Source organism: Myotis myotis, unplaced genomic scaffold (genome assembly GCF_014108235.1).
Source record: "Myotis myotis isolate mMyoMyo1 unplaced genomic scaffold, mMyoMyo1.p scaffold_m19_p_1, whole genome shotgun sequence".
NCBI classification, from domain to species: Eukaryota; Metazoa; Chordata; class Mammalia; order Chiroptera; family Vespertilionidae; genus Myotis; species Myotis myotis.
In genome coordinates, this window is record NW_023416313.1 from 158,831,760 (window position 1) to 158,902,053 (window position 70,294).

Sequence of the window (70,294 nt, forward strand, 5' to 3'; positions counted from 1 at the left end):
GGTGGTGTCCGGAACGCTGGGTGAGCCGGGGGCTAGGTGACCCGTGGGGTGACAGGTGTGGGGTGTGCTTTAAAGCCAAGTTCAGTTTGTGACCTGACTGTGGGCTGGGTCGTTGGCTCCGCAGGCGGAAGAGTTGGGGACGCAACTACTGAAGGAAAAGGCCAGCAGCCAGCACTTGGAGACCCTCAATGAAGAGCTGGAGGGAGACCTTGAGCAATGGTTCAACATCATACGCACCCTGAGGACGCACAGGGCTGCACAGGTAGGCCCTCCAGAGCGCGTGCCCCCCTGGCACCCTGCCTGCCAGAGGGAGCGTCCAGGGCCACAGCCATGTCCTGGTCATTGAACAGTGATTCCTGGGTGACCAGTTCCCTCTCTAGCTCCAGCTCAGACCAGCCATTCTCAGCCAGGGCAGGGAGATGGGGGCAGGTATGGCCTCCCAGGAACACTGGCTATCTTGTTGATTGACAGGACTGGGGGGAGGAGAAGAGCCAGGCGGTCAGGCTGAGGTGAGTGCTGGCCACTGGTGGGATGACTGGTGGGCTCCTCAGGGCTCCTGTTCCCCCTTCCTGTGGCCCCTCATATTTCCCTTGGACCCTCTGCTTCACGGGGACTGGAAGGGACCCTGGGGACACATGGGGGAGAGGGAAGGTGGGGGTCTATGGCTGGAGGAGACCCTTGCCCATCCCCGGCTCCCTCAGCTCTGCAGAGAGAAGCCACTGACAGAGGCTCTGCAGGCTCCTGTGAGTCTGTGCCTCGCGGGTGGGTTTCCCTCCGCAGGCAGCAGGACCAGCTCCAACAGGAGGCGGCGCTGCAGGAGCTGGGGAAGCTCCTGACCACCAAGCGGGAGACCCTGCAGCAGGAGCAGGAGGCCAAGGTCCTGGCCGCAGAAGAGAACGAGAGGCTGCGGCAGGAGGTAGACAGGTGCCCGCCTCTGCCCCTGCAGGGCAGCTTATGAATGGGAGAGTTTACATTAAGTCCTCAGAACCTGCTGCATATGTTGCACTGCAGGCGCATCTCAGCTCAGACTGGCTGCGCGTTCAGTGCTCAGTGGCCACACGTGGCAGTGGCTGCCTGATTGGAAAGTGCACTTGGCCATCCCCATGTCATGGGCCGTGTTGGCCCTTCCGACGGGTGTCATCACACCGAAACGGCATCTCTGTGACGTGGCCTTTTTCTTCTTTTGGGAGCAGATTCCCAGCAGTGGAGTCACAGGGGCGTGTGGTGTGGGAGACGTTGCTGATCTGGGTTTTAGTGCTCACCTGCGTGAGGCAGACTTGGGAGGAAGAGAAACGTCACTTCAGGAGCCAGATCAAGAACCGGAGCAGAACCGGAGCCTTCAACAAATGCTTCAAATGCAAAAACTTCCAGCATCACATCAGAGAAGTCTCTGAGCCTCATCAAGGAGCCCCCACTCCTGATAGAAGGCAATGGCCTCGTCCTCAAAATTCCTATCTGTGCTGGACGCTGCGCCCTGGGCTGCGGGACCCGGGCGGCGCCGGCACCGGCACCGAGGCGGGAGGGTCCAATGGGGTGAGGCTGAGGGGACTCTGTTGGCGGAGAGGAGTCAGAAGGCTCGGGGACCCCAATCCCGGGTTTTGGGGCTCAACCAGCCTCAGGCCCGCCCTGCGCAGCCGGGACGCTGCCTCCCCCGCCTCCTCCTTCGCGCCACCAACGCTCAGCCGCGCGCTGAACCCTGCAGGTCCGTTGACGGAAGCCACAAGGTCCGCCCCAAGGACGATACCGGAAGTCCCCGCCAAAGTTCTTTTTGTTGTTGAGTAGTATTCCATCAAAAGCATGTACCACCATTTGTTTATTCATTCGCCTATTCATGGACATTTGAGAAGATCCTGAGTTTTAGCTTTTCCAAACAAAGCTACTCTGAACATTCAAGGATAAGCCTTTGTGAGGACCTGTTTCCATTTCTCTCAGATATGCTACTTTTTTCTTTTTTTTATTAAAATATTTTTCAATTACAGTTGGCATACAGTATTACATTAGTTTCAGGTATGCAGCATAGTGATTAGACATTTGTATACCTTACAAATTGAACACCCAGATAAGTCTAGTTCCTATCTGCCAATAGATATGTTACTTTTTATATTTATTTTTTGGACTTAACAGTTTATTATTATTTATAAGTGTCATTTTAAAAGCACTGATCCATTAAATCATGTAGAAATAAGTATGCAAAAAGTTGGCAAAACAAAGCATACTTTAAACTTGTTTAAGTAAAGAGATAATCTGAAATTCTGGATTTTTCAGTCACTTCATTATTATGCTGTGGCAGCCAAGTAATCCTTAACTTCAGTTGGAGTAAGCCTCCTAAATCCAGCGTCATGGCAGATTCCAGCTTCTACGTTATCTTCTGTCACTGCCCTTCAAAGCTTTCCTTCAGGGTTAATAGGGCTGTATGAACGGCATCTTCAAGTTCTAGGTCTTCATTATATCTTTTCTCAAGGAAAGTTTCCCATTCACCTGGTTCTTTCCCACTGCTGTGGCTTTCCAGGCAAAGCAGGCTCTTGATGGATCTAAATAAAATAAATATGGTCACCCTCTCATTCCAACCACAAATTAGTAAAACTCTCCAATGGGCGAACATTACGTGACGGGGCGTATTCTTGCACCACAGAAGCTACTCTGCACCAGCTGAGCGGTGGGAATGGGTTCTTGGTAAACAAGATAAGATTGCTGAGCCAGATCCCAGCTCTGTGCCCAACACTCTAACCTGGGCGAGGGCCACCACAGCCAAGCCTGTATGTTTGGTGACTGGTTCCACTTTGTGTACACTTTGCTCATCAGACAGAATGGATTTCTGTTTCTCCTCAGTTGCCAATACCACACCATTTGCAGCTTTAATTCCCACTGAAGCGGGGTGGGGGCTCCTCCAGCTACAGCAGCTAAAGCACATGCAGTCTGGACAAGTTTACCAGATGGCTGAACGTGATCAGCGAGGAGCTGTAACCTGCCCCAACCACGCTCTGCCATCTTTACCCGGAGACTGGGTATGTAACTTTTTATCTGTTAATCCTCACTGGAGGATATTTTCCCATTTATTTTATAGAGTGGAAGAGGAGAGAGAGAGAGAGAGAGAGAGAGAGAGAGAGAGAGAGAGAGAGAGAGAGAGAGAGAGAGAGAGAGAGATTGGGTGCCTCCAGCATGCACCCTTGACCAGGAATCTAACATGCACAGGCAGACTTCTAACCACAGGCCATGGCTAGAGGTGTTACTTTTTTTCATTTAATTGATTTCAGAGAGGAAGGGGGAGGGAGAGAGAATCATGGATTGGCTGCCTCCTGCACGCCCCACACTGGGGATCAAAGTGGGCATGTGTCCTTGTGTCCTGACGGGAATCAAACCATAACCTCCTGGTTCAATAGGTCAACACTCAACCACTGAGACACACCAGCCCAGACTAAGTGTGTTACTTTTTAAAAATGAATTTAATGCCGTTCAGATGCAGGTAATTCTCCCAGGCTCTTTAAAGGACAACCTGGAACAGTGACTGTTTTACCTTCTCTGCTTTCTCTTGCAGTTTCACATGGTTCTTGTTTTTGATTGAAACAGGAGCCACCCAAGCCCTCTGCCTGAGCATGGAGTCTCGGCTGGCCTCGGTGTTGCCCGACACTGTGAGCTCCAGGGTGGGCCGCAGGAGCTCAGGCCAGCCAGGGACTGTCATCATGGGAGATATTTTCCTCCTTCTTTAACCAGAAAAAATTAATTTTTAAAAATATGTAACAGCCAGGCTGGCATGGCTCAGTGGATGAGCATTGATCTATGAACTGATCTATAAACCAGGAGGTTACAGTTGGAGTCCTGGTGGGGACACATGCCTGGGTTGCCAGCTCGATGCCCAGTAGGGGGCGTGCAGGAGGCAGCCAATTGATGATTCTCTCTTATCAGTCACATTTCTCTCTCCCTCTCCCTCTCCTTTCCTCTCTGAAATCAATAAAATATATGTATATATATTTAAAATGTGTAACAGAGAGAAAAAACACAAAGCATAAACCACAGAAAGGGATATATATATATATATATATATATATATATATATATATTATATAATGTTTTCATTACTACCCAACAATAGCTACACTCCAACTTCCCAGATACTTACTGGGCACCTGCTAAGTGCCAGGAGAACTGCTAAGGGCCAGTCCCTGGGAATACTAAGGTGAGCACACAGTCCGGGGGGGGGGGGGCAAGCAACATTAGAAGAAAGGACCAGGGAGATAGGAGTACAGGGGTACCTGCTGTGTCTGCAGGGCGTAAGGGGAGGCCAGTGTAGCCAGAGCACACAGAGCAAAGGGTTGTGGCCCAAGCAGAGGTCAGGCTTAGTGGAGGCCGGAGCACAGGGGCTTGCAGAGTGCAGAGCAAGTTGGCAGCCTGGACTTCAAAACCCCAGGCTCCTTTCTGTCTTGTCTAAGTTCCACCCAAAAAGCCCCTTTTTCTGACTTATTCAGTTTCCACTCGCAATATGGCTCCCTGGGTTGCAGCAGCACATTTGAGCACTCAGGACTGGGACTTGGTATTCAGGGGACATCGTCCACCTGTCCCTTCCACCAGGTCACTATTTCCTCCTCCACCCATGGAAGCAGGTGAGAATCCTATCTATTTGGTAGGAATCAGTTGATTGAAGTGTGTGAAGCAGCAAAAGGCCTGGGGTTCAGTAGCAGCTCCACAAATATTTCGAGCCAGTCCCTGGGTGCTGAACAGTCTTGCCAGGGTCTGAAACCCCTGCCTTGGTTCCTGTTACCAGACCAATCAGGTAATGGGTTGTCCCCTACTCTCTCCACCTGCTACACACACACACACACACACACACACACACACATACACATACACACACACACACATATACACATACACACACACACACACACACGTGCAAACTGCTTCCAGCTCCTCTTTGCCCAGATAAAGATTAGCCCATCCCCCCTTGTCCCCTCCCCACCCTCTGCCCACGATCCTCCCAGTGCAGCTGAGCCATCCCAGCCCCTCCCCACCCTATACCAGTGATTTTCTTTTTCATACATTTTATTGATTTTTTACAGAGAGGAAGGGAGAGGGAGAGAGAGTTAGAAACATCGATCAGCTGCCTCCTGCACACTCCCTACTGGGGATGTGCCCGCAACCAAGGGACATGCCCTTGACCGGAATCTAACCTGGGACCCTTGAGTCTGCAGGCGGACGCTCTATCCACTGAGCAAAACCGGTCAGGGCTATACCAGTGATTTTCAACCTTTTTCATGTCATGGCACACATACTAGTAAACTACTTACTGAAATTCTGCCGCATGCCAAAAAATACATTTTTTGCTGATTTGAACCCCCCCCCAAAAAAAAATAGGTGTAATTTTGATTCATTCACACTAGACAGCTATTGTTGTGTTGGCTGTTATCACTTTTTTATTTGACAATCTAAAGGAAAAGAGGTCAGTGCCCCTGACTAAATAGTCAGGTATTGCATGTTTTTAAAAAATTCTTGTGAAACACCAGTGTGCTGCAACACGCTGGTTGAAAACCGCTGCCCTATACAAATACACCCGCGGACCGGGAGAGCCTCCGACTTCCCCCTGACCCCTGCTCTGCACTCTCAGGTAAGAGTCTGGCTCTGCTGGCTACGCAGGGCACAGGAGGGGCTCTCTGTGAGAGCGTGTGGTGGGTCTGTGTGGCCATAGTCTCTCTGGGTAGAAGTGTCTGTGTACTGAATTGGTATCTGTGCCCCTGTGTCTCTTAGTGGGTGTCATGCATCTGTGTGTGTTAGTCTGTGTCTCTCATCAATGCAGTGTGGGTCTGTGTGCTGTGTGTCTGTGTATCTGTGTCTGTTCACCTGCCCTGGTCCCATTCCTGGCCAAGCCCCTGAACCTCCACCTTCTGCTTGACTTATACTTGAATTTATAGCCTCTGCCATGCCAGGCAGAGGGGTTTTGCCAAGGGGTGAAGGGATTGAATGACTAGTTCCCTTTCAGAGCCACCAACTCCTATCCCTCAAGCACGTGTCCTGAATTGGGGAGACAGCCCAAGGCCTTTTTGTTTTTTAGGTTTAATTGACATATATTAGTTCAAGGTATGCAATAGTTTGTACCTTTTGATCCCCTTCTCTCATTTCACACCCTCCCCCCACCCCCCGCCCCGCCACCTTTGATAATCACCAATCTGCTTTCTGTGTCTATGAGCTGAGGGGTTTTTTAATTTTTTTGTTTGTTTTTGTTTTCTGTTTTTTTAAAATATTCCACATATAAGTGAGATCATACAGTATTTGTCTTTCTCTGTCTGACTTATTTCACTTAGCATAATGTCTCAAGGTCCATCCATGTTGTTGCAAATGGGAAGATTTCCTTCCTTTTTTATGGTTGAATAATATCCGTGTGTGTGTGTGTGTGTGTGTGTGTGTGTGTGTGTGCATGTGTGAGTGTGAACATTTGTGCTTCTATGCTCAGCAACTATATGAGTACCAGAGAGCCCTGATGTTAAGAATTTGGTCTTTCTGTTACATAATGTATTCTAATTTGTGGGTCAGGAAAAAATGAATGTACTGTGTGCGCACTCGGTCCATTCTGGGGTTGTCCATTGTGACCCCCCTGCCAGCCCCAAGCAAGACGAGGCCAACCTTGGCACCATCTTGAGTTCCTTAGTAGTCCATCCAATGAGAACACACTTGTTGGTGAATGACAGCTTAGCTCAGACCCCAGGCCTCCCACCAACTTCCAATCCTGGTGGGAGGAGACAGGAACAAGCAGCTAGGACTCTGGAAGACTTTCCATTCACTTGCAAAGGTCTTTGGGTCCCTGGATCTTCCATAGGCCCCTCCCCACTAACTCCATCCTGCTCTTCCCTGCTCTGGGTGAACTGATGTCACCAAGCCATCCTCTCCCACCTTTATGCCAGGTGTTTACTCAGGAACAGGGATCTATAGTATCACCATGAAAATCACATGGTATGCACACAACATGAATAATTGACATGATTGACATTGACCCAAGTGGAACTGAATCTATAATAATAAAAGGGTAATATGCTAATTAGACCAGAGGTTCGGACATCATTTCGGATGTCCTTCCAGATGAAGCCATGGCCGGAGGGAAGCCCGGGTCCCGGGTGCCAGAGGGAAACTAGTGCTGGCAGCCAGGGGAAGGAAGGCCTACTCTTGCACAAATTCCATGCATCGGGCCTCTAGTTAATATATAATTGTGAGTCTGGGGGTCAAGTGTGAAGGTGTGTGGTTCAGGGACCAGTGCATGATGCTTTCATGTCTCTGTCCACCCACCATGCGGGTGAACCCACTGTATCCATTCAACACTCATGCCTGGCACCTACTCAGTGCCCAGCTCCATACTGGGTACCAAGATGAGCCAGAGGGAGCAGTTCTATCCCTTTTATCCCTTGAATGGGCTGTGTATACATCCCTGAGAGAGAATAAGGAAAGGTGGAGATTTAGATTACAGTAAACTGAAACTTACCTGTTGAACCACAGGTGTTCCTTGTGTCACTCTCTGTACTTGCCCCATAAAGATGGAGCCACGGAATTACTGTGGTTGGGAAGCTGTGGATGGAAAAAGGAAGAGAGAAGGAAAGAGAGGTAACGGCAGGGGCAATCGATCAGCTCTAGTCCTGCATGCCAAGGATGTGTTTGTGTGATGGTGGTGGTAAGCTTCCAAAATGAAAGCAATCTCTTACACTTTGTAGAACACTTTACAGTTTAAGAAACATCCTCATACATCCTTCATCTTCAACCTCAGAAATAAAGCAGACAGATGCTTCTCCCATTGTACACATGAGGCCCAGGGAAATTAGGGGCTATGCTCAGGGGGAGGCCATGGAGGTGTAGCTAGGTCTGGAGCCCAGAACTCAGCTCTTGGCAGCTGTGCCACTGGCTTCCCGCAAAAGGAACAAAAGCCCAGCCGGTGTATCTCAGCAATTGAGCGTCAGACTAAGAACCAGGAGGTCATGGTTTGATTCCCGGTCACATGCCCAGGTTTAAGACTCAATGCCCAGTGTGGGGCGTGCAGGAGGCGGCCAATCAATGATTATCTCTTATCTTTATGTTTCTATCTCTCCCTCTCCCTATCTCTTCCTCTTTGAAATCAATATATATATATATATATATATATAATATATATGTATATATATATAAATTATATATATATATAACAAAAGGCCATCCTGATCCTCAAGAAATATTTCTCATTGAGTAGGCATTTCCCACCAAAGGAGCCCTTCAGGACACCCAAGACCACTCAGATTGGTTACTGAAGAATGAGCCATTGGATCGCAGCTGAGCAGGCAGGGCAGGCAGAATGGCCCAATCTAACCAGACATCCTGCAGGAAAGCAACACAGAGCTGAGCAAGAGAGATTTTCAAGTAACGGGGTATGAGCAACGGCTAGCAGAGGGAAATAGAAGATCATAAGCAGTAGCCACAAACAGCTGAGGATCTGAGCAGAGACTGGGCTGAGAAAAGTGGGATGGGGGGAGGGGGAGATGGGGAGGCTGGGTGGGGCCTGTCTGGGTGTAGAAGCAGAAGAATCAGGGTTTGCCAGTGCAGAGTGTCTCCCTTAGTGTCATGGAGTTTGGCTGAGATTTGGAGGACAGACAGCCGACAGGGTGGGGACAAGAACCCACACTTCCTAACTGGCCCCACCCCACCTAGGAGGACTCAGCCAGCTCTTGAGCAAATGGGAATGCACTGCTGAACTTGGCACTAACTTTCAATATCCTGTTGTTGAGTGAATGAAGGAAGGAATAATGGTCAAGCAAGTGATCAAGTCTGAAGACCTTTGTTGGAGGTGGGGTGGGGGTGGGCACAAAATCAGCACCAGGGAGAGAACAGGCTTCTCACTGCAGAACTAAATGACCAAAGCTGCTGCTTCTTGTCCCTTTCTCTCCCACAGGTCAGGAGGTAGGAAAGTTTCCCAGTCATCTTCCTTTCCCACCCGCTGCTATGTCCTCCAGACCTCTAGCCGCCTTCTCAGACCTTCCCAAATGAAGAGTGGGGAGCAGGCACAGCCATCAGCCCCATAGCGCTCATCCACCCCCTGCCGGTTACAGCCTTCTCTTCAGCTGCTCTCATATTTTCCATCTGTTTCTCTCCTTTCCTCTCACTCCCTTCCTGCCCCAGCAGCCCATCCTCTCTCCTGCTGCTTCCCCTCCTGTTCATGTTTCCTGCCTTCCTGGCTACCTCCACAGCCTTCCTGGCTGGCTGGCTTGCTCCCAAACCCCTACCACACTACAGGGCCCCGATGACCTGACTAGGCCAGAGAAGGGAGGCTGCCGGCTCTCGCCCCTGCTCCCCCAATCCCTTCATTGCTACCACCAGCAGACTCAGCTCCTAGGCCTGGAACTGGTCCTACCATAAAAATAGTCATGGAAGGAGAGGTGGGCAGGGTAGGAAGGGGCTATTTCCAGGCATCACAGAGCCTGGATGGGGCAGGGACTGCTCTCACATGGTCACAGGAAAGCCCCTAGTCCTGGAGCCTGCTTCCCCCTCATCCCCCAAGCAGCCATCCCCATGGCAACCCCCACTCCCCAGGCTTTACGAGGTCCTAGGAGGCAGAAGCAGCCTGGGAAGGTATCCCACCCCTAGAGTAGGAGCATAGCCCTACCCCTGCTCCCTCAGGATCCCAGGCAAGGTGTTATCTCACTTCTCTTCCCTCAGCCTGTGGCAAGAGGCAGAGCAACTCCTCTGACCTTGGGGCCTCTGGAGTGGTTCCAGCCAAGACTGAAGGTTAAACCACCCTCTTCCCAGGCCTCTGCTGGCTGAGGCAGTAAAGCATTGATTTTACTTTCTATTCGTTCTGGTTTCTTGAGTCTGGCACCTGTTCAGGGACAGGCACAGGTTCACACACATCCCCATTGTCCTGTACCTACAACCATGCACATGCACCCATATGCATATATCTGTGTACACAGCAGGCATGTGTATGCACCACCCGTGCACATGTACACAGACACAGCTATTTTTATGTAAAGTGGCACACACCCGTGTCCCCACCCACGTGCACGCACTTCCTACATAGTGGACACAAATACCCTTGACTTGCCACTTCCTACCTTTGGTCTCCTCCCACCCTCCAGCTGCCTTTCTCCTCTTCCTCCTCCACCGCCTCCTCCTCCTCCTCCTCCTAATCTTCCTTTTCTCCTCCCCCTCCTCCATTCCTACAAATCCTGCAGTTCCCCTGACCCTGCCTTCTGTCTCCTCCTTGCCTCTGGCCCACAGTGAGCTCCTCTGTAGCCCCCCCAGCCCCACCCTCATTTGGAAGTACAGTCAGCTTGCAGTTCCTAGCATGGCAAAACCTCTAGTCACTCCACAAGGGTTCCTGGGTGATGGAAGGGAGAAGATGAGATTGAGATAATTCTGCTTCTTTGTTACAGATAAAATAAAATGAGGCCCAGGGAGTGGGAGTCATATCTCAACTCAAGGAATGGAGACAAATGAATCTAGCTTCCTCCCTTTTGTCTGCTCAATACTCTGGTTTCATCAAAGCAAAAGGCCCAGAGCTAGGAACTGTCACTGCTGTCTGCCTCCCAACCCTCCAGCACCATCCCCTGCTAGGGCCCCAGAATCTTGAGTCCTCTACAGCAGCAGGCAGAGAGAAGGGAGAAGAGGAGTGTCGATTTGGGGTGAGATTGGCACTGACTCTAACATTGTTCATTTGTCTTTCCACGGGAGCACTGCCATGATGGTGGGCATGGCCATGACCCTGGCTCTGGGCACTGCCTGGAGGGGAGCCACCCCAAGGGTCCTGTGGGCCATCCCCTGGTTCACATCACTGAGCAAGCAGAACAAAGGCACAAGAATGGGAAGCCTGAGTGGGTTGCCCTGCTGACCTGACATGGAGCCTGAACCAGAGTCTTTTCTTCCTAAGAACAGCCTCCTAAAGGCTATGTTTTATTCCTTTTTTTTTTTTTAAGAGAGAGAGAGAGAGAGAGAGAGAGAGAGAGAGAGAGAGAGACATGTGAGAGAGAAACATCGATCAGTTGCCTCCCGTACATGCCCCAACTGGGGATTGAACCTGGATATGTGTCCTGACTGGGAATCAAACCCATGGCCCTTCGGTGCACGGGATGATGCTCCAACCAACTGAGCCACACAGGCCTGGGCACCATGTTTTACTCTTAAAAGAGCCTGTCTTCCTTCACATCCAACCTGTCACTCAGGGGTCCAGCAGTCTCTGAGTTCCCTAGTTGTGAGAATGGGGTACCCAGCCAGGCATTCTTAGAACCTTGGCTCAGTGGTCCCCATAGCATCTGGTGGTATAAGGCCACCTCTCCTTTCACTTCTGCTTCCTCCCATCAGAGGGCCTCACATGTGGCCTATCACATACACCCTGACCTGGTGGGCCTTCCAACGTTCCATCTTACTTCACTTTATAGATCAGAAACCTTTAATGGATCCCTATTGTCCAGACATATTTCTCACCAGTCCCTGAACATACATTGAACTTTCCAGCCTCCTTAACTTTGCACAGTTCCTCACTGCCACCACCATCCCTGCCCTATCCCCAGGTCAGTAATTCCTTGCTTCCAAGCCACCTGGAGCTCCACCATCAATGGAGTTTTCCCTAAAGCCCATTAGGAAAAGAGAAGTCCTCTCTCTGCACACTGCCTCCTTCTCTGTAGCTTATATCAACTATCACATGGGCCTGACCACACCCTACCCAGTCAGCACCAATTTATATGGGCTAGCCTTTTATCTCTCCAACCAAACTAAGGTACCCAGGGCAGTCCTACCACTTCTACACATCTAGATTTCCCCACCCCCGCCCCCTGCTGACCTATGCCTTGCACAGAATGGCATTTGCACACAGTTTTGGGATATCTACACTCCAAATGCTTCTGGGTTCTAACTCTCCCCCCAGCCCCATTCTTCAACCAAGGCACCTCCCTGCACACACATCCAGACTGCTTGCTGTGAAACCCTTTCTGCTTATGCAAACCCTACATCTGGGACCCTCTCCACTCGCCAACTCCCAGACTCCTTACATTGCCCCTATCTATTCTAGCGCTGCCACAGCCCTCTAGCCAGGCCTAGCCACAGCCCATCACACCTCCCCTCCCTCAGTCATTCCCAGACGGGAAAGGCAGCAAGTGAGTGGGTACTGGGTATTTCCCAGGCTCAAGTAGGGTCATTATCAGAAAAGGAACCAGGGATTCTCTTGAGTGTCTTTCTTCCCCCTCCCCATTGCACTCCACGCAATAACAGAATTGGGGCTCCGTGTCTGATGGGCGCAGACTCAGGTCCAGGTCCAGATGAACGTACAGGAAGACCCAACTTGAGCAGATGCCCAGCCCCACTGGGGAGAAAAGGGGGTCGCTGAACGGAGCCGAGAGAAATGTGGGCCTTCACCCCTCAGTGCCCTGTGCCGTGCTCCCTCTTTCCGACGGGTAAAGTCTGCATTTCAAGTTGCGAGGCTCTGCACATTGTGCCCGGGTCGCGCTTCCTGGTTCCTTGCGGGGAGACCGATGCCCCTGAGGAAAGGCCGGTGTGCAGACCACAGCCAGAGAGCCGGACTCCTAACAGCGGCTCTCAGACTTGGCCTGGTTAAGGGGCCCACACCGCGAGCCCGCCAGCCCGGGGTCTTCAGGGTTAGCGAGCCTCCAGCTCCGGGCAGCCGGCGCCGCGGGTAGCCTCTGTCCCCGCCCCCCGGCGCTGTGCCCATTGGTTGGGCTCCGGATCGGCCCCGCCCAGCAATCGGCCCGCCCGGCGCCTACGCATGCGCAGGAGCCCACCCCGCGACCGCTTCAGCACCAGCGCCCGGACAGCGGCACCGCCCACGGGCATGGACCGAGGTAGCTGCAGCAGCGGTAGCGGTTCGGCTCCCGGCCCGGGTCCGGAAGGGGAGCAGCGGCACGAGGGGGAGCCTCTGGCCCCAGATGGCAGCTCCCCGGACAGGTAGGGCAGACCACTCCACAGACCCAACTCTCAGACCTTCTCAGCACCCCCGCCCCGGGTATCCCCAGTAGCCGCCATACATCACCCCATGCAATCCCAGCCCCTGTCGGAGCCCCTTCCGGCGCCTCCAGGCTCCGGGCCCCCTGGCCACGCCCTCATTCTGCCAAATCAATTTTCTCTCTCGCTGATACCCCCTACTGTCAGCTCCCACCTCCCTGGTCGCCCCGGGGGAACTGCCCCTCCCACTGTTCCTACCATACCTCTAAGGCCCGGGGTTCCCCCCACCCACCCCACCCCACCCCACCCCATCGGCCTTCCGAGCCACTCCCTCTAGGCCCTGCCCGCTCGCCTTCTCAGTGAGCCCCCAGCCTGCGGCCACCTCAGTCCGGGTTCCAGCGTGTCAGTGTGCTGGAGGAAGTGTGTGTATCGTAGACGGGAGGCTCGCCAAGGTGTGTGCCCTGGGGAGGGCGGACACTCGGCGGCCACGCCAGGGACTGTCTTTGTCCACTCTACCCGGCATGGCCAGCTGTGCACGTGTGGGCCAGAGTCCCCGCATGTGGCAGCTGCCTGCACTCTCTGGAGGCACTAAAGTGGGCAGGCTCAGAGGCTCAGGCCACCGTCAGAACCATCTCCCGCCCCCCGCCCTCCAAGGAGCCCCAGGAGGGCGGACGGAGGAACACATTCCCGCTGAGGGCCCAGATCTTGGTGCTCTCCTCTCTCTTCCTGCACCATATGTGTGAGGGAACAGCCCAGCCAGGTAGCAATATGGCGCAATGTCTGTGCCCTGCTAGGTCTGCCGCCTCCAGAACCCCTCCCCTGACATGACACTGCCTTTCCATCCTGCCTGGGCTGAAATAAGAGGCATTCTTTGGAGGCTCAAAGCAGAGGTAGGCACATGGTCTCCAGGCTGCTCCGATTAAAATGTACAGTCTGTACCTCAGAGCAAGAGGATGCCCCACAAGTGAAAAGAAATGTTTCCTTCCCTCTATTGTTAACACATCAGCCTGGACAGAGTTAGCCACCTTTGCATCTGAAAGGCCCAGAGTTTTCTTCAAAGGGGTGAGACACAGGGTGGATGTGTTCCTGGACCAGGGTCTACCTGGGAGTGTCGCCTGACCAAAGAGCCAGGGGTGGACAGGGCAGGAAGAGTGACGGGGCAGAGCAGGGTCCTGGGCCAGGAGCCTCCCCAGAAGGGACTGGAGAGTCATTTGGCGTCTTGGATAGTCTGCCAAGGATCAACACTGTCTGGTCTGCTCACCTCCCCTGCACATGAGGGTCAATCCTGAGCACAGGAATCACTTGCTCTCCTCCAACAACTCCCTGGGACCTCTGGCGCCTCGCTGTACATCCCCAGGGACGCTGAATTCTAATCAGGCAAATTGACTCTGGGGGATAGATTCATAGTGAATATGATGGCGTGCCTGTGTGCGCCCACACGCAGTCCTTTACTAATGCATTGACTACAGAGCAATTTGAAAAGCTCATTCTTTGTGTTTTTATTTTCCTACTGGTGTGAGCTGCTTCCCCATCTCCCCTGGCCACTCTGCAGGATCACATGGATGTCCATATGGCTGTGTCTGTGGATTTGGGGGAAAGATTAATGCACGTGTGCATTGCCCCTTATAAGCCTCCCAAGTGGGGACTCTGTGTCTGGAGCCCTGTCAGCGAGGCCCTGAATGCTGTGACTTTGGCCTCTTAAGGAGGCCTGCATCACTACTTTCCAACTCCCTGCCTGCCTGTCTCAGTCACTTGGCTTACAAGCCAGCCGGCCCAGGCAGTCAGCCCAGAAAGTAGCTCATCCCAGTCAGAGCCATGGAACTGAGAGGGTGAGAATGAAAGCCCCCTGGGGAGGCAAGGTCTGGAGTGCTTAACTCATATTATTACTAGGTCTCCTGAGCATAGCGGGCAGCAGGGGCTAGCAAGAGAAAGCTTTTATTCTGAGGAGAGTTTGGCTGTTCTCCTTGAAAGAGTTGAGACAAAGGCCCAGTCCTACAGCAGTCAGAATGTGGAGTTTCCACATTTTACCATATTGCCCTGGCTGGTGTGGCTCAGTTGGTTGGGCATCATCCCATGCACTGAAAGGTTGTTGGTTCAATTCCCAGTTAGGGTACATGCCCTGGTTGCAGGTTTGATCCCCGGTAGGGGGAGTGCAGGAGGCAGCTGATAGATCAATGTTTCCCTCTCCCTCTCCCTTCCTCTATTTCTCTCTCTTTGAAAAATCAATTTTAAAAAATTCTACCTGTTGACAATGATGGGCACAGTCAAAAAGAGTGATATTTGGGAACTGTAGATCCTAGGTCCCTGGAGAGGGAAAGAAGGGGTTAAAAGAAAAGGGATGGCTCCAGGAAGACCTTAGTAAAAGCAAATCAATGGTGGAGGCTGGACTCTCCCTTGAACAGAAGCCACCCAAAGGAGTTAGACTTATGAGGTTTGGTAGACTGGTCAAGGGATTGTGCTCATGGTCTCCTCCAGCGCCCCCTGGAGTGCTGACTTCCCTTAAAGAAAAAGAAACTGACCTGCTAAGTGGGACCGTGGCTCCTAGGACAAGTCAAGTACTCAGTGAGTGCTTTAAGGCCTTGGCACGTTGGAATAAGCATCCTTGTTGCCCCACCCTCCTGACCGCTGGAAGGCAGGCCCTGCTCTAAAGAGGGAGACCAAGACTAATGGGCCATCTTCATTCTTCAGAATCCAACCCAGACCAAGCACCCTGCTCAGTGTGTGGCAGGTGCTCACAATATACCTGCAGAATAAAAATCTTAAAGAGGTAGATGTCCACACTTAAACACATAAACTCAGGCCATTTATGCAGCTTTCTTCTGGCCCATGGAGATGGGCCCATAAGGTCTTTTAACTGGCAGGACACTGGTTGCTATGTCATTAACTTTATGGGGTCATCTGAGGTCTTGCTTTAGAACAACATTGATCAAATTCCTATTTTTCTAAATGTTGTTAGCAAAAAGAAAAGTATCAGTGATTTATATCAGGACATCAAATTCCGATGAAGCTTTTGATGAACGAAAAAGAAAGTATTAAAAGAAAGGAAAGTATTTATAATTATATATGTAGTGAGATTCTCAGGGTGTGCGGAGTTCTCAAATAGAGATATATTATCTGAGGTGCCTAAAGAGGTCAAATTGTAAATATAAATATACTTCTTAAACTACATGCTCCCTGCAGCACTGAGTGTGAGGAGGGGCAGGAAAGCAAATGTGTCTCCCACATATGCTATATCTGTTAATACCAAACCTGGGAGGGATCATTATCATCATACCCTTATGCCACAGACAAGGATGCCAGTGCTCTGAGAATTGTGTGTCTTTCCCAAGGTCCCAGAGCTAGAGGATGACGGGCCAGGAGGACACCACCACTGCTCCCCCATTTTGTTCTCAGCATAAGGGTCTGCCAGCCTTCTTGGAGGAAGAGGATGAGTTTGCCTATTCTTTGCCGTTCCTCTGCTTGGTCCCTGGGCAGAACCCCGCCTCTGTGGGCAATGCCCACTGGCATCAGGACTCCGGCCCACAACCCCTTCAGCAGTGCAGCAGGCAGGGCTAGAAGCCTGGTTGTTTCCGCATACGCCTTGCTCTCCCACAAGGGCTATGCAAGCTCTGGCAGGCCACAGGATTCAGGGAAATGGAGGGAAAGAGGCAGGGCTCTGCCAAGGCTACCCATCCCAGAACTCTGTTCTGTGGCCATCTCCTCGTGTTCTAAGTCTGGCCATTCTGTCACTGTGGGGGGTGGACTCCATCTACCCCCACACCCAAGGGGTGCGCTGAGTCCCTACACAGTATGTTGCCTTCATTAGTGATTTTGGAAGAGACATCTATTTCTGAGTCCTCCTGGAAAGTTCCTTGGGGGTCCCAACTCTATCTCCCAACTGTGCACACCCTCACAAAGCAAACCTTGTGTCCCATGGCCCAAGGTTGGTGGAAAGGCAGTAACTGCCTTAGCCACACTTTCCCTGTCTATCCCCAGCCTTGTGAAGGTCGAGCCCTCCTCTGGGCTCCTTCAGCCCTCTGTGACCTCTCCCACAGCACTCAACATGTTAGACTGTCCACATCTCCCACCTACTCTGAGTGCCTAGAAGACAAGGGCTGCGACTTCTTTATCCTAGCACCACTATTAACAGACTGTCTGACACTCGGTATTCATTCAACAAACATTCCCTGGGCACCTTCTGTGCGCAAGGCACTGAGGATAGAGAGATGAACAAATGCTTCAGGCCCCTGCTCTCCTATAGCTCACATTTCATATGAGAAACAGGCAATAACCATGACAACTATATCATATAATGTCCAGTTGTGACAACTGCTCTGAAAAATTACAAAGCAGGTAGGGGGATGGAGAACTGGTGGGTGATTATTTAGAGAGGGTAGTCATGGGAGGCTTCTCCAAGAAGGTAATCAAACTGAGAACAGAGTGTGAGCCATGCAATTACCTGGGAGAGGAGCAGTTATCTGTGGGGACAAGAGTGTGGCAGGTGCTCAACAAATATCTAACAAGAGAATGAACCAATGACTGCAACAGAAAGAAAACAGGACTGCAAGTCAGAACTGGGCTCAAGGCCCAGCTCTTCACATCTCACTGAAACTCCGTTTTCAAATCTATAAACAAGGAAAGTACTTCCCCTGTAGGCTCTTGTAAAGCGTAATTAGGTCATACATGTAAAAGCATGTTCGTTGCCTAGCACAGTGTCTGGCATGTAGCAGGCTGACAATAGTGTGTGTGTGTGTGTGTGTGTGTGTGTGTGTGTGTGTGTGTGTGTGTTTTGAGTGCATGGACAGATGAGTCAATAAGACAATGGACCCCTAAGAAGTAGATTGGGGCTATAGATCCACGGTCCCCACCCTCCTTGCCTGTCCTCCAGGACTAGTAATCGAAAACTCTCACCCTAGCCGGTTTGGCTCAGTGGATACAGCGTCGGCCTGGGGACTGAAGGGTCCTGGGTTCGATTTCGGCCAAGGGCACATGCCCGGGTTTTGGGCTCGATCCCCAGTAGGAGGCGTGCAAGAGTCAGCCAATCAATGATTCTCTCTCATCATTGATGTTTCTCTCTCTCTATCCCTCTCTCTTCCTCTTTGAAATCAACAAAAAAATATTTTTTAAAAAAAAAGAAAGAAAGCTTTCACCAGTTTGCCTCACCCAATCTTCCCTGCCTCTTCTCTCCCCAGGTCCCAGAGCAAGGCTGTGGCCCCTGAGGCAAGCCCAGAAAGGAGCTGCTCCCTTCACAGCTGTCCCCTTGAGGACCCTTCCAGTTCTCTGGGACCTCCACCGGCAACTTCTACCCTCCAGCCTGTGGGCCCGTCCAGCCCCTTGGCCCCTGCCCACTTCACTTATACCCGGGCACCGAAGGAATACCGAGGGGGCAGTTCCCTGCCAGGGCTTGGGGACCGAGCCGCTCTGTGCTCCCATGGCTCCAGCCTCAGCCCTTCCCCAGCCCCCTCACAGCATTATGGGGCCTGGAAGCCCCCATCTGTGCAGCACCACGTGATCAGCGTCAGGTAAGAGGGGTCTAGTAGCCTGCCAGCTGCCACTGGAAGGTAGGGCTGGGCTAAAAAGTAGGTCCACCCTCCACCCCAATCCCCCCCACCCCGGGATCTGAACTCCATCATTCAGGCAGCCCAAGATGTCCCCTGCCTCTGATGAAGGAGGCAGCATGGATGGAGGAGGAAGTAAGGGCTGTAGCTGTGGTATGGAAAAGCCTAAAAGGGTTAATGCCGTCATCCTCTATCCTCCTACCCCCACCTCTCACCCTGTAAGAGGACTCTGACAAGCAAGTGTCTTTTCTTCTATTCCACAGGCAGGAACAGGCCTTCCGGATGCCAAAGAGGTAGGCCTAGGCCTTCTCTTGACCTCTAGAGTGACCAGGCTGTGCCCAGTACAGGTCCACTACTCCTTCTTGGTGGCTCCTAAGCTCACCAGCCCCTCTACCACACCCAACACCAATTCATGCAGGCTCTCCTCCTCTTTCCCAGCTATTCCCAGCTGATTGCTGAGTGGCCAGTGGCAGTGCTGCTGCTGTGTCTAGCTGTCATCCTCCTCTGCACCCTGGCTGGACTCTTGGGGGGCCACCTGCCCGACTTCTCCAAGCCCTTGCTGGTGAGGGGTCAAGGGGAGGGAGGGGGGCCCCAGGCCTGGCCACCTCAGCTCAGTCTGGGGCAACAAGTCAGAGTGGCCCAGCCGGGGGTGGGGTGGCAGTGGTGAGCTCTCAGCCTACAGAGAGAGTTGGGAAGAGGGTATAGAGGTGATACTCCCGTTCAACAATCCAGGCAGGTAGGCTGGCCTTCCCTGCTCCAGGGACTCAAGGGGGCAGAGCCAAGAAGGACCAGCGGGAAAACCCCTCCTCCTACTTGCCTCATCTTCCTCCTCCCGCAGGGCTTTGAGCCTCGGGACACAGACATTGGACGGAAGCTAGTGGTCTGGAGAGCACTGCAGACCCTCACGGGCCCCGGGAAGCTGCTTTCCCTCTCCCCAGACCTTGAGCTGAACAGGTAATGGGTTCCCATCTTCCCACACCACTGAGGGGAATGGGAGAAAAAATGAGGCCTCCAGAGAGAGGCCACTGGGTGACCTCCGCAAAGGTAGGTCAGAGGGGCTTGCTGGGGACCTCTGGGGAGTAGCGTCTGGCCTCCTCTGAGCACCCCACCCCTTGACGATGCCTGGCATTGCTTTTCTCTATACTTCAGCTCAAACCCCCACACCACGCTGAGCCCCACACCCTGGAGTAGTGCCCAGGAGGGCATGGTCCGGCCCCGGAGGATGGTGGAGCCCCTGGAGGACAGAGGGCAAGAGAATTTCTTCTGTGGCCCCCCTGGTAAGCTTCAGCTGGCCAGTTCGTGGCTTTAATGGTGGTCCCTACCCCCACCTACTAGAACAGAAGGGGCCAGAAGAACAAATTTGAGCAGACAGAAAGGGAAAGAAGCCAGCTGGCTATATTCAAGCGGAGGAAGTGGGTTATATTTGGGAAGATGAGGCAGGTCTCAGGTGCTCCAGCCAGGTAGAGTCAAGCTGGGTGTGGGTGGGGCACACAAGCTGGGACGCAGGCCCAGCATGAAGCAGCCAGGAACAGGTTTCAGCCTCCTGAGAATCTGAACCTCATACGACCCTGGGTAAGAATCTTTCCTTTGGTGGGCCCAGGACCTGGGGCAACAAGGGCTGAGCTTTGGGGTGTGTTGCAGAGAAGAGCTATGCACAGCTGGTATTCATGTCCACCTCAGCGGGAAGCCTGTGGAACCTACATGCCATCCATTCCATGTGTCACATGGAACAGGATCAGGTGAGCTGACTGGGGAGGTACCAGGGGCTGGGTGTGGTGGGAACCAGGACACCAAGAACCTGACCCCAAGGAAATGCTGCTGAGCCAGGACTGCCAGGGTGGCCTGGGGAAGAGCCTTCCCTGCTTAGAAAATGGTCCCAGTGCTGCTGAGAGGCTCCAGGTGGGGGTGGGGGACGAAGAGTGGGTGGGGTGAGGATTAACAAAACAAAAATATCCTTGGGTGAGGATTAACGAAGAGCCAAAACACAAGTGTTGGAAGACAGAACATGCAGAGCCCGGGGCTTTCCTAAAGGTCCTAAAAAGGAGCTCAAGACTGTTAAAGAGGCCCCAGCCCAAGGGCCCAGGCCCATCAATCCAAGCAGTGCACACGGGTATCCGCCAAAAGACACTGGTGAAGAACATGTGCTCTGCCCTCGCCAGTCTGGCTCAGCGGATAGGGCAGTGATGGCGAACCTTTTGAGCTCGGCGTGTCAGCATTTTGAAAAACCCTAACTTAACTCTGGTCCTGTGTCACATATAGAAATTTTTTGATATTTGCAACCATAGTAAAACAAAGACTTATATTTTTGATATTTATTTTATATAATTAAATGCCATTTAACAAAGAAAAATCAACCAAAATAATGAGTTCGCGTGTCACCTCTGACACGCTGTCTTAGGTTCGCCATCACTGGGATAGAGCATCAGCCCCCGGACGGAAGGGTTGCAGGTTGGATTTTGGTCAAGGGCATATACCTCAATTGCAGGCTTGAGGTAACCAATCAATGTCTCTCTCTCTCTTTCTCTCGCCCCCCTTTCTCTCTCTTCCTCTCTTCATCCCATCCACTTTCTTTAAAAATCAATGGAAAAATATCCTTGGGTGAGGATTAACAAAACAAACAAAAAAGACCATGTGCTCTGGCGTCAGATGCTGATTTCAAGGCCAGCTCCAATACTCCCTAGGGCAGTGGTTCTCAACCTTCCCAATGCCGCGACCCTTTAAAACAGTTAATTCCTCATGTTGTGGTGACCCCCAACCATAAAATTATTTTCGTTGCTACTTCATAACTGTAATTTTGCTACTGTTATGAATCGTAATGTAAACATCTGATATGCAGGATGTATTTTCATTGTTACAAATTGAACATAATTAAAGCATAGTGATTAATCACAAAAACCATATGTAATTATATGTGTTTTCCAATGGTCTTAGGTGACCCCTGTGAAAAGGTCATTCGGCCTCCAAAGGGGTCGCGACCCACAGGTTGAGAACCGCTGCCCTAGGGGAATTCAGACTGCTGACTACCAGCGGCCCTCCCGCAAGCTGTGTGACTTCAGACATGTTTCTTAACCTCTCAGTGCCTCAGTCTTTGAATATATAAAGTGGGATAAGCCCTAGCCGGTTTGGCTCAGTGGATAGAGCATCAGCCTGTGGACTGAAGGGTCCCGGGTTCAATTCTGGTCAAGGGCACATGCCTGGGTTTCGGGCTCGATCCCCAGTGTGGGGCATGCAGGAAGCAGCCGATCAATGATTCTCTATCATCATTGATGTTTCTATCTCTTCCTCTCTGAAGTCAATTAAAAAATATTTAAAATAAATAAATAAACAGAAAACAAATAATAAAGTGGGGATAAGAATGGTATTTCCTCATAAGAATGTTGTGACAAGTAAGATAGAGTTTGTAAAACTGTAACATAATGACTGGCAATAGTGATCTCAATAAATGTTACCATAGTCACCATGATCTCAGAGCCAAGGCCATACATCCAGCTGGTGGCAGAACAGAGCCTCTGGTTCCCAGGCGGGTGCTCTCTGTAAACTAACTACACCAGCTGTTGTGATGTCAACAGCAAGTGGGAGAGAAAAGGAGGCATGAGGTCTGATAAAGACACAGACCTGTGCCTAAGAGGGTTGAAGCAGACTAGTAGACAGGGGAGGGGGGGGGCGCGAGGGTTTGGCAGTGACTCCGATCCTGGAATGTTTTGGCCTCCGCTTTTCTCACCGTTTGCTTCCAGTTCCCTGGACCTTTGGCCCTGTTCCATCTGTGACTGCCACTTCCACTCCTACTCCTGGCTCAGACAGTGTAGAGTTGAGGTGTGTGACCTGCAGGGGCCCTTAGGGCAGGACCTCTCAGGCTGGGGCCTCAGCACCATTCCTGAAGCTCCTCTTTGATGGAGTCAAGATGTTAAGTGCTGACACCTGGGCCACGAGCCAAAGGCAGCTCTGAGACAAGCCAGTTCTGCTGGGTTGTCAGGATGCCTCTCTCCCTCCGCTCTGCAGCCTGAAAGGAGGTGAGAAGGCCTTGGACAGGGCTGGGAAACCCGGCCCGGCACTGCCCTTGAGCTCTCTCCTGCTCTCTGTGCCCTACAGATTCGCTCCCATCACCGCTTTGGGGCTCTGTGCCAGCGCACAGCAGCCAACGAGTGCTGCCCCAGCTGGTCCCTGGGCAACTATGTGGCAGTGCTCTCCAACCGCTCCTCCTGCCTGGACACGACTCACGCAGACGCAGCCCGAATACTGGCCCTGCTCCGGACCTGTGCCCTCTACTACCACCGTGGGGCCCTGGGGCCCCCTTGTCTGGGACCTGGGCAGGACAAGCCCTCACGCTGTGCCCAGCTTCCCACCAAGTGCTCCCGGAGCAGCGCCGTCTACCAACTTCTGCACTTTCTGCTGGACAAGGACTTTCTGAGTCCCCAGACTGCTGACTACCAGGTGCCCTCCCTCAAGTACAGCCTGCTCTTCCTGCCCACCCCAAAGGGTGCCTCCATGATGGGCATCTACCTGGACCACCTAGCCACCCCCTGGGGGCTCTCTGACAATTACACGTCCATCACTGGCATGGATCTGGGCCTCAAGCAGGAGCTGTTGAGGCACTACCTAGCCCAGGACACGGTGTACCCCTTGCTGGCCCTGGCTGCCATCTTCCTCAGCATTGCTCTCTACCTGCGCTCCTTCTTCCTCACGCTCATGGTGCTGCTGGGGGTGCTGGGCTCCCTCCTGGTGGCCTTCTTTCTTTACCGAGTGGCCTTCCGCATGGCCTACTTCCCCTTCGTCAATCTGGCGGCCCTCGTCCTGCTCAGCAGCGTCTGCACCAACCACACCCTCGTCTTCTCCGACCTCTGGCGCCTCAGCAAGAGCCAGCTGCCCTCCGGGGGGCTGGTGCAGCGCGTGGGCCGCACCATGCATCACTTCGGCTATCTGCTGCTGGTCTCCGGCCTCACCACCAGCGCGGCCTTCTACGCCAGCTACCTGAGCCGCCTCCCGGCCGTGCGCTGCTTCGCCCTCTACATGGGCACGGCCGTGCTGGCGCACCTGGCGCTCGCGCTGGCCTGGCTGCCCTCTTCGTTCGTGCTCCACGAGCGCTACCTGGCGCGCAGCTGTGGGGCCCGGGGGCAGGGCCGGGGGGCCGGCAGCGCGCCCCGGCGGCTGGCGCTGGCGCTGCACCGGCGGCTCCGCGGCCTACGGAGGGCCGTGGCCGGGACCTCCCGCCTGCTCTTCCAGCGCCTCCTGCCCTGCGGCGTCATCAAGTTCCGCTACATCTGGATCTGCTGGTTCACGGCGCTGGCGGCAGGGGGCGCCTACATCGCCGGCGTCAGCCCCCGCCTGCGGCTGCCCACGCTGCTGCCGCCCCGCGGCCAGGTCTTCCGGCCCAGCCACCCCTTCGAGCGCTTCGACGCAGAGTACCGCCAGCAATTCCAGTTCGAGCGGCTGCCGGAGGGCGAGGGCGGCCACATGCCTGTGATCCTGGTGTGGGGCATCCTGCCCGTAGACACTGGGGACCCCCTGGACCCTCGCAGCAACAGCTCCCTGGTAAGTGACCCCGCCTTCTCTGCCAGCAGTCCCGAGGCACAGCGCTGGCTGCTGGCACTCTGCTACGGGGCTCGGAACCAGAGTTTCTTTGGTGCCCAGCCAGAGGGCTGGCCCACGCTGTGCTTCGTGGAGGCCCTCCAACACTGGATGGCGAGCCCCAGCTGTGCTCGCCTGGGGCCTGGCCTCTGCTGTGGCCCCTCGGGCTTCCCCTGGGCACCGCAGCTTTTCCTGCACTGCCTCAAGGTGATGGCTCTGGAGCAAGGCCCAGAGAGCACCCGGGACCTGGGGCTCCGCTTCAACACCCAGGGCAGCCTGACTGCCCTGGTCCTCCAGTTCCAGACCAGCTTCCAGTACAGCCCCAACTACAGCCAGGCTCACCACTTCTACTCTGAGGTCAGCCACTGGCTGGCGGCGGAACTGAGCAGGGCACCTCCCGGCCTCCGCCAGGGTTGGTTCACCAGCCGTCTGGAGCTGTACAGCCTGCAGCACAGCCTGAGCACCGAGCCCGCTGTGGTGCTAGGCCTGGCTCTGGCGCTGGCCTTTGCCACACTGCTGCTGGGCACCTGGAACGTTCCACTTAGCCTGTTCTCCGTGACAGCGGTGGCAGGCACGGTACTGCTCACCGTGGGGCTCCTGGTTCTGCTGGAGTGGCAGCTCAACACTGCCGAGGTGCTCTTCCTCTCTGCCTCTGTGGGCCTCTCGGTAGACTTCACTGTCAATTACTGCATCTCCTATCACCTTTGCCCACACCCAGACCGCCTGAGCCGCGTGGCCTTCTCGCTGCGCCAGACCAGCCGCGCCACAGCCATGGGGGCTGCAGCCCTGTTTGCCGCCGGTGTGCTCATGCTGCCTGCCACGGTGCTGCTCTATCGCAAGCTGGGCATTATCCTCATGATGGTCAAGTGCGTCAGCTGTGGCTTTGCCAGCTTCTTCTTCCAATCTCTCTGCTGTTTTTTTGGGCCAGAGAAGAACTGTGGGCAGATCCTCTGGCCCTGTGCCCACCTGCCGTGGGACGCCAGAGCCGGAGAGCCAGGTGGGGAGAAGGTAGGCCGCCCACGACCAGGGCCACCCGGGTCCTGCTCAGAGCAGTATGAGCTACAGCCCCTGGCACGGCGCCGAAGCCCCAGCTTTGATACCAGCACAGCCACCAGCAAACTGTCTCACCGGCCCTCTGTGCTCTCTGAGGATATACAGCTTCATGATGGCCCCTGCTGCTCCCGGCCCCCACTGGCCCCTGCCTCACCAAGAGAGCTGTTCCTGGACCACCAGGCAGTCTTCAGCCAGTGCCCAGCCCTGCAGACCTCCTCCCCTTATAAGCAGGCTGGCCCCAGCCCCCAAACCCAGGCCAGGCAGGACTCCCAAGGACAGAAGGCTGAGCCGGTGCAGGCCTCACCAGAAGCCCCAGCCCCAGCCCACGCCCCCAAGCCCAAGGCTGTAGAGCCCCCTGATTGCCTCTGCTCCTCAGCCAGCACCCTGGAGGGGCTCAGTGTCTCTGACGAGACCTGCCTAAGCACCTCTGAGCCCAGTGCCCGAGTACCAGATTCCATGGGTGCCTCCCCAGACGACCTGGATGACACTGAGCAATCAGTACCTGAGCGAGGCCAGCTGAACGGGAAGCGGGACACCCTGTGGCTGGCGCTGAAGGAGACTGTGTACGATCCGTCACTGCCTGCCTCCCACCAGAGCAGCTCGTCCTGGAAGGGCCGAGGGGGGCCAGGGGAAGGCAGCCCTGTGGTGCTGCCCAACAGCCAACCAGATCTTCCAGACGTTTGGCTGCGCAGGCCCAGCACCCACACTTCAGGCTACAGTAGTTGAGAGTGGCCCAGGAAGGCTGGATCAGGGTACAGAGCGTGGACCAGGGTGCAGGCAGGGGCAGCATCAGGCCGGAGCGTGATGGTGTTTTCCCATGTCAGCATGGAGAGGCCTCACCCTTCAGCTTTGGATTTTAAACCCTGACAGATATTCCAGCCTTTGTCTGGGCTGCTGCTTACACTCCACATCTGGAGGATTCAGTGGGGAGAGTCTTTGGAGGGGAAACGCCCAGCTCTCCTTGTGACCTGCTGAGGGCTCCTGAGCCCCCACAGTGCCAGCCAGGACCCACCCCAGGGTATCTCACCAAGCAGGAGTCCCGGGGAACCTCAGCAGCCTCCTGGGCCTCGTGCTTTTCAGGGGCTCTTTATCAGGACACTTGCTTCTCTTTGGGGGAGCTTCTCTGTGCCAGAGTGGGTCTGGTGCCTCTGTCCTGAACTGCCCTGCTCCCCTCACTCACCCAGTCTGACCAGAAGTTCAAGGCCAAGCTTGAGGTGGCGGGAGCAGGAGAAGGAGGGCTGCTCAGCCTCAGAGCATCCCTCTTATATTGCAGGCTGGTCCTTCCTAGGAAGCTGCTGTGGCAGGGAGAGTGGGTGCCCCTGTTAATCGAAATCCGTTCCACCCCTGCCTTAGGTGACGGAACACTTCCATACTTTTCTCCTTGGAATCTCATTTCACGGTAGGGTAGCCTGCAGTTGGCCAGGTTCTTTTGCCCCCAACTAAGCTGATTTACCCAAAGTCACGTAGCGAGTAAATGGCAAAGCAGGATCCCACACTCACTCCACCACTACAGCTCCCACTCTCCTGGCCACCTATCCCAAGGCTGTCCTGATCTTTTACCTCTAGCACCTTCCTGTGACCTGCCTTCTCGGATGTCTCTGAGTAAGCCCTACTCTCTCCCCTCACCCCACTTTACCTTCATTTCCAGAGCAAGCCTGGAGTTCCTCCCCATCATCCCTGTGTGTCACCCCAAGTTCAGCTGAGGTGCCTCCCGGCCATAGCGTATCCTGGCTAATCCGATTCCCAGGTTCAGAGTGAGGGGCATGCCTCCTCTGGAGAGCCCCCCACCAGAAGAGACACTGAGGGAAGTAGAGGGAGAGCAGAGTTCAATGAAGGCAAGAACCCAGGGCTGCCCCTTTTGGGACTATGAGGGTCTGAAGCTGTTCCCCAGGTAGGGTCCCCAGCTTCCTGAGGACAGGCGTCCCCGGTGGCCAGCAGCAGACCAAGGGCCGAATCCTCCTCTCCACGTCGGTTTTATCCCCTGTCAGAGCTCATGGCGCTCAGAGCGTCAGCAACTTCCTGAACACCTGCTCTGCATATGGTACTGCACGGGGCAGAGGAAAATCGATATCTTCCCTCAAGGAGCTCACCTTCTGCCTGGGGAAACGGTTCACACATCTGTGCCTGTCACCCTCAGTATTGCTGGAGCTCGCGTACCAGGACTGGGTAACCAGGAAGGCTTCCTGGAAGAGGAACAACTTGCACTGGGCTTCAGAATCCTGAGTATCTCAGACTGGAAGGAATGATCCTCCGCTCCAGCAGTTCTCAAACTTTGTAGCCGCAGGATCCTTTCTTCAAAGGATTATTGTATGGAAACACAGTATATAGAACAGATAAAAAGCAGCTACTCTGGTGGGTGCTGGGTGGGGAGTACAGCTCAGCCCTCCTTTCCGCTGTGCCTGGGAAACCCCTCAAACTCTGAAGGCTCCACAGAATGTGGTGTGAAAACCCCTGATTCGGGCCATTTTACAGATGAGTATCACACAGGGGAAGGGAGTTCTCTAGGAACAAACAGTCTGGCAGAGCTGGAGACAAATCAAGGAGTGTTTTGGTTTTTCCTGTGTTGTTGAGACTCGCCTCTCACCCAGGTAGCTCATGAAGTGGGACAGAAGCCCAAATGAGACATGGGATTTGAAGACACAGAAGCCTGTGGGCAAGATAAGTAAGTCAAACCCGTTTGACTCCTGACACTAGGAAGGGAGGGTAGTGACAAGGACATAACTTGGACCTGTCCCCGCAGAGATCTCCATGTCCAAGTAGAATTCAGCCTCTCTGGCCTAGGGCTGCTCATCAGGACTGTCTATGGACTGTCCTCCTGCTATCACACAGCCTGGCTGAGCGGGCCCTGGTCTCATCTGGGACCATCAGCTCCCAGAGGGAGGGCAGGTGAGCCCTTCCCCCTGAGCACGAGCAGAAGTCTGGCCTTGACTCAAGAGAGAGTCCAGCATCTTAGTTGTTTCTCAGCAACTCACTGTTGTGGGAGGGCAGCAGGGACCTGGACCAAAAAACCCTGCTCTTCCACACCCTTTTTTGAAGGGTCTCGGGTTCAATTCTGGTCAAAGGCATGTACCTCGATCCTGGGCCCCAGTCTGGGCGTGTGCAGTAGGCAACCAATCGATGTGTCTCTCTCACATCAATGTTTCTCTCTCTGTCTCTCCCCTCCCCCTCCCTTCCACTGTCTAAAAACTCAATGGAAAAAATATCCGTGGGTGAGGATTCAAAAAAAAAAAAGGATGGCCCAAACCAACAGCAGGCACCCCACTCCAGCAGGTAATCCAGCCACCTCCCTAAACCTCAGTTTTAGAAAGCAGGATTTAAAGCATTTTCAATTTCCTTTGACTTTAGCAGGTCTATTCCCTTTATTATTGTTACAGGTGATTACAATGAATGTGTGGACCTGGACACATGTGGGGAGAGGCTTAGAAGCATCTTATGAGGCAGGGGAAAACCAGTCAAAGCATTCATATTTGCTCTTGAAAATTGCAGAAATGATTTCTTAATACCGAGACACGTTAAAATAGAAGTCCATTAAAGTTCTCTTGGGACTTGAGAGTATTTCTCCCATTTGTGCCACTGATCCTTGAACTCACACTCAGAGTATATGTGCTGTGTTTTTAAAATGTAACTTGGTATAGTTTGTTACAATGGGAAAGCCCATCCTTCCATGGCTGTGGCGCTTGGATGACGATGGGAGACAGAGATTGATGTGACCGGCAGAATCTTAGATTTTTACTGGCACATGGCATATCCCATACCATAATAGTCAGTATCCCAACTTGAGCGTGGTTCTGAAAGAGACATCTCCCAAGAGATGTATAAGCCAGACTTCCTCAGCCCCCTCCGATTTCATTCTTCTCCCAGCGCACAACAGGACAAGGAGGCAGGGGAGGGGCAGCAGTTTTACAATCTTCACGTTGTCTGGAGAGTTTCTGATCTTTTCTTCCATATTGGCCTTATCTCAGCCTTTGATAATACACACGGGCAATGACAAGCTCTCTGGCAGCCCACGCCACACATCAAGATCCCATTAGCTTGGGGATAGGAAAAACAGACATTCCAAACCCTTTCTACCCTGACCCCTGTTCACAGGGGTGACTGTAACTCAAGGTCTGGAGGTGTTTATGCTTAAGAGAAGAAATTGTAACATAATTCGTTGGGAAGATGAGAAATAAAAGAAAGCCATTATGTGCTATGTAAATGGCTGGCAGTCCAAAGCCACCCTGTAACTGAAGAGCCCTGGAAGGACCTTGATAAACTATAATTATTATCAGGCCTCTGTGTGATTATTCACCGTTATCTCTCAATATAGGGGAAGGATCAGCATTTTACTGTTAGGCCTAATCAAATCATTGAATGGATACCCTCTCCCCTGGGAATGGACCTTTAGATCATTTCACAACCGACATTCCCTTTCACTTAGACCACATTCCATTTGCTAAGACCATTATCCTTCCCACCCAGAGAATTCTCCACTCAGAAAAAGCCCTTTAAAATCTCTGACTCCTCGTCCCTGGGTGTTGGCACCATTTTGGGGCTCAGCCCATCTGGGTTTCCAGATGACCTAATACATTTATAATTCTTTACCCCTTTTGGCCTTGTGCTCCCCTTTGACAACCCTAACATTTACCAAATTCATAAATATCAAGCAAGAGCTTAGTATTGCTAAAAAAAATCACACAGCCGGGCAGATTGATGTAGATCTGAACTCATGACCACCAACCTCAACTCGACCCTCAGCCCTGCCCAACTAGTTTCCATTCTAGTTACTAGTTTCCATTCTTTATAATGACCATTTCATACTTTTTCAACCTTCCTCAAATATCTGATGCCCATATCCATCTTCCACAACCCCACTGTCAGTAGACAACCCATTCCTCATAAAGAAAGCTGGAAATTGACTCACCTCAAGGCATCAAGTCCTCAGCTAACCTAGCCCTGCTCCTGCCTGCTTCTGTCCCCATCCCTTCTATTAGCACAAAGGAATCAGTAATGGTTCCATCAATGGCTTCACACTGCACAAGAGGCCTTCAAACAAGGGCTTGCATTCCCACAGGGACATGAAGACTTTCCAAAAGGTAGGTGGACACAGACAGTTTTAAGAAAATCAATTTCCAGAGCTTCCTCCTTTCTCTGTTCCCTCTCTTTATATTGATCAGCCTAAGAAGGAGGCTTGGGTCAGTCAGTTCTTTATCTCCATTTTCCCAGTTGACCCCTCCTTCATGTTGAATCCTACTCTGGCAATTCTCTCAAAGGACAACTTGAGAATACTCTGCTTGAGGGAGTCCTTGAAGGAGCAAAGCCTAGAGAGCCTCTATGAGAAGTTTCAGTTCTGTGCCTTCTCCATTTAATTTGAATTATTTGAATTGAAAAACAAAATTAAAAACAAAAAATAAAAAATTGAAAATCAGACATTTTGTAATAGAAAGTCAATCTGATTTGGCAGATGAGTTTGACACAGAGGACTGGTTTTGCAAATAGGAAATATGGTGGACATTTTCCAAAATTAGAATCATTTAAATCTGAAGCTTCATGATTTGAACAAAAATATATTTAAAGTACATATACAACGTTCCCTTCTAGCCAAGATGGAGTAGCAGGGATCAGATTTACCCTCCTTTCTGAAACAACAACCAAACAGGGAAAAAAATGAAACAACATTTTTCATGACACTAGATATCAGACAAGAAAGGACAGTGATCCCTGACAGACAAGAAACAAATGAAGTGGGCCCTCTAATTGCTCAGCTTACTGCTTGAGAGAGTTTGCAGATATATTGCAGGAAAGGAGACCCCAGGCAGGGTCACGCAGACTTCCTGAGCTAAGGAGATAGCTCCGGGTTTGGGGCAACCAAGGTAGCTAGAGAGCTCAGGACAGAATACTGGATAGGGAAAGGTGCAGAGAGAGAGTTCTGGAGATCTGCAAAGGGCCTCCCTGAGTGTTCTGCAGAGCACTGCTCAACAGATAAATGTGAGGAAACTACTTGAGACCAAGGAAAGACCCACCCAAAATGATTAGAAGGAACAGTAGTCACTAGTTACACAGGGCTGGAACATAGTCTTTTCCCATTAGCCAGACTGAAAAGCCTCCTAATTTATGGAGCATTGGTTAGAATTTTCAAAAAGTTCTTGGCTCAGTTTTGGGGACTCGTTAGGCCTAGTTTAAACACTGATTGCTCTCACCTAATAAATCTCAAAAGCAAGACCTGAAGGGATCAAACTGTTTCTAAGTAATGTAATGTTATCCCAGAACAAACCTTCAGAATATTACAGGAATACAAAAATAACCAGCACCCAAAAACATAAAATTCACAATGTCTGGGGTCAAATAAAAAATTACCGATCATGCAAAGAAGCAGAAAAATATGACCCATAGTGAGGGGAAAATCAATTGATACCAATCCAGAACTGATACTTATATGAGAATTACCTGACAAGGACATAAAAAAGTTATTGTAACTGTATCCCATGTATTCACATAGGTAAGTGGAAACTTGGAAGATATTTTTAAAATATGCAAATTGAACTTGTAGAGATGAAAAATCACTGGATGGAATTAAAAACAGTTTAGACCAGTGATGGCAAACCTATGACACGTGAACTCATTTTTTTGGTTGGTTTCTCTTTGTTAAATGGCATTTAAATATATAAAATAACTATCAAAAATATAAATCTTTGTTTTACTATGGTTGCAAATATCAAAAAATTTCTATATGTGACATGGCACCAGAGTTAAATTAGGCTTTTTCAAAATGCTGACACGCTGAGCTCAAAAGGTTCGCCATCACTGGTTTAGACACTGCAGAAAAAGATTAGTAAACTTGAAGACATAGAAAATTACCCAAAATGAAATCAAAAGAAAAAATAATTTTATAAATGAATAAATATGATGCATAATATATAATAAGTAGAAAGTATATGTCCTTTATAAATATTTAAAATTATGAAAACATTTATTAGGCATCAACTGAAACATTGTTTTTTTGTCTTATTATTTTGTGGGGGTATATGAACAAAAGAACTTGAAGATGCTGCTGTAGATCCATCTTCCATCCCTCTTTCTCTATGACTCTACTCCTTTGATCATCCCCTCTCCCCTCTGAAGCATCCTTTTCTTCCTCTCAGCTGACACATGTATCAAGCAGTATCTGCACCTTCAAGCACCCAACCCGCCTCCAGTTACTGCTTAACTGCGCCTCCATTCACAAGCTCTCAGTCTATACCTGCCATCTCCGCCTCCTCCTCTCGCATGCACTCTTCAACCTGCTCCCACATGGCTGCCACTCAACCTCTGCACCAGACTTTCTCTTCCTATACTCACCAATGACTTCTTTGTTGCTAAGTTAAATGGATCCTTTTTCTTTCTCATCTCACCCTTTCGTGTTGATTTTCAATAGTTTACCATTCCCTCCTTCACTCCTTCAGCAGTTTTCCTTCTTAGCTTCTAGGACACCCCCCCCCCTTTTTTCCCCCTTCTCACCTCTCTGGCACCTCTTTATCATGTTTCCTGGCTGGCACCTCCTTATTACAACTTCTAAATGCTGCTGTCCCTAAGGCTCTCTGTGCACTTCTTCCCTTGGTGATCTCATCCAATATTGTGGATTTAAATGCATCCATATGCCCATAACTCCCAAAGTGTATCTCCAACCTAGACTCTCTTCTGGGCTCAAAGCCTATATTTCCCATTGGCTACCTAATAGTTTAAACACTTGAATGTCTCAGAGGCATTTCAAGTTTACCATGTTCAAAACTAAATGCTCAATCTCCCCACAATACAAAGTAGTGGTTCTAATCACCTAATTATTCAAGCCAGGGAGTCATCCTTAAGATTTCCCTCTCCCTTCTCCTCCACTCCCTGCCCCACTTCCAATCTAGCACTGAGTTCTGAGATCTGATCTCCAGAAGTTGTCTTAAATGTATCTGATTGTCTCTTCGTTTCCACTAATACCACCACCCTCATGGCTAACCCACCATCTTCTCCCACTTGAATGATTACAGTAGCCTCCCAATTGTCTTCCTAGTTCCACTCTTGCCCCCTTCCAACCCATTCTCTGGGGTAGCCAGAATGAGCTTTAAAAATATGTATATATGTGTGTTTTTTAATTGATTTCAGAGAGGAAGGGAGAGGGAGAGAGAGATAGAAACATCAGTCATGAGAGAGAATCATTGATTGGCTGCACACCCTTTACTGGGGATCGAGCCAAAAACCCGGGCATGTGCCCTGACTGGAAATCAAACTGTAAGCTCCTGGTTCACAGGTTGATGCACAATCATTGAGCCACACTGGCCTAGCCAGAATGAGCTTCTTAAAATATAACTTGGCCCTAACCGGTTTGGCTCAGTAGATAGAGTGTCGGCCTGCAGACTGAAAGGTCCCAGGTTCGATTCTAGTCAAGAGCATGTACCTTGGTTGCGGTCACATCCCCAGTAGGGGGGGTGCAGGAGGCGGCTGATCGATGTTTCTCTCTCATCGATGTTTCTAACTCTCTATCCCTCTCCCTTCCTCTCTCTGAAAAATCAATAAAATATATTTAAAAATATATATATAACTTGAACCCGGCTGGTGTGGCTCAGTGGATTGAGCGTTGTCCCTTGTATCAAGAGGTCTCCAGTTTGATTCCTGGTCAGAGTACATGCCCCAGTTGGAGCTGAATCCGCAGTAGGGGGCATGAAGGAGGCAATCTATTGATCGATCAATTGATTTATGTTTCTATCTCCCTCTTTTCCTCTTTATCTAAAAATCAATAAAAGCATATTTAAAAAAATAAATAAAATATAACGTGAAGAATACTCTCCTGCTCTACTCCTATCCTATATAATAAAAGCCTAATATGCAAATCGACCGAAGGGCAGAACAACCAGTTGCTAATGATGTGCGATCGCTGGCCAGGCCGAGGGACCCTACCCCGTGCAGGAATTTCGTGCACCCTCTAGTACTTCAATAGCTTCCCATTACTCTTAGATAAAATCTAATCTCTTTACCTTTGGCCTACAAAGGCTGCCATTCTTCCAACTCTATCTGTACCACTCTCCTTGAATTTTTCAGTCCCTTCTAGGAGAAAAGCCCATTCTAGCTTCAGGACTTTGCATCTCTGCCCCTCCCCCACCGGTAATCTGATTAAGTCCCACTTATCCTGACATCACTGGGACATGGTCCCTTAAATCTAAACTTGCTTTCCCTGCTTTTCTCTCTCGCAGAACATTGTACTCTTCCTTCATAGTTTTACTACAGTCGGAAATACATATCTAGTTGACATATATCCAGCTTTATTGAGATATAATTGACAAGTTCATATGATTATTTGTTCGCTAGATTGTAAGCTCCAGGAGCGCAGAAACAAGGTCTCAATACTTGTCTCCCTCTTTCTCGCTCCCCCCCCCCGCCCCCCCCCCCCCCCACACACACACTTAGTGTAGTGCCCGGCACACAGCAGGTGCTCCAATTTGTAGCGTGAAATGATCAAGTTAGAATTGCCTGTAGGCGCCTCAGGGATTTCAGCCCACAGGCCCGCTTCCAACCCCATCTGCCACTCCCCACCCTGCCACGGGTAGTTTTACGCCCATTGAAATACCCTTTGCGCCAGGCACTCAGGCAGCGTGCAATGTCCCTGACCATCGCGAACCAAACAAAGAGAAGGATTGTGACATGGACTCTAAACTTGGCTGCGTCGGCGCCCCGAGCTGGAAAGTGACGCCGGTGGGTCACAGCTCCATTCAGGCCCACAAAGAGCACCACTCCCCGCCCCGGCCCAGACCCAGGGACTCCACCACCACCCGCCCGGGAACCGGTGAGGCTCCGACCTTCCGTACCGTCTGGCAGCCCCCGCAGGCGCCGCCCAGGGCCGGGCCGCCGGCACCGCACGGCCGCCCGCGGGGCGCGCGCCGCAGCCCCGCCCCCGGCCCCGCCCCGCCCCGCCCCCGCCCACCGGAAGTTTCCATTTGAAACCCCGGCGGCAGACGCGGGCGGCAGCGCGGCCGTTTCCGCGGAGGGCCTTTGGAGTCGGAGCGACGAGGACTGCGGGCGGGAGCAGCAGGCGCCTGGGTTCGGCCCTCCCGGGGCAGGGGATCGGGCTGCTGAGGGCGGACGGGTTGGGGTGGATGTGGACGAGTTTCTCCCTGCGCCTCCCCGGAGCCGGAAAGGCTGGGTCGCGCTCTCCCGGGCCCTCCACCTGCTCGGGGCGGGGGTCCCCTGGCCACCACGGGGTAATGTGCACCTTCCGCCTCCCAGGGCCAAGCCTTGCCGCCCCGCGACCATGACCAGCGTGGCTAAGACAGTGCACGCCCTGCAGCCCGCCTCCGTGCTGAGTGGCGGCCCGCTCGCCGGTGAGTGTCCGCACCGCCCCCCGGGAGTCAGGGGGCCCGTCCGGGGCCGGGAGTCCGGGGCGCAGGAAGCCCTTCGTAAACAGTTACCGGCTTTATTTTCAGACGCGCTATCTGGAGAGTCGTTTGAGAAACGAGATACTTAGGGGAGAGCACTAGGGTTTCCCACCACGTCTGGGTCACATTTGTGTCTGCACAGTGTCTGTCCTGCAGTACCTTCTCCATAAACATTTGTTGAGTGAAGTCGGGGTGTCAGGCCCAGCTAGAGCATTCGAGAAACTTGGGAGAGGATACAGGACTACGTTGTGTTGATTGCTTTGCCACCTGGCCTGTGGCCGACAGTCATTGCCCAGGGTCTGCAGGCGTCCACCTGCCTCAGCTGGAGATTGTAGCACAAAATAAGCTTCAAACATCAGAACCTGTTACGGGACAGGTAGACGGTCCAGTTAAATTTAGAAGAGCGAGTCGATAGCTTGTATTTGTTTTTCAAATTCAGTTAATCCTGGATTTTTTCTTAAAAAAGGAATCTGTTGTGGGAGATTTTGAAGCAGCTAAGATCCCTTCCCAGTGACTCCATGCAGCTGGCTGAGGAAGTAGCAGGATTTACCTGTGAAGTAAATAGGCTTTTCTCCCAAGGCTTAAAGCAGTGGTTCTCAACCTTGGCCGCACATTAGAATCACCTGGGAATCTTTTTAAAATCCTGACTTCTGGGCCTCATCCTCTGGAAATTCAGACGTCTGTCTTCCAGGCTTTTTGTTTTCGTTTTGGGCATAAGTTGGTTGTTTTTACGTTTCAGTTTTTTTGTTTCTTTTTATTACATTTAGTGGGGTAGCATTGGTTAATAACATTATATATATAAGTTTCAGGTATACAACTTTATAATACAGCATCTGTATATTATGTCCTCAGAACCCAAAGTCTATTTTTTCTAAATAACTATATTTTTTATTGATTGCCTTTTTTAGAGAGAGGGGGAGGGAGAGAAAGAGAAAGACACATCAATTTGTTGTTCCACGTATTTCTGCATTCATGGGTTGATTCTTGTGTGTGCCCTGACCAGGGATACACCCACAGCTGTGGTGTAGCGGGAGAACGCTCTAACCGGCTGAGCTACTCAGACAAGGCTCTAGTCTCCTTCTGTCACAATGTGTTTGATCCCCTTCCATTCTGGTGACCACCGTTCTGTTGTCTGTATCAATGAGTTTGATTTTTTGTTTGTATGTTTGTTGCTTTTTGTTTATATCCCACATGCAAGTGAAATCATACAGTTGCTTTTTTTCTGTTTGATTTATTAATTAGCATAATACTCTCAAAATCCTTCCACATTGTCACAAATAGCAATAGTTCATCTTTTTAACGGCTGAGTAGTATTCCATTGTATATAGGTACCATATTGTGTTTTTCCAATCATCGGGCGAAGGACACGTGTCATAGGTTGTTTCCATGTCTTGACTAATGTGAATAGTGCTACAATGAATGCAGTGGTACATATGTCTTTACAAATAAGTGTTTTCACATTTTTAAGGTATATAGACCCAGAAGAGGTATTACTGGCTCATATAGTACCTCTGTTAATTTTTTGAGGAACCTCCATACAGTTTTTCATAGTGGCTGCACCAATTTACATTCCCACCAGCAGTATATGAGGGTTCCCTTTTCTCCATAGCCTCTTATTGATTATAGCCATTCTAACAGGTGTGAGGAGGTATCTCATTGTGGTTTTGCTTTACCACTTCCCTTATAACTAGTGATGTTGAGTATCTTTTCATATTTCTGTTGGTCATATGTGACTTCCTTATAAAAGTCTTATTCAGTCTTCTGCCCATTTCTTAAATAGGATTGTTTTTGTTGTTGTTGAGTTATATGAGTTCTTTATATATTTCAGATATTAACCCTTTATCAGAGGTATTGTTTGCAAATATCTTCTCCCATTCTGTTGGATACCTTTTTGTTTTGTTGATGGTTTCTTTTGCTGTGCAGAAGCTTTTTAATTTGATGTAGTCCCTGTCATTTATTTTTGCTTTTACTTCCCTTGCATTTGGTGTCAAGTTCACCAAAACCCCTCTGAGACCAAGATCCATAAGTTTAGTGCCTATGTTTCTTTCTATGTATTTTATTGTTTCAGGTCTTATATTCAAGTCTTTACTCCATTTTAAGTTAGTTTTTGTGTATGGTGTCAAATAGCAGTCTAGGTTTTATTTTGCATGTGGCTTTCCAGTTTTCCCAAATGTATTGAAGAGACTTTCCTTTCTCCATTATATCTCTTTGGCTCCTTTGTTGAAAATTGCCCATATTTATTTTTGGATTCTCAATTTTGTTCCATTGGTCTTTGTGTCTGTTTTTCTGCCAATACCATGTTGTTTTAATTATTGTAGCTTTGTAGTATAGTTTATCTTTTTTTTCCCTCAGGATTGCTTTCCCTATTTGGGATCTTTTGTGATTCCATACAAATCTGAGGATTTTTTTGTTCTATTACTGTGAAAAAAGGCCATTGGGATTTTGATAGGGATTGCATTAAATCTTTCAACAGTGTCTTGTAGTTTTTAGTGTACAGATTCTTCATCTCCCAACTTTATTCTTAGGTATTTTGGTGTGTGTTTTTTTGTTATGATCTTAGTGGGATTGTTTTCTTCATTTCTCTTTCAGATATTTTGTTGTTAGTATATGGTAATGCAACAGGTTTTTATATCTTGATTTTGTATCCTGCAAGTTTGCTGTATTTGTTAGTCATTTCTAATAGTTTTTTGGTGGGATCTTTAAGTTTTTCTGTATATAGAGTCATGTCATCTGCAAATAGTGACAGTTTTACTTCTTCATTCCCAATTTGGATGCCTTTTCTTTCTTTTTCTGTTTAATTGCTCTGGCTAGGACTTCCAGTACTATTGAATGGCAGTGATGAGAGTGAGCATCCTTGTCTTGTTCCTGATCTTAGAGGAAAAGTTTTAAGTTTCTCACCATTGAGTATGATGGTACCTGAAGGTTTGTTATAATGGACTTTATAATGTTGAGGTACTTTCCTCCTGTACCCATTTTATTATTGAGTGTCTAACTATAAATGGATGTTATAACTTGTCAAGTGCTTTTCCTGCACCTATTGTTATAATCACATTGATTGGTTTATGGATGTTGAACCATCCTTGCATCCCTGGAATGAACCCCACTTGATCATGACTCTGATTCTTTTAATATATTGCTGTATTCAATTTGCTAGTATTTTGTTTAGGATTTTGCATCTATGTTTATCAGAGATATTGGCCTGTTGTGTGTGTGTGTGTGTGTGTGTGTGTGTGTGTGTGTGAGTGTGTGATCGTGTTCCTTGCCTGGTTTTGGTATCAGGGTAATTAATGTTGGCCTCAAAATGAGTTAGGAAGTATTCTCTCTTCAATTTTTTGGAAAAGGTTGAGGATTGATATTAATCTTCTTTGAATACTTGGTGGAATTCACCAATGAAGCCTTCGGGTCCTGGACTTTTTTTTTTTAAGAGTTTTGTTTTTTAAATAATATATTTCTTTATTGATTTCGGAGAGGAAGGGAGGAGAGAGAGATAGAAACATCAATGGTGAGAGAGAATCATTGATTGGCTGCCTCCTGCACACCCTACTGGGGATTGAGCCCAAAACTCAGGCATGTGCCTTTGGCTGGAATCGAACCTGGGACCCTTCAGTCCGCAGGCCAACACTCTATCCACTGAGCCAAGCCGGCTAGGGCAAGATTTTTTTTTTTTAAATATATTTTATTGATTTTTTACAGAGAGGAAGGGAGAGAGATAGAGAGTTAGAAACATCGATGAGAGAGAATCATCGATCAGCTGCCTCCTGCACATCTCCTACTGGGGATATGCCCGCAACCCAGGTACATGCCCTTGACCGGAATCGAACCCGGGACCTCTCAGTCCACAGGCCGACGCTCTATCCACTGAGCCAAACCGGTTTCGGCAAGATTTTTTTTTTAATTACTGTTTCAATTTCCTTACTAGTGATCCATCTATATGCGTTTTCCACTTCATGATTTAGTCTAGGAAGGTTGAATACTTCTAAGAATTCGTACGTTTTTCCTAGGTTATTGAGTTTGGTGGTGTATATCTTTTCATGGTATTCTAGTATAATCCTTTGTATTTCTGCAGTGTCCATTGTAACTTCCTCTTTCATTTCTGATTTTATTTATTTGAGTCTTTTCTCTTTTCTCCTCTAGCCAGAGGTTTATCTTTTCAAATAACCAGTTCTTTGTTTTATTGTCTTTTCTCTATCTCATTTATTGCTCTATTTTTATTACTTCCTTCTACTGAATTTGTGCCTCATTTGTTCTTTTTCTAGTTATTTGAGGTATAATGTTAGATTGTTTATTTGGGGTTTTTTTTTGTTTGTTTCTTGAGGTAGGCCTATAATGGTATAAACATCCCTCTTGGTGCTGCTTTTGCTGCACACCTAAAATTTTCTTACATCATATCTTCATTTTAATTTGTCTCTGTGTATTTTTTGGTCTCTAATTTCTTCTTTGACCCAGTAGTAATTCAGTAGCATGTTGTTTAATCTCCACATATTTATGGTTTTCCCAGCTTTCTTCTTGTAGTTAATTTCCACTATCATACCATGTGGTCAGAAAATATGCTTGGTATGATTTCAGCCTTAAATTTATTGAGACTATTTTTGTGCACTAACATGTAGTCTATCCTTGAGAATTCCAATGTGCACTTGAGAATGTGTATTCTAGTGTTTGGAGATGGAAAGTTCTGTCAATATCAATTAAATCTATTTGGTCTAATGAGTCATTTAAAGCAGTATTTCCTTATTGACTTTCTGTCTGGATGATCTATGAGTCAGGTGTTCAGGTTGCCTATTATAATTGCAATTTTGTCAGTTTCTTCCTTTAAGTCTGTTTGTAATTGCTTTATATGTTTTGATGTTCCCAGGTTTGGTACATATTTATTGATAAGTGTTATGTCTTCTTGATGAATTATCCCCTTTATCATTATTAAATGTCCATCTTTGATTCTCTAACTTTTTTATTTTGAAATCTATTTTGTCTCATATAGGTACTGCTACACCCACTTTTTTCTCTGAATGCCATTTTCTTGGAGTGACATCTTCCACCCCTTCTCTTTAAGCCTATGTTTATCTTTGGAGCTGAGTCTCCTACAGGCAACATATAGTTCGTTCTTTTGTAATCCATCTCGATACTCTATACCTTTTGATTGGTGAGTTTAGTCCATTTACATTTAGGGTGATTATTGACATATGAGAACATAACAACAGCCATTTTTTGTTTTCTGGTTACTCTGTGTCTCCACTGTTTCTTTACCCTTGTGATTCTCTCTCATATTTTAATTTGGTGGTTTTCTATGATTTTTTTCCTCCTTTATTCCCTCTTTTTAAATCTAATGGGGTGAAACAAAGGAGTCTTCTCACTGTGCCATGATGCTTACATCACCCCCAAGTTTTACATAACTCCAAGTTTTAGTTTTATGACTGGTACCATATACACATTAAAAAAAATCCAAAGTTAGGAAACGATACGTAGTGAAAAACAAGACTCCTTTCCTTCTTTGAGCACCAGCATTCAGTTTCCCCCAAGCACCTCTCATTTTAAGAAGACAGTCTGTTAAATCCTGCTAAATTTGTCCTACAATGAAATCCTTAGGTTCAGATCAACCGAAGGACTTGTATGCATGCATATAAGCATAACCAATGGACACAAGACACTGGGGGGTAGGGGAGGCCAGGGGAATGTCGGGGGGGGGGGGGGGGAGACATTTGTAATGCTCTTTGTAATACTTTAAGCAATAAAACAAAATTTAAAAATCCTTAGGTTCTAGTAAATACGGGTTATTGGAACTAATTACAGCCAATGAATTTATGATTTAGCACCTTTTTACATGGGATGGATTTGTTACTATGAATAACTTATTATAAATACTTGAGAGAGGAAAAGGTAAATACATTCCTCCACCGTTACCTTTTATTTCAGACAGAGACCTCAGGAAGAACCTGTTTAATCTTTGTTTTGTGAGTAAAAGTATGGAAAATAGAGTATAAGTGCCCAGTGAGTAAACCTATAAATGAAATAATTTGTTAACCTGAGAAATCATATTTATTCCAAACTTATACAGTTAGAGTCATCAAAATAAAAACTCTTTCAAATACGATTACAAAATTTCCTAATCCCTGTGATCCAGTGCTTTGTACCTCATTTTTTCAACTTGATTTCATTATTATGGCTGCTTCTTTAGGTTAAGCTTAAAGGAGCCATTTTACAATGAACAAAGTAAAAGTTAGTATAAACTAGAAAATCATGGGGGCGGGGCGGGAGTGTGCTTAATTCCAGAAGAAGTTACTGCTTGAATTTGGTATGGGATATAAATGGTAAGAAGTGTGGTGGAGGATAGGGTAGCATAAGGGTTATGGGAAAATACTCTCTTGTAGGGAAGAAGAGTCATGGCAGGGCCCTTTCTCTGCTATTCTGGCAATAGCCTGACAAAAGGACCAGAACAGAATGCCAGAGAGGGGACCTCTGAACTTGATGGGTAAACAAATTAAAAGGCTGACGTAAAGGTAATCAGCATGGAAGAGGGAAAGAAGTCTAGAGGAGATTATCTAGAGATGATGTGCGAATAATGCATGAGACCGTGAAGTGTACCACTTGTTCAACAAGCAGGTATTGAACCTGCTGCTATGCCAGATACTCTCCTAAGCGCTGGGACACAAGACATATTTTTGAGTCGTTAGGGAGACAGGCTGGTGAAAACAACTAAAGCGATATTTAAAGGAGAGACTCGGAGCGGTTTGAGTGTATCCTCCGGAGAGTGTGCAGAGAGCCTAGGAGCTCAACAAGAGGGCTTGATTCTTCTGGTGTTTGATGAGGGATTCTGCGGTGTTTTGCCCTGCTGACTGCTACACTGCCTCTCATTTAGCTCTTTGCTTGTGTCATCCCCCACTTTATACCATCTGGCCATTCATATGTCATGAAGCTTTTGACTACCCTTAAACACACTGCACTGTTACATTTACAGAATTTCGGTTTAGCCTTGGCCAGTTTTGCTAAGTGGTTAGAGTGTTGGCCCTCAGACCAAAGGATCTTGGACGCTATTCCTGTGTCTTGGTTGTGAGTTCAATCCCAGCCCCCATCAGGGTGCATGTGGGAGGCAGCCAGTTGTTGTATCTCTCTCACATTGATGTTTCTCTGTCTCTCTCCCTCTCTCCCATTCTCCCTCCCTTCTATTCTCTATAGATCAATAGAAGCCCGTGTGGCGCAGTGGTTGAGTGTCAACCCATGCACCAAAAGGTCGCTGGTTCGATCTTCACAAATGAGATTGGCCAGAATGAAATACAAGTTTCTAACAACTTAGAATGGAACTCTGCTTGAGGTTTCACCCTCCTGTTTTCCTTTGCAGACACACAAACTCGAGCCACTTCTAAGAGCTTATTACCTGTGAAGTCTAAAGAAGTCGATGCTTCCAGATCTCTTCATCCAGGAGCTTCAGAAAATGATGTAATGAAAGGCATCAAACCGAGACGAGAGAATGGGTGGGTCAGATCATTGGTATCCAGTTAGAAATTGCTCAGTACCAAGAATTAGAAAGTGGGGGTTTGAGAGCACAAGGCACCTGAACAATTAGCCTGGAGTCAGGGACCTGGATCAGTGCCGCATTGCTAAGCTGTTGTCAGGACCCTCCGTGTCGATCAGTTCTGAAGAGGCACAGCAAGGGTTATGCTAAGAGACATCCTTTCCCTTCTCACCGCTGCTCGGAGTGTACAATGGCTAACTGTGGTCATACCCCAGCCCTGAATGGTAGTCACGGTGGGTGGGCTGGTTGTTAGCCTGTGTTGCTGGTCTGAGCACAGTCCAGCCCAGTGCGCATGTGTGTCCTCCACCCAGTGCTCAGTCCCCATGTAAGTGAGGTTGTCATGAGAAGGCCATTCGTTTTTGAGTAGGAGGGGAGTTCATTATTAATAAGCCCTTTTCAGTCTGGGCTGAAACAGTGCATGGGCTTCAGAGCTTCTCAGTCTCGTGTTATTTGTATTGTTTAAAATCTCTGGTTCTTTTCCTCAGAAAACCAGCTCTTTGTTCTGCTTTGCTCACAACACACATAACAACCTGTTACAATTCTCTGCTTGAGTCCATTGCTGTTGGCTTTTAATTAAGGCATTGACTACATTATAGTTTCAAGTATACAACATAATGATGTGATATGTGTACATATTGCTAAATGTCTGCCACAATAAGTCAGGTTACATTCTGATTTCTTTGTCTGTGCTCCGCTAGGCAGGGGAAAGCTGCAGATACTGCCATCAAGAGGAACATCAAAAAGAGGTGAGCATCAGGGTAAATGAAGGTTGGGCACTGTGTTAGTGGATCTCAGTCCTGGTTGTGCAGGATTTGTTGGGACTTGTTTAATGTGTTACAGTCTGGGTGCCACCCAGAAATCTGAATGAAATTTTCAGGGGTGAGACACAGCTAGATTTGAGAAACACTATCAGGGCACGATTAGTGAAGCTACCATCTTGAGTGCCAGTCAAGAGCTTTTGGGGCTCCGTGCCAGGACCACCGCTGACCAGAAGTCAAACCCAGCTGTGACCTCTCAACAGGAGTGTGAAGCCTTCAAGATCGGAGGGGCTGCGTGTAGTTAGCAATTTCAAGGTGGTATTTCTGGTGAAGGAGAAATCCACGAGAAGGGCCTGTCTTTCTGTCTTGGAGGCTAACTTGGACATTTTGCAGTCCTGAAGACAGAAATAATATAAGCTGAAAATTCTGCAGAAACAGGTTCTAACTTCAAATCTGGGCATGTTCTAAAAGTTCTGAAAACAAAACTCTATCCAAGAAGAACTCTGAGAAATTTGAAAAGAACATTTAATATTAATGGTGATAATGGCTGTTATTTATTAAATGTTTACTATGTGTCAGTGGCGTGCTAAGAGTGGTACATGTGTTCTTTCTCTTATTCTTCACAATAATAATATTATGAGAGATAGGTATTATCCTAATTCCGGAAATAAGGAAACCGAGCCTCAGAGAGGTTATGCAACTCACTGAAGGTCTCATACCACTATGTGATGAAGCCAGGATTCCAACTCCTATTTGTGAGACTACCCAGTCCACACTCTTTACCCCCCACCACTTCACATAAGTACAGTTACCATTACAGCTACAGGCCGTTGAGTAAGCAGAAGTCAGAGGAAGAGCTCAAGGATAAGAACCAGATCTTAGAGGCCGTCAACAAGCAGTTACACCAGAAGTTGACTGAAACTCAGGTAAGAGAACCACCAGACCTGTGCCATTAGCCACACTGGGTGATGCATGTGGAACCCCAAGGGACAGCCGCTCAGACTACCCTGAGGAGTGGCACCGGCCTGATCTGTGCATGGCACCATAGGGAAAGCTGAAGGACCTGACTGAAAAGGTGGAGCTGCTGCAGAAGTTTCAGGACAACAGTTTGGCGATTTTGGAGAGCAAGGGCCTCAACCCAGGTAAGAAACAGCACACAGCACCCTTCAAAGGAATCAGTGTGCGTGCCCCCTGCTGGGGTAGTTCGGGGCTGTGTGTTAGGGTCCAGCGTGGCAGCAGCTGGCCTAGGCATGCAGAGGTTGGGAGCATCTTTTTTTCTCTGGTGGTGCTGACTGTGCCTGACCGATTCCAGGTGGTTGTGGAGAGAGGATTAGCGCTTTCTAATCTGAACACTTCGGTGCCCAAAGGTATGACCTTGCAAATTAGACCAGAAATATTTTATTTCTTTCAAGATTGGTAGCATACAGTTAACTTTCTCAAGTGGGAAGAGAGAGAGATGATACTGTTTCTGGCTAATCGGCAGAATCCCAGCGGTGAAAGCGGGATTCCAGCTCTGACCCTCTCCCTAGAGGTCAGTGTAGAGCAGAGAGGAGACGGAGCTGAGGGGCCTGAGCATCCCAGGGAAGGGCCCCGAGCTGCTTGAATTAAGGAATGCTGACTGGATGCTACTGGTTAACTGTACAGTTTAGGACATATTCTTCGTATATGTTTTTATATTATTTTAATTTATTATGTGTATGCACTACTTTTATCAAAAATAATAATATTTAAGGCCTAAAAAACTTTAAAAATAGTTCTGTGTTTTGTAAACAAAACTATATGTTGCCTTTGGATAAATTTTCTGAGGAGAGAGCGGAATGAATTTTTGGCCATATCCAAACACAGAAAGGAAGGAGCTAAAACGTATCTTGAGGCAGGCGTGGGCACACTGCCAGGGTGAAAACTGGGGAGAGTCAGGAGCAGCTCTTAGAGGACTTTCCCTCATGAAAACTCTTGTGCTTGTCCTTGTCCTAGAGGGTTTTTTGGGTGTGTATTTTGTGGAAGGTACAGTTCCCTAGGCGAGGCCAATTTTGTTGTCTCCATTACATTTAGACAGTGAAACCCTGGAATCACAGCAAGAATCCAGCCCGGATCACGTGGACTCAATGGTGAGGGCCTGGGTGTGAGTGGGCCAAGGGGCGAGGGCGGAGGGCCCGTGGCTCCAGATCGCTGCCATATGCTCAGTAAACCCCGAGAAGCAGCCTTTGGGACCCAGGATAGTGGAAGAAGAGAGTGGTGGGTATGTACTCAAAAGAGCATATCTTACTTGGCAGGTGACCTGTGCTTTCGGATATGAGTGAGTCTGAATTGAAAATGTGCTACTTTAAAAGACATAACAGGATAGAGCTGTATACAGAGCTTTCTGGTTTCTGTTTTATACTAGACCAATTTCTCTCCTTATTCCTTCGCTGAGAACTAGATAATGAGGTAGGAAGGTAATTGTTTGGGATTAAAGTCTCTTGAGTTTCTATGATCAGAAGATGAGTTGTCACCTTAAAGTCATAGAGCACTAGGTATGGAACCATCCTCAGCTCTCCCAGGTTATTAGTCCCCCCTTCAGTGGATACGTGTGTTCATGTTGCTTGTGTAGCAGGACTCATGGAAGTGGGATAATCCTTCGTCCCTCCGGGGGACTGAGCTCCTCCAGGGTGCCCAGTTAGAGAAGCCAGAGGTGTGTGGACGCAGCAATGGCTGAACGATGTTAGCAGTCATCTAATTCAGCTCCCCTTTTATACAAAGAGATTATTTATATGAAGAAAATGTTCGCATACCAATGAAGATTTGTACTTTATTTTACTAATTGTACTTTCCTCTTAGTTGCTGTTAGAAACTTTGCAAGATGAATTGAAGCTTTTTAACGAAACAGCAAAAAAGCAGATGGAGGAGTTACAGGTGAGAGGCAGACATCACCCTGAGGCAAAATTATATTCCTGCTACAGTAGAGGGCTCGCGCTCACTCCCTCTCTCTCGCGCGCGCGCTCTCTCTCTCTCTTTTTAATTCTCACCCAAGGATATTTTTCCATTGATTTTTAGAAAGAGTGGAAGAGAGAGAGAGGGAGGGAGGGAGGGAGAGAGAGAGAGAGAGAGAGAGAGAGAGAGAGAGAAACACGGATGCGAGAGAGACACATCGATTGGTTGCCTCCCACAAGCCCCCAACCAGGGCTGAGAGCCCGCAACCATGGTACGTGCCCTTGACCAGAATCACACCCGGGACCTTCAGTCCACAGGCCAACACTCTATCCACTGAGCCAAACCAGCTAGGGTTGGAGGGCTCTCTCTTATTTATCTATTTCTTTATTTTAATAAAATATTTTGTAATAATTTTAGATTTACAGAAAATTTGCAAAGAGAATTCAATTCCCCTTCAAATACAGAGAGTTCTTCCTCAATGGGACAGAAGCATGATGTTTCAAAGTTTTTGTTTGTTTTTGTCTTTTTTAATATCTTTCCAAACAGGCCTTAAAAGTAAAGTTGAAGATGAAAGAAGAAGAGAGGGCCCGGTTCCTAGAGCAGCAGACCCTGTGTAACAGCCAAGTAAATGATTTCACAGCAGCCCTTGAGGAAATGGAGCAGCTATTAGAAATGTGATAAAAAGCAAGTGGCCAGATGGCTCTCTCTTGGGGATTAACTCTTGGAGGAAGCCACTAAGGACATCTGCTTCTTGGCCGTGACCTTCACCATTCCAAGAATGAAACCAGTTTGTGCAGTAGGATTAAGGATAGTTAGTGCTGGAATGGCAGTTCCTCCTTTAAGAAAGTGTTCTCACTCGTCAGATTGGCCAGCTCTCTGAACCTCACGTGTACATAATCGAGGTCTACAAGAAGGGAATCTGGAAGCTTGGATCAACTCCTGGGCAGCAAAGCGACCCACTGTTAGAAACAGGAGACTAAACCAGCCACAGCCAGAGGATCCAAAAGGTCGCATTCAGATGTGCAGGGAGAAACCCTGAATCGTACCGTGGGGCACAGGTCTCCATAGGAAACACCACTGAGGAGCCATGCAGGCCCTCTAATTTGGACACATGAGAACTTAAAATCACTTGAAATGGCTTAATAAATGGGGTGAAGGTATAGATAGCTATAACACCAACTGAAACAATACACTTTGGAGCTTTTAATCTAAATCACTTCTGTGTTTTTATATGTATATATATAAAGTGCTAATTTTAAAATAAATATTTCTGTAACTTCAGATTACAATGAGAAGTGAAAATAGCCTTTTAATTTAAATATATTCACTGACTATTGAACTAATGTAGACAAGTTCACACCTCTAACTTAATCCAGAATCTTTTCCTTCCACTCATTAAGTGCTCCATGCCTACCCGACCCCTTCTTCTGGAACCTTCGCTTGCCTTCTGAGGGCATTCCCTGTTTGTAGCAGTGGGCCAGACTCCACCCACCAGATTTGTGTCAGGAGCTGGCTGTTCTCCCTGTGCTCCCGAGCATGATTATGTTCCTGCTCTTTGCTTTGCACAGCCAATCCTGGACCTGGCTTCATGGATCCTTAATCAACTGAAGTTCATGGCAGGCCGCCCCTCCTCTCCCCCTGCTGGTTTACCCAAGGCACAGCCATATTTCATTTCTTAGACAAGGCAGTCATTGGCCAGCACCCTTTCCTTCTTTTCCTGCAATTTTTTCATCAAACCCATCCACTGTTCAGCATTGCTGCGGTTGCCCAGAGCCACCCATTAATGCCCCAACCCTAACTTACAGGGCTAAATTCTTTTGCCTTCACACACACGTTCATGCAGTTGGTTATGTCCCAAATATTTTGAAGGGGGGAAATCCAGTTAAACAGTTCTCACCGATGAGAGGGGCTGAACATTGTCTTCTACCCATTTTCAAGATGTTTACAGTTTAAAAGATTGTTTACAGCAAATGAATTTGTTATTGCTATTTCAGGCCCCCCAAAAAGTTTTACTTCCTTTTTGGAAGGAGGAGAGGGGAGGAAACTCAGTTGTGGGATCCTCACCTCCTTGTCATGCCTCCCTAGGCAACGCCTGGGAATGGAATGATCTTAATGTCTACCATTACTCCTCTTCCCCGTGTAGAGACCCTGCTCTCATGGCCTGGTCTCCCCAAGGGGCTTTCACTTCATGGTTCTGCTTTGCACCACCAGCCAGCCTTGGTGCACTCTTGACTTTATTCCCTCTGACCTGTGCTGTTGCATCTGTCACTTGTATATGTGGCTTAATCTGATCTGGAACCTAAACAGATTCATACATAAACCCAGCAAATAGTGATCTGCACCCTCCGCTTTGCTAGATGCTATAGGAAACTTAATGTAGCATGACATTCTAAACCTCAAAGCTTACAGCCTTATTTGGTGAAACAAAAAATGCAAGTCATAAGTTAAATAACAAAAGATAATGCTTTATCAACAATGGGTGGTGTGATAACAGTTGTGTTCTACAGTAGTTAACTGTGGGCTAGGCTTATGGAGGAGGTAGACTGGGAACTGAAGGAAAAGTAACATTTGAAGAGGCTGGCAAAAAAGTTGAGGACCTTCCAAGTTGGTGAACACATGGAGAATTGGCGAGAGTGGCAGGATCATTGGAAACTCCAGGGAGAAAATAAAATCACGAAAGATTAAGAGGCGGCGGGGATCCAGATGAGTCTTGGGGAGCATAGTAAGGACAATGGGCTGTTCAGAGGGTTCAGGATGAGAAGGGATTATGTCTGACATTTAATCGAACATTTGTAATATGCAAATGTATCTATGTTCCTCATGTATAGTCTCATGGAATCCTCATTATAAGCATACAAGGTAAGCACTACTCCATTTTACAGCTGGGGAGATAGCTCAGAAAAGTTAAATTGATTCGCCCAAGGTCAAACAACAAGCAAGTATTGGAGAAAAATCTGAGCCAGGGAATAATGAGGGTAAAAGGTACGTGGTGTTACCAGAAGATTTGAACCTTGAATGCCAGGCTAAGAAGTGTGGGTTTTTATAATTTAGGCCAGAGGTTTCCAACTTTCTCAGCTCATGATGCCCTTATTATCTCAGTAATCAATTTTTTTATTTAAAAAATGTTATTATCAACTGTCTCTCTAGTTTGCTTGCTCTTATTAGCTGGTAAAAATAATTCCAGAGCAGAGCGATTCACCAGCACTGTCATTAAGTTGTAAATCTCTCCGTTGTCACAGAGCGAGAATACACTCAGATCAACTCAATAACTTCACAGAAAAGTGTCACAGAAGCACCCATATCCATTTATCATGTATCCCAGTGTCTTATAGTCCCCTTTGCAGTTGCCTAACTTCTAACCCAGTTTCATTTTGTAGTCTGAAAATAAGGAATCACTCAAGTGAGATGTCCCTTCAGAGTACTGTTGAAAATATATTATACATAGAGATACCATATCCCTGTTCTAAACATTAAAGATATATTAGCGCATAGAGAAAATACCCATAGGTATCATCTATCTTCTAATTAGTTTTTGTTTCCCCCTTTTTGATATCTGCAACTTCTGAGGCCCTTCCTTTGTAGTCATTTGGTTCTATCATATTTAACTTCTTTTGATACTCCAGTGGCAAACCATTCTATTTTTGCACCCATGCAAATGACCTTTTTATACTGGGGTGAGAGGGGAGCATTTAATTTTAGATTTATTGGAGTGACATTAGTCAACATTAACATATAGGTTTCAGGTGTGGGTTTCTATGTTACAAGATCTGTGTATTACACCATGTGCCCACCACCCAAAGTCAAATCCCCCGTCGCCATATATTAGAATCTCCCTTTCTCCCCCGCCACACCCTTCCCTCTGGCAGCCACCACACTACTGTTGGTGTTCATGAGTCAGTTTTAATATCCCACATATGAGTGAAGTCATGCTTCTTAGCTTTTCCTGACTGACTTATTTCACTTAGCATCATGCTCTCAAGGTCCATCCATGTTGCTGCAAATGGTGCTATGTCATCCTTTGTTATGGCTGAGTAATATTCCATTGTGTCTGTGTACCACATCCTCTTTATCCAGTCCTCTATTACAGGACACTTAGTTTGTTTCCATGTCTTGGCCACCATGAATAATGCTGCAGTGAACATAGGGGTGCATATATCTTTGCAAATACATGATTTCGAGTTTTTCGGGTATATACCCAGAAGAGGGATTGCTGGGTTGTATGGTAGCTCTATTCTTAAGTTTTTGAGGAATCGCCAGACTGCTTTCCATAGTGGTTGTACCAGTCTACATTCCCACCAGCAGTGAAAGGGTTCCCTTTTTTCCATAACCTCTCCAACGTTTGTTATTGTCTTATTGATAATGGCCACTCTAATAGGTATGAGGTGGTACCACACTGTAGTTTTGATTTGTAATGTTTTTATCTGATAACTTCAGGTTATTTTTGTTCTTGAATGTAAACATTAATTTCTATTGGGACATATGTTCCACTATTAATCCCTTCTTGCTTTGTTCATTTTCCATACTTCATCACCAGGACTTTGAAAAATGGTGGCTATACCTCCACACCAAGTTTCACTTGTTTTGCCATGAGAATTGCCAAAGTCAAGCTTAAAATCCTATAAATGAAAAAATAATTGATTGATAAGTATCTGAACTTCTTTCTTACATTTGGGGAATTCCCTACTTCATGCATCTGGAGGGTATAACCACAGGAGCTGGCTTTCCAGCTTTGCTTGCAGTCAGGGCATGGGCACGTGGCCAAGACTTAGCCAACAACACCGTCTGGGGTTTTGAATTCTGCCCAAAGACAGCAGAAGCTCCACCCTAGTGGTGGCAGCCACAACGGGGTTTGGGGAACTGCAGGGGTGTAGTGACAGTGGCAGGCAGGGCCCAGAGCAGGCGGTGCTGTTAGGTCAGCTTTGCGGTCCTAACTTCCTGGTCATTCTATAAGCTCTCCAACAGCCTTTCAACACATCTGCTTATCTCAGCCACTTTCTGTTGCTGCAACTAAGAACGCTGTGGGTGGGCCACGCAGCAGAATGCAAACCCAGGGGTTTCCGAGATGGATCGGCTGGGTTCAGCAGGGTCCTGGCAAACTCTCCTCCTCCTGCAGCCTGAGTTCACCATGCAGACACCTGCACGCCCCACCATGTCTGCAGCAGGGTTATGAAAGGCAAGCACAGCACAGTGCCACCGCCTCACCTCAGGAGTTCGAGGAAAGGCGGGAAGTGTGGGCCCTATTATCTCAGTAATATTTTTTTGACACCAAAAGAAATACCTAACTTCCCTGGCTGGTTTGGCTCAGTGGATAGAGCGTCAGCCTGCGGACTGAAGGGTCCCAGGTTCGATTCCAGCCAAGGGCACATGCCTGAGTTGCGGGCTTTATCCCCAGTGGGGGATGTGCAAGGGGCAGCCAATCAATGATTCTCTCTCATCATTGATGTTTCTATCTCTCTTTCCCTCTCCCTTCCTCTCTGAAATCAATAAAGATAAATATTTTTTAAAAAAGAAATACCTAACTACTGTAAGTAGTTACATCCAAATAATAAGTACATATGTCCTAACAACTTATTAGCTATTTGAAAAAATAATACACAAAACTAAAGAATTTTTTTTTATTTCATTGCTCAGTAACTACAATTATTTACTAACGGGATGTTGGGCGTTGCTTAATTTCTCAAACCTTGGAATCAAATTGGACACTCCTGCCTGCATTCCCTGTTTGACATTGGAAGGAATGTGGCGTGATCTAATGTCGAAACTGACCTACTTCAAGCTCGTAGCTCACGTGTCTAACACGTCAAGTATCACTGAGATTCCCCCAAAAGTTTAAAATAGCCCATGGAGTGCCTGTGAGTTTGTTGCCCAAGGGTGCCTTAACTCACAATCTGGGAACCACAAAAAAAAGGCAATGGAATCAGTGAAACATTCTGAGCAGGCAATCATCATGATGAATGTTTTAGAAAACTGAATCTGGCATTGGTGTTAAAGATGGATGGCCGCGTTAAAATACAATAAACAAATGGAGGCCAGCCTCGACAATTCCAAGGAGACAGAACCAGTTTAGTCATACAAACAAATCGTAATTTAGCTTATTTTGCAACACCAGCTTGTCCTAGTTCGTGTCTTGCTTTTGCTTCAGGAAATCATAAGCAAAACTTGACCCCTTTCATGAGGTTGACATAAGGTAGCCACTGAAAATCGCTGTGAAGAATAAGCAGTCACTGCGAGTTTGTACTAGTAACTTCAGAACCAGCTCAAAATGGCCCTATCATGTTTCTGACACGTTACTGAGTTGCCTCTCATAGTCAACAGACCAAAACTGCAACTCATGAAGCCGAAGCATGCGCAGAGGAGTAAACTTTGGCCTCCAACTATACACAGGACCAAGAAACTGGGACATGATCAGTATCTGAACACCAAAACCCTTTCAGAAGCAAGGGGTCACTTGTGCAGGAAGATCAATGCTGAAGCCCCTTGCCAGAATTTACCATAAATGGACAAGTTTCAAAGCTCTCCAACACCTGTACCACCAGTGCTCCACATACCAGCAGCCTGTTCCCCTTAACCCTCAGCCTTTGCCTTTAAAACCCCTTGATTAAAAGCAAACTCCATCGGGAGTTGGGGTTTTAAGTGATTGCTTCCTGTTTCCTTGCTTGACTCCCTGCAAATACTAGTAAAACAGCTTTAATCTCTCCATTGCAAATTTTGATGTGCAGTGTTCGGCTCTGCTGCACATAGGGCAAGCAGACCCTTGATTGGTTTGGTTTGGTAACATTTTCTCACCATATAATCTGCTTTATAACAATACTAGAGGCCCGGTGCATGAAATTCGTGCACTGGGGGGGGGGGAGGGGATCCCTCAGCCCAGCCTGCACCCTCTCCAATCTGGGCCCCTCGGGGGACATCCCTCTCACAAGTCGGGACTGCTGGCTCCTAACCACTCACCTGCCTGCCTGATTGCCCCTAACCACTTCTGCCTGCCAGCATGATCACCCCCTAACCACGCCCCTGTCAGCCTGATCAACGCCTAACTGCTCCCCTGCTGGCCCAATCGCCCCTAACTGCCCTCCCCTGCAGGCCTGTTCCCCCCCAATTGCCCTCCCTCCCCTGCAGGCCCAGTCACCCCCAACTGCCCTCCCCTGAAGGCCTGGTCGCCCCCAACTGCCTTCCACTGCCAGCCTGGTTGCCCCCAACTGCCCTCCCCTGCTGGCCATCTTGTGACCACATGTGGTCGGCCATCCTGTGCCCACATGGGGGCAGCCATCTTGTGCGAGGGCGTGATGGTCAATTTGCATATTACCGCTTTATTATATAGGATACCCCTGAGCCTCATTCCATGTTTTAGTTTGAGTGCTCCTGGTTTGCACAATAAACTTCTATTACTTACTACTTCAGTGATTCATTGGTTTTACTTTGGCTATTTTGAAAGTTTTAAGAGGATTAAGAGAATAGAGTCAAGGACATCAGGACAATGTAGGAATCAAATGTGTTAGGGCCATAGCAGCAAAGGTGTAAAGAAAGATTTGAACACAAGAAAGCTACAGGAATTAATTGATGGCATAGGGTGTGGGGGGAAGGAATCCATATACGTAGAAGTTTTGAGCAAGGTGACAGAATAGGAATTAGTTATAAAATTAGGATGTTAAAACTTCAGCTTGCAGCCCATCCCAGCCAGACAAATCTGGATTGGAATCCCAGCCTACACACTGTTCATCAAACTGGAGGCTTTGGCTAGAAATAAATGATAAAGATTTATTCAAGGGTCTTAGGATTTGCAAACTGGAACATGAAAGGGCGAGGAGTACGCCCTCCACCTTGCCCCAGGGTAAGGGCTATGCCCTTCATCTTAACTTGGCCATGTGCTCAGCAAGCTTCTTCCCGGAAGATAGTCAAGGGAAGTGCACGCCATCACTATGACCACATCCTGTGTACTCACGCCTGGCCAATCAGCAGGGCCCACAGTCCTTTCTCCTCCCCTTACCCCAAACCCCTATAAAACCTCTCTCCACACAGAGTTCTCTCTCTCTCGGCCACTGGAGCTTACCGTTGCATCGGTGAGTGTGGCAGGGGAGCCAAACCTAGGTTTGAAATGAATGACTCTTTGCTTTTGCATCGGACTCGCTGGCTCCCTGTGGGTTCTTGGGAATCATGAAATCTGGGCACAACATTTGGGGGTTTGTCCGGGATTCCCAAGACCATCGAGGGACCCCCGATCCGAAGAGTCTGACTGACCGCGGTATGTGTGTGTCGTTGTATGTTCTGTTCAGTGTGAGCTCGTTTCTGGAATCTGTAATTGCCTGAGGGGTCTAGGCGGACGCGCAGTGAACGACCACAGGCGAGGGAGAGTTGGAAGACGTTCCGCTCCCCAAGAGGGATGGATATGCCCCTCACCCCAGGAGGGATGGATATGCCCCTCACCCCAGGAGGGATGGATATGCCCCTCACGAGGGATGGATATACCCCTCGCGGATTTGAGACGAGGCAGGTCGCTCCTGCCGGTTTGGCGTAAGGCCAACGTCTAGTTGCTTCCATGGAGTTGGAAGCCTGTATTTTCGGGCCCTGTTTAGTGTTCTGTGTTTGTACTGGACGGATGTTATGGGATGGACTCAGACTGCTCCTTTGGGTATTGTGATTGATCATTTCAAGGAGATTGGGGGAGGCTTTAGAGCTCCCTCAGGAGTTGGGAAGTTGTTAGGAATTGAATGGATTGTTTAAAGTCTGAATGAATGTCTGGTGAAAGTGTGGGAGTGTGGAGGGAGGGGGATTGCCCTCCCCCCTCCTTTGTGTGGCGGTCGGGCGGCCGCCTGAGTGAGGGTCTGTGGAAATAGGTCACCCCCTCCCCAAGTAAATGCGTCTGGGATTTCTGTGCACGTGTTAGGAGAAAAGCTGGCTTAAAACTAATGTGCGCACCGTCCATTTTCGGATAGGGTTTTGGGCTAGCATATTTAATTTGCTACCTAAGATTTTAAAAAGTTCTGCAATATAATGTTGGCCATCTCTCTTTTAGGGGTTTTGATTTGCTCTTCCCTTGTTTATTGTGAGAATGAGGAAATCATATTTTCTGTCAGAGAACAGTTTAGACCGCCACAATGTTGAGCTGCCTGACTTGGCAGCCGCCATGTTGGCCGCATGGCATGCCGTGCCCCTGGGGGCCGCCATCTTGGAACAGCAGGCCCCTCCCTCTGACTTAGTCAATCACAAAAGGAATGTCTGCTCACTGAGGCAGGATGGGATTTCAGGGGTGGAGTTTTAAGGCAGAGTTTTACTAAGGAAATGCAGATGGGGCAGAATGTGTGCCTGCCTCCCAGATTTATTTAATACTAAATTAGCAATCACGGTCTTAATATTTCCTTGTTCAATATGAGTACCGTTTCTATCTGGATGAGACATAGGTCAAAAGTCCTGTCCTGGGATGTGGGAAAGGGAGGCCTCCACATCTGTTCCTGTCTGCTCACTGAAAGGGTGTAAGTTGGATGTTTATTTGATGTTTGTATGTCTACTTGGGTATAATTATTTGTTCATGTAAGTGTGGAAGTCTGTGGGGGAAAAAAGGCACACGCTTGCCCCAAGAGCGCTTGCTCTCTGTCAGAGGTGGAATCTGCCCGCCTAACTAGTAAACATCTCTGTCTGTTTGTTTGCTGGGAACTTTGATTTGCTATGTGATATTCGGTACTGGGTTGGGATTTTGGAATTCTGGGGTAGATTTAAAAAGTATTTGTGGCTTTTCTAGTCTGATTGGAACATTTAAGGGTGGGGCTCACAGTTCCTCAGGGCAGAGATTTCATGGGCCCTTCCCCCTGCCTGTGCTGAATTAAATAATACAGGCCAGTGTCATTTGGCTTGCTGGTTAAAGGAAGACAATGGGCCTTAGAATCTGTAAAGGTGAGCGGGAATGAAGCTGGTCAAATGTACTGAAAGGGTTTGGTACCTGTTGCTGCTGTAACTGATAAACAGGGTTACCTAGAAGCCATCAGGACTTTGAAGTTCTCCAAGAGAGGAGGAATCTGTCTGACTCGGAGACTGGCGAGGACTGGGTGGCTTTTCTTTAACAATCTCTTTCCTTGAGAGGGCTCCAGAGGGCACACGAGGACATTTGGCCGCACCTCCGCGCCATCTATGAGACCAGCCCAACCCCAACTCCTCATCAGCACAGACCAGGAGATTGGGTCTACGTCAGAAGGCACCGCCGGGAGACCCTAGGGCCACGTTGGAAGGGTCCCTACATTGTGGTGCTGACGACCCCCACCGCTCTCAAGGTAGACGGCCTCGTGACCTGGGTCCATCCGGAAAGACTTCATCACCAAATGGAGCATCGATCGAGATCAACGCAACCCGCTCAAGCTCAAGCTACGGCGTGCTCGACCTGCCTGATGCCGGTAACATGACTCGCGATCACTCCTGTCACCAGGAGCCCCCACAATACTGTGTAATACATTTAGATAATGCCGGCATCTTCATGGACATGGCTCCAAAGAGACAAGGACAATTTATAGGATCACATGTTTGGTAGCAGAAGATTTGGCTGCCTAAAGCGGCCATGATGCCAATATTATGTTTCATTGTATTGATATGTTATATTAACCTTTGATTCTTTTGCAGGTTTGAATGTATGTTGGCTGTCCTGGAAGGGAGCTGTGTGGGGTGACCCCCAAAAGTAAAGGGTGCCTAGCTGCCAAGAGGGCAGGGGCCCAACTGGGCAGGGAAGGGTGCCCATCAGGTTTTGGTCTCTTTTGAGAGACAGCTAACAGTTGGCAGCCTGTAATACTGTCTTGCAGGCCTGAGTCACCATGCCATGTCAGGGGTAGTAAAGCTGGAAAAAGCCTGTTTAGAATAGAAGGTCTGAGGCATGGTTATGCATAGAAAGAAGGTTATAGTTCTGTGTGCCCAGTATGGGCCTCTAGCAATGGTGGAATAGAAATGCAGTCCGTCTCATGATTGAGCCGGAAGTTCCAAGACAAGGGGGGAATGAAAGGGCGAGGAGTATGCCCTCCACCTTGCCCCAGGGTAAGGGCTATGCCCTTCATCTTAACTTGGCCATGTGCTCAGCAAGCTTCTTCCCGGAAGATAGTCAAGGGAAGTGCACGCCATCACTATGACCACATCCTGTGTACTCACGCCTGGCCAATCAGCAGGGCCCACAGTCCTTTCTCCTCCCCTTACCCCAAACCCCTATAAAACCTCTCTCCACACAGAGTTCTCTCTCTCTCGGCCACTGGAGCTTACCGTTGCATCGGTGAGTGTGGCAGGGGAGCCAAACCTAGGTTTGAAATGAATGACTCTTTGCTTTTGCATCGGACTCGCTGGCTCCCTGTGGGTTCTTGGGAATCATGAAATCTGGGCACAACAGAACACAACTAGTCAATGCCCAGAGTGTTCTGAAAAAGACAGAAAAGCTAAGGGTTCTCACAGTAAAAACTACATTCTTGAAAAGAATGAGTTCTGCATTCATAGCCTCTGGATTAGTCCAGAATGGTAATCCTCTAGAATCTAGATGACCTGAGGTCTGGATAATGGCTGTCAGTAGTTTGGATATGTGAACATTCTTTCCTTCGTCTTTCAAGGAGTGATCAGAAAGTCACCTGGAGGTTTTATGTATATCCAGGTATTGATGTTGGACTAGAAATTTCAAAAGTCAGTTCCCAGGCTAGTTAAAACAAGAATAGAATCATTTCCTCATACTTCAATCTGCTTTTTTCAATAATTTAGCAGCTTGACTATAGTGATTCCATTTTATTTATCCACTCTATTTCTCACCACTAAAAGCTGGTCTTTGACAAATTACTTCTCTCAGCCTAATTTCTTACCAGTAATATAGGGATAATTGTGTCCAGCACCTGGCAAAGGTACTCAAATCCTGATGGTAATTAGTATTAAAATTCAAACTTTATCTTGATAAATTATTTCTTTCATAATCTTGCCCTTAACCATGCTGGCACTCTCTCCTGCTCTTTAGTGTCCTAATTTTACTATGGCTTTGCAAACCTCAGCTATTCAACTTCCCCGTCACTGGGATCTCTTAGGCTCAAATACGACCACCTTGAAAACAAACAAACAAACAAAACACCTCCAGCTACCATCTATCTCCTATTCATTCATTCACTGTCCTTTTTCCCTTCCAGTCTGATTACATGAGGATACCTAGAGTACGCAAATTAATAGAGACAGAAAGTAGAATAGAGGTTACCAGTGTCTGGGTGGAGAAAGGAACAAGAACTTTAAAATGTACAGTTCCTGTTTGACAAGATGAAAAGTTCTGGAAATGCATAGTGGTGATGGATGCGCAACACTGCAAATGTACTTAATGTCACTGACGTCCACTTAAATAGTTAAAATGGCAATTTTGTTATGTATACTACTAGAGGCCTGGTGCACAAAATTCATGCAGGGGGGGGGGGTGGTCCCTCAGCCCAGTCTGCACCCTCTCCAATCTGGGACCCCTTGGGGGATGTCCGACTGCCCGTTTAGGCCCAATCTCAGTGGGATCACAATCTCACAATCCAGGACTGCTGGCTCCCAACTGCTCACCTGCTTGCCTGCCTGATTGCCCCTAACTGCTTCTGCCTGCCAGCCTGATCACCCCTTAACCATTCCCCTGCCAGACTGATCAACACCTAACTGCTACCCTGCCGGCCCAATTGTCCCTAACTGCCCTCCCCTGCTGGCCTGGTCCCCCCAAACTGCCCTCTCCCTAAAGGCCTGGTCCCCCCTAACTGCCCTCCCCTGCAGGCCTCGTTAACCTTAACTGCCTTCCCCTGCCAACCACCTTGTGTCCACATGGGGATGGCCATCTTTGACCACATGAGGGCAGCTATCTTGTGTGTTGGAGTGATGGTCAGTTTGCATATTAGCTTTTTATTATATAGAATTATTATATAGGATACTATAATTCTTAATAAAATGTATTGAGGTTTACCAAAGTTTACTAACCTTAAGTATACAGGTTAATAAATTACTACCTCCCTCTGTAGTGGGCAGTTAGCCAGACATGAGCAGAGCAAGGACAGCAGGCCAAGTGCAGAAGGTCTCTGGCGTGGAAAGCCCCGGAGCCTAGCAACAAGAAAAAACTGGGAAAACAAGGACCTCGCACCGAGGGTCACCTTTCTTCCCCCACCATATCACTGGTCATTTGGTTTAGACTCCCTGATCTCTCACGGCATTGGTCAGGTGGTCCTGACCTCCCCTGAACTCTCCTCCCCTGGCACGTTGGTAGTCATGTAGGTTAGACCCCCTTAGAGGGGGAACAAAAATCGGTGCCCATGAACAGCCATTAAATATTAAGCCCCAGGACAATGAGGTTCTGACCTGCATCAGATACATTTAGGCCTCAGTTGTGTTTCAGCTCCAGGCCCAGAAAAGCAGCAAAACCTCAGGACCAGTTTTGTTGACTAATGACCCCCTGCCCTGGGGCCCATCCATCAGTGGAAACCACGACCCTGAAAGGACACACCTGGAAAGCTGATGGATATTCTATTGAGGTTCTCCCCTGGGACTTCCCCGAGAATGTCCACCCTTAAGAGCCTTTAGGACTGGAGGACACGGTGGTTCTCCCTCTCTGGAGAATGCCCACTCCTTTCCCGCCTTCCCCTCCCCCTCATCCCCCCCCACCCCCACCCCACCCCCAGGCAAGTTACTGTTACCTTTCTCTCTTTCTCCTAAATTCCAAGGACCCTTCTTTTTTTGTTTATTTGTTAATCCTCACCTGAGGATATTTTTCCATTGATTTTCAGAGAGAGAGGAAAGGAGGGGGAGAGACAAAGAGAACTATTGATATTAGAAAGACACATGGATTGGTTGCCTCCCGCATGTGTTCTTATCAGGGCCGGGGATCAAGCTGCAACTAACATGTGCCCTTGACTGGAATTGAACCCTGGACCCTTCGGTCCGCAGGCTGACACTCTATCCACTGAGCCAAACCAGCTAGGGCAGCCCTTCTTTTGCTTCTGTAACTTGTTTTCTGAGCACATTTCTTCTACAGCTCAGTTCTTCTGCCTCTGTAACTTTCTGAATAAACTTTCTCTTATAGTTTGAGTCTTATCTCTGAATATTTTCTTAGCCAGAACTCAAGTAACCAGGTTCAATCGCTAATAAAATTCTGGTGTCCTTTTTGCTGCCACCACCACCTCCAGAGAGGAGCACTATTCTGACAGAAAAATCACCATCTATGAGTATTCTTTTGCTGAATTTCATATAAGTGGATTTGTCCATTTCGTCATTGTCAAATGTGTTGGCATGAATTGCTCAAAATATCCTCTTATATTTTTCATATCAGTAGGTTCTGAAGGCTATCCCCTTTCTCATTCTTGATATTAGTAATTTGTAATTTCTCTTTTCTCTTGATTGGTCTTGTTAGTGTTTCATCAATTTTATGTTGCTTTTCTTTGTTGTAAATCTGCTCTCTCTTTAGGCATTTCCACTCTTATTATTCATTTCCATCTATATTTGTTGTAATTTAGTGTTCCTTTTCTATCTTCTTAAAACAGAAGACTAGATAACTTCATTTCAAGTTTTCTCATATCCAGTTGTCAAACAAAGAAACAACAGACAAAATGGAGTCAATTCTGCTAAGCTAACTCACCAAACCAAAACTAAATAAGTAACCTAACTGCAGTTTCTGACTCTCCATGGAGTCAAATTTTTAAACCAATTAGTCTGAAATTTCCTGGTCAGCACTGAGGTAATCTACCTAATAAGATCTCTCGCCTATTTACTTGTCAAAATAATCCACTCTTTTAACTTCTTAGTCCCACCCACTTTCTGCCTACAGAACTATTTCATTTTGTTCAAATCAGTTGAACTTTCTAGTTGCCAAATCGGACGCTGCCCAATTTATGGATTGCTTAATAAAGCCAATTAGATCTTCAAATTTACTCTGTTGAATTTTGCTTTCACAACTATAAATTTTTCTCTAAGGGCCAGATAGCTGCATCCCACACATTTGGCTATGTCATATTTTCTTTACTTATCATTGTGTTTAAAATATTTTCCAATTTCTATTGTGATTTTTTTCTTTCACCTATGCATAATCTGACTTCTTGTCTCATTACTTTATCAATACAATCTTCGCTAAGGTCACCAATGATTTGCTTGTGGGTAAATCCATTAGACTTTCGGTTTCATTTTGACCTTTAAGCAGCTGAGGACACTTTTAACTACTTCCTTGAAGTTTGGGCTCTTGGCTCTGCCGCAGAAGAACAAATTTTTCTCTACTCTCAAGGGTCTTCTGGCTGGTCTAATAATCAAATAGACATGAGAAAGATTAGTAAGAAAAAATAACCAAATTTAATAGATACAAAGACCCCACATGCATATGAGGTTCAGAGATAGAAAGGGGGATTAGCACAACCGGTGTGGCTCAGTGGTTGAGCATCAACTTATGAACCGGTCATGGTTCGATTCCCAGTCAGGGCACATGCCCTGGTTGTGAGCTCGATCCCTGTTGGGTATTCAGGAGGCAGTCAATCAATGATTCTCATCATTGATATTTCTATCTCTCTCTCCCTCTCCCTTCCTCTCTGAAATCAATAAAAATATATTTAAAAATATAATAATAATAAAATTAAAAAAAATAAAAGATAGGGGGATTAGCTCTAGCTGGGTTGGCTCAGTGGATAGAGTGTTGGCCAGCAGACTGAAGGGTCCCAGGTTCAATCTAGCTCAATCCCTGGCTCTTGTTGGGGCATGCGGGAGGCAACCAATCAATTGACTCTCTCACATCGATATTTCTCTCTCTCTCTCTCTCTCTCCCTTCCACTCTCTCTAAAAATCAATGGAAAAATATCCTCAGGTAAGATTAACAAAAAAATAAATAATCTATACTAATAAAAGGGTAATATGCTAATTAGACCGGGTCCACCAGACATCTTCCGGTTGTCCTGCCTTCCTTCCGGACAAAGCCATGGTGGTGGGGGCTAAGGTAGAGGCGGTTAGGGATAATCAGGCCAGCAGGGGAAGGCAGTTAGGGTTGATCAGGCAGGCAGGGAGAGGGGTTAGGGTTGATCAGGCAGGCAGGCAGGTGAGCAGTTAGGATCCAGTGATCCCAGATTGCAAGAGGGATGTCCCAGATTGGAGAGGGTGCAGGCCGGGCAGAGGGACCTCCACCCCATGCACGAATTTTGTGCACCAGGCCTCTAGTCTATATATATGCCTAAGTGGCTGTCCGACCATCCGGCCAGTAGCTATGATGCACACTGGCCACCAGGGGACAGGACAGATGCTCAACACAGGAGCTGCCGAACTGTGGTGACTTAGCAGTTGCAGTTCTTGGGTGACACACCTAGAACCAGAGAGCAGGGAACCCGATTCTGGGGTGCATCACCCGAGAACTGCCCTCTCACAATCCAGGATCCCTCAGGGGATGTCTGAGGGCCTATTTCAGCCTGATCCATGTAGGCCAGGCAGAGGGACCCCACTGGTGCACGAATCCGTGCACCAGACCTCTAGTAAATAAATAAAAATTAAAATGCAAACTAGCCCTGGCTGGTGTGGCTCAATTGATTAGGCATTATCTCATGCACCATGAGATTGCTGGTTCCATTCACAGTCAGGGCACATGCCCAAGTTGTGGACTCGATCTCCAGTAGGGGGCAGGGGGTAGCTAATCCATGTTCAGTTATCACATTGATGTTTCTCTCTCTCTCTCTCCCCCTTCCTCTCTCTCTAAAAATCAATTTAAAAATCTTTTTTTAAATGCAAACTAACCTTGGCCAAGTGGTTCAATTGATTGGAGCATGATAGTGTACACCAAAAGGTTGCAGGTTTCATTCCTGGTCAGGAATATACCTAGGTTTTGTGTTTGATCCCCAGTTGGGGTGTGTATGTGAGGCAACTGGTATGTGTTTCTCTGTCATATTTCTCTCTCCCCCCCCCTTCCTTTTTCTGGGGATCAGTAAAAACATATCCTCAGGTGAGAATCTATCCTATCTAATAATAGACAAACATGGTAATTAACCATGCCTCCGCTACACTTCCCATTGGCTAATCAGCAGGATATGCAAATTAACTGCCAACAAAGATGGCGGCCTGCAGCCACGCAGCTGAAGCGAACATGAGGCTTGCTTGCTCCAGTGATGGAGGAAGCCAAGGTTCCTTGCCTGCCATGGCCCAACTCTGAGCTCTGGAAGCAACAATGTTTCAATTATAGAAGCTAAACAAACCCCAGATACCTGCTTTCAGCCAGCTGGGGCCTCAGAGCTTAGAGCGCCAGTGATGGCAACAGAGTTTCAATTATAGAAGGTAAATAAATCCCAGAATTAAAAAAAAAGAAAAAAAGGAGAGCTGGGAGCTTCAGTCGCAGGCTAGCCTGAAAACGGTCCTCAGCCCCTCACCCAGGCTGGCCAGGCACCCCAGTGGGGACCCCCACCCTGAAGGGGGTGTGACCAGCTGCAAACAGCCATCAGCCCCTCACCCAGGCTGGCCAGGCACCCAAGCGGGACCCCACCCTGATCCGGGACACCCTTCAGGGCAAACCAGCTGGCCCCCACCCATGCACCAGGCCTCTATCCTATATAGTAAAAGGGTAATATGCAAACTGACCCTAACAGCAGAAAGACTGGGAATGACTGGTCACTATGACACACACTGACCACCAGGGGGCAGACACTCAATGCAGGAGCTGCCCTCTGGTAGTCAGTGCACTCCCACAGGGGGAACTCTGCTCAGCCACAAGCCAGGCTGATGGCTGCCAGCACAGTGGTGGTGGTGGAAGCCTCTCCCGCTTCCTCGGCAGTGCTAAGGATGTCTGACTGCAGCTTAGGTCTGCTCCCCGCTGGCAAATGGACATCCCCTGAGGGCTGCCGGGCTGCCAGAGGGATGTCTGATTGCCATCTTAGGCCCAATCCCCCAGGGAGCAGGCCTAAGCCAGCAAGTGGTCACCCCCAAGGGGTCCCAGACTGCGAGAGGGCACAGGCCGAGCTGAGGGACCCCCTACCCCCGAGTGCACAAATTTTTGTGCACCAGGCCTCTAGTCTATATATAAAAGGTTAATATGCAAAGTGTCCCCTCGGGAGTTCAACTGGGAGACCAGGAGTTGGATTGCTCGCTATGACATGCCCTGACCATCAGGGGGTGGTGTGGAATGAAGGAAGGCCCCGGCTGGCAGCCAGAAGGAAGGCTCTGGCCAGCAGCCAGAAGGCCCCAATCGGCCCTGAGTGCCGGCCAGGCCTAGGGACCCTACCTGTGCACAAATTTCATGCACCAGGCATCTAGTTTAAAAATTAAAATGCAACCTATGCTCTGGCTGGATAGCTCTGTTGGTTAGAGTGTCACCCCAATATGCCAAGGTTGTGGGTTCGATACCCCATCAGGGCACATACAAGAATCAACCAATGAATGCATAAATGAGTGAAACAACAAACTGATGTTTCTCTCTCTCCCTTCCTCTCTCTCAAATTAATAAATTAAAAAGTGTTAAAAATGCAACCTACTTAAATATTAATTTTGTATCTTGCTACTTTACTGACTTCATTGATCAGTTATAGTAGGATATGCAGTGTTCTCTATATATTAGTATAGTATCATGTCTTCTGCAAATAATAAATTTTACTTCTTCCTTTCCAATTTGGATGCCTTTTATTTCTTTTCTTGTCTGGTTGCTGTGATTAGATTTTGAATGCTATGTTGAACATGGACAACTCTGTGTTGTTCCTGATCTTAACAAAAATGCTGTTAGCTGTGGGTTTGTCACATATGGCCTTTATTGTGTTGAGGTACATTCCCTCTACTTCCCCATCATAAATAAATGCTGGATTTTGTAAAATGTTTTTTCTGCATCTATTGATATGATCATATGACATTTATCACTCATTTTGTTTATTGTTTATGTGGTGTATCATGTTAATTGATTTGTGGATTTTGAACCAACCTTGCATCCCAGGAAATAGTGTATAATCTTTTAAGTGTATTGCTGAATTCGGATTGCTAGGTAGAGTAGCCTTGGTTGTAGATCCTTGCTTTAATCACTTTGAATATTTCATGCCAATCCCTTTTAGTCTGAAATGTTTTTGTTGAGAAATCAGCTGACATTTTTATGGGAGCCCCCTTGTCGGTAACTAACTGCTTTTCTCTTGCTGCTAGAGTCTATTCGTGTTTAACCTTTGCCATTTTGTTTTTTTAATATATATTTATTGATTTCAGAGAGGAAAGGAGCGGGAGGGAGAGCGAGAGCTATCGGCTGCCTCCTGCAAGCCCCCCAGTGGGGATCGAGCCCACAATCCAGGCATGTGCCCTTGACCGGAATCGAACCTGGGACCCTTCAGTCCTCAGGCCAACGCGCCATCTACTGAGCCAAACGAGCCAGGTCTCTCTTTGCTGTTTTAACACCCGGTTTTCAGTGGAGGAGAAGTACTATGTCCTCCACTCAGAAGAGGAAGACGCTGCTCTTGCTGTTCTACTTAAAGAAGACCCAGCCCGGCTGACGCCAGCGGTCCCGCGCCTGGCACTCAGCCCGCCTCCCGCGGGGTCACCGCCGATTAGCTCTGGCGCGGGCGGAGGGCAGCGGGGCCGCCGCGGGCAGCGGGAGTGATAGGCTGCTGCAGACCCATCCCCCTCGCCGATTGGTGGGGCAGCGCAGCCGGATTGGCGGAGCCCATAGGGCGGGCTCATCTCCGCTCGGCTCGGCTCGGTGCGCTGCGGAGATGGCGACTACGGCGTGGCTGCTGGGGCTGCGTGCGGGGAGCTGGAGGCTGCAGGCGCCGCTGTCGCCGCTGGCCCGCGTCGTTTCCCGGCGGGCCCACTCGCTGCTGGCGGTGGACGATGCGATCAACGGGCTGACTGAGGAGCAGAAGCAGGTAGGGAGCCTGACCCTCCTCCCGGCCCCTAGGCCTCCCGGCCTGGCCCCAGCTGCCCGCTTCGGGGTCGCCTTGGCGCTCGCCTGCCCACCTGCCACCCGTGCGCCCGGCTGCGGGAGGGAGATGCGGGGGCAAGCAGGACAGCCGCTGGAACGGAGCGTGTTCTGGTGGCGGTCTGGCAGGGGCCACCGGTGCGTGGCAAGGGGGCCTCGGCCCGCCTGAAGCCCGCTCACACTGAGGGAAGGCCAAGGTTAATCATTATCCCCGAGAAATCGCTTTCCAACACACACCCCGGGGGCTTTGAAAGGCGGTGGAATCTCACCCACAGAGGCAGAGCACAAAGTACTTGAAAGATGTCATTACAACTGGAGCTGAGGCAGAGCCCTTCCAGGAGGGAGGAGACTTCACTTGGCACGGTTCCCCTGGCAGGTGATTTTCCTGTGGCAACAGCGGGCATGTGCCAGTGTCCCGGAACTCCAAGCCCACTCGGGCTCACAGACAGCAGGCGGAGCTTTCAATCACGCCGGAACTAGAAAGCAGTTCTAGTTCTCAAACTTTCCTGCCAAGAGGAGTTTCTAATCTCGTTGAGTAATCCCTTTGAGAAAAAGGGCAGAAAAGAGCTGACAGGTGCTTACAACGGTGGCCGGGTGGGAGGGGAGGGGGACTGGAGAAGGCTGGAAGGGCAGGGTTGATAGGGTCAGTTCATGCAGGGCCTCGGCCTTCTAAGTACGAAGGAAAGCCATGGAATGATTTTATGTAGGGGAGTGACATTTAAAAAAGAATCATGAAGCTGTCTAGACTGAGGACCTCAAGAAAGAGGGGCGAAGATGATCTCTGAGGAAGCATAAACTAGGGGTCTCTTAGGTTTCCGTCTGATGCCGTTTGGGGAGGTGTCGTGGAGCTTGTTCCCCCGAATGTGTCCTCAGCAGTGGAGACGCCGTCTGCAGTGGCAATAATGTTAAAGAGGCATCTGTGCACCTCTCTCCCTCTAGCTTCGTCACACCCTCTCTAAGTTCCTGCAGGAGCACCTAGCCCCCCAGGCCCAGGAGATTGATCGAAGCAATGAATTCAAGAACTTTCGAGTGAGTCCTGAGGTCCACACTGGGGGTGCAGGGGGCCAGTCTGGGAGCTGGGGGGTGCTGGGAGTTACACTGCAGCCTGGAAGAACTCATACAGTCTTCTGGTAAATGAAACCTCCTTAAAAATGCAGCCCCTTTCTGTGAAGGGTTTAGGTCTCCTTGTTCCAGGTGCCCAGGCATCTGTGACTGGCTGCCTTCTCACCACCCACTGTGCTCTCTCCATTCTGTTGGCAGGAGTTTTGGAAGCAGCTGGGGAAACTGGGAGTCCTGGGCATCACAGCCCCTGGTGAGTATCGTTTCATTCCCTAAAGAGAACTTTTCTTGCATGCCCTTTAACACCAGAACTAAAAGAAGCAGGAAAGGAATGAAAAGACTGTGCTCAAAGAAAGAAAAAAAAAAGGATTGTGCTTAAAGAAACCCAGAACCTCTTCCCCCTTTGTCCTAGGAAAGCTTGCATTGACTGTCAGCCCTTCTATTTTCTTAGGCAGTGACGTTGAGATGACAAAGGGATTAGGCCAGTGTGATTCACTTGGGTCAGGATTACTTGGACTCTTTTTTTTTTCTTTTTTCTTTTTTTTTGGACTTAAAACAAAAGAAGTTTATTCTCTTATATAAGGTTCTGGAAGCTGGAAGTCTGAAACCAGTGGAGCTGTGCTCCCTGCAGACTGTAGGGGAGAGTTCGTTCCTTGCTGCTTCAGGCAACTGTCTGGGTGTTTCCAGGCTTTAGGTTACATCATTCCAATCTCTGCTCCCACCTTCCCATGGCCACTGCCTCTACTTGGACTCTTGAAGTCTGCATGCTGAATAAGCTCCCCCGGGTGATATTAGCAGCCTAGTCCCTTAGTCTAGTCCAGGGGTGGGCAAACTTTTTGACTCGAGGGCCACAATGGGTTCTTAAACTGGACCGGAGGGCCGGAACAAAAGCATGGATGGAGTGTTTGTGTGAACTAATATAAATTCAAAGTAAACATCATTACATAAAAGGATACAGTCTTTTTTTTTTTTTTTTAGTTTTATTCATTTCAAACCTGCCGGATCCGGCCTGCGGGCCATAGTTTGCCCACGGCTGGTCTAGTCCCTAAGCTCTTAACTCTTCTACCAATAACATCTAGGCACGCAGCTTGGTCCTGGGGCTCATTTGGAAACAGATGAAGTTGTGGAGGAATGCTGAGCCTCCACATGAGGTGGCCAGATGACGTGTTAAATACACTGTCCCTGGGCCTGCCCTGTGCCCCCTGTGGGTCTTACTACTTGTTTCCAGGGATAAGGGCAGGGAGCTGGTGGTCTCTGATTTGGATGTTGGCCTCTGAAGGAGAGTCCCAGTCTGGCTTGCAATGCCCAATAAATAGATGAGACTGTGGCCTCGCCAGCTAAAGCCTGGATGGCACAGCCTGCCTTGGCTTGTATTCCTTGGGCATTGGAATGGGGGTGGAAAACAATATACTTCTCCTTACATCTCCCCCTCAGCCCCTTGGAGACAGTTCTTGGTTTTGAGCTGAACATAGAAAGTTAGATCATGAGTAATGATAAAATGAAACAACTTAAAAATTAATTTAGACCACCTTCATGGGAAATAGGGGGAAGGCCACTGGAAACTCCTAAACAAGACTTTCTTCTTCCATGTCTTGGGGGTTTATGAACCCCATAAAGAATATGTCTCTGAACCAGATGGTATTTTAATGGAAGAAGAAGGTAGTTAGAAATCAGAAACTTGCCGAAACCGGTTTGGCTCAGTGGATAGAGCGTCGGCCTGCGGACTGAAGGGTCCCAGGTTCGATTCCGGTCGAGGGCATGTACCTGGGTTGCGGGCACATCCCCAGTAGGAGATGTGCAGGAGGCAGCTGACCAATGTTTCTCTCTCATCGATGTTTCTAACTCTCTATCTCTCTCCCTTCCTCTCTGTAAAGGAATCAATAAAATATATTTAAAAAAAAAAAAAAAAAGAAATCAGAAACTTGAAAGGAAGCCAGATATAAGTTCTGTTTTCTGCCTGATTGTTCCGGTGGCTTTTTCCAGTGTCACCACCTGAGGGCTTTCCTTCCGGAATTGCAGGGGGCGGGCCAGCCTTTCCGGAGAGCCTTGGATGAGCCTGACTTCTTGGTCAAGAGTGAACACATGCAGAGAATCTCACCAGGGTTTACCCAAATTGCAGGGCAGCGGTTGGTACCAGTGGACCCAGCCACTTTTATTATAATTGTTATTGATTTCAGAGAGGAAGGGAGAGGGGGAGAGAGAGAGAGAAACATCAGTGATGAGAGAGAATCATTGATCAGCTACCTCCTGCACACCCCGTACTGAGGATCGAGCCCGAAACTAGGCATGTGCCCTTGACTAGAATCAAACCCGGGACCCTTCAGTCCGCAGGCCAACGCTCTATCCACTGAGCCAGCCATTTTGATTTAGGCCCTCCTGCCAAGGAAAAGGCACATTTTTATGAAGAGTTCCGAAATTCCCTAACCAGCATCTCGACTGCGCTGCCCACCAGATTTTCTCTCAGGCTGTGGCTCGCCTGTTCCTGTTACTAATCTTGCTTTTTTTTCTTTTTTTAACTGTTTTCATTAAGATATAACTGACGCGTAACCTTATGTATGTTTAAGGTGTACAATTTGTTTATGTGATAGTCCTGTTTCTTTAGGTCCAAACCTCTGCTCTGCACACCTCACTTGCCTCAGGCTTTTTACACAAACATCTGTCTTGCACTTCAGGTTCTCCTGCCTTCATTAAGAGGTCTGTCTGGGATAAAGTGGGGGTTGCAATGGCTGTTTTCTGAACCACCTCAGCTGACAGAGGCAGCAAACAGAACAGGTTCTGTGTGTATGTAGACAGACTCCATGGCA

At 48.5% G+C, this 70,294-nt stretch overlaps 3 protein-coding genes and 1 pseudogene across 5 annotated transcripts in view; 3 read left to right on the forward strand and 1 right to left on the reverse strand.

Moving 5' to 3' along the window:
* Positions 1 to 2,096: 2,096 nt before the first annotated feature.
* LOC118674847 lies at positions 2,097 to 2,988 on the reverse strand (annotated as a pseudogene).
* A 9,770-nt stretch (positions 2,989 to 12,758) lies between these two features.
* Positions 12,759 to 30,453, forward strand: DISP2 (dispatched RND transporter family member 2). The gene is made up of 8 exons (XM_036297270.1): positions 12,759 to 12,894; positions 18,063 to 18,392; positions 18,692 to 18,721; positions 18,867 to 18,990; positions 19,267 to 19,382; positions 19,578 to 19,705; positions 20,070 to 20,167; positions 22,518 to 30,453. Exons 1-8 carry the CDS (start codon positions 12,782 to 12,784, stop codon positions 25,770 to 25,772), a joined length of 4,194 nt encoding a protein of 1,397 aa, XP_036153163.1. The 5' UTR covers positions 12,759 to 12,781; the 3' UTR covers positions 25,773 to 30,453.
* Positions 30,454 to 34,498: 4,045 nt separating this feature from the next.
* KNSTRN (kinetochore localized astrin (SPAG5) binding protein) lies at positions 34,499 to 47,880 on the forward strand. Its single transcript, XM_036347057.1, has 10 exons — positions 34,499 to 34,590; positions 34,863 to 35,084; positions 35,271 to 35,365; positions 42,750 to 42,882; positions 43,622 to 43,669; positions 44,502 to 44,607; positions 44,730 to 44,823; positions 45,734 to 45,789; positions 46,499 to 46,573; positions 47,138 to 47,880. The coding sequence occupies exons 1-10, from the start codon at positions 34,499 to 34,501 to the stop codon at positions 47,267 to 47,269; spliced, it is 1,053 nt and encodes a 350-aa protein (XP_036202950.1). The 3' UTR covers positions 47,270 to 47,880.
* An 18,303-nt stretch (positions 47,881 to 66,183) lies between these two features.
* Positions 66,184 to 70,294, forward strand: part of IVD (isovaleryl-CoA dehydrogenase) — a 12,108-nt gene continuing 7,997 nt past the window's right edge. For 2 of the 3 annotated variants that reach the window (XM_036297279.1, XM_036297288.1), the window contains exons 1-3: positions 66,226 to 66,378; positions 67,371 to 67,460; positions 67,692 to 67,743. In XM_036297279.1, coding sequence (XP_036153172.1) covers positions 66,226 to 66,378; positions 67,371 to 67,460; positions 67,692 to 67,743 — 295 coding nt within the window. Of the gene's footprint in view, positions 66,379 to 67,370; positions 67,461 to 67,691; positions 67,744 to 70,294 lie in introns of all 3 variants that reach the window. The other variant, XM_036297292.1, reaches the window with a different exon arrangement.

Bases quoted from the DNA above. Each gene is read 5' to 3' on its own strand.
- KNSTRN (XM_036347057.1), top strand. From the start codon at position 34,499: ATGATCAAGTTAGAATTGCCTGTAGGCGCCTCAGGGATTTCAGCCCAC. The intron at 35,085-35,270 runs GTTCGGCCCTCC...TCCGCCTCCCAG, and splicing joins CGGGAGCAGCAGGCGCCTGG to GGCCAAGCCTTGCCGCCCCG. The intron at 42,883-43,621 runs GTGGGTCAGATC...GTGCTCCGCTAG, and splicing joins AAACCGAGACGAGAGAATGG to GCAGGGGAAAGCTGCAGATA.
- DISP2 (XM_036297270.1), top strand. From the start codon at position 12,782: ATGGACCGAGGTAGCTGCAGCAGCGGTAGCGGTTCGGCTCCCGGCCCG. The intron at 12,895-18,062 runs GTAGGGCAGACC...TTCTCTCCCCAG, and splicing joins GATGGCAGCTCCCCGGACAG to GTCCCAGAGCAAGGCTGTGG. The intron at 18,393-18,691 runs GTAAGAGGGGTC...TCTATTCCACAG, and splicing joins CACCACGTGATCAGCGTCAG to GCAGGAACAGGCCTTCCGGA.